General features: G+C 38.4%; 5 protein-coding genes across 7 annotated transcripts in view; 3 read left to right on the top strand and 2 right to left on the bottom strand.

The window, feature by feature from the left end:
• LOC103712894 overlaps positions 1-6,348 on the bottom strand; it is an 8,921-nt gene extending 2,573 nt beyond the window's left edge. The window contains exons 1-3 of the mRNA XM_008799591.4: positions 5,729-6,348; positions 5,484-5,621; positions 1,700-1,888 (exon numbers count right to left, since the gene is read on the bottom strand). Of these exons, the coding sequence (XP_008797813.2) occupies positions 1,700-1,888; positions 5,484-5,621; positions 5,729-6,217 (816 nt within the window). The 5' untranslated portion in view covers positions 6,218-6,348. The remainder of the gene's footprint in view (positions 1-1,699; positions 1,889-5,483; positions 5,622-5,728) is intronic.
• A 543-nt stretch (positions 6,349-6,891) lies between these two features.
• Positions 6,892-8,361, top strand: LOC120111468 (probable pectinesterase/pectinesterase inhibitor 51). Its single transcript, XM_039128521.1, has 2 exons — positions 6,892-6,929; positions 7,887-8,361. The coding sequence occupies exons 1-2, from the start codon at positions 6,892-6,894 to the stop codon at positions 8,359-8,361; spliced, it is 513 nt and encodes a 170-aa protein (XP_038984449.1).
• Positions 8,362-16,346: 7,985 nt separating this feature from the next.
• On the top strand, positions 16,347-30,889 carry LOC103712895. Its single transcript, XM_008799594.4, has 9 exons — positions 16,347-16,872; positions 17,484-17,718; positions 17,857-18,026; positions 20,252-20,394; positions 20,574-20,751; positions 20,950-21,517; positions 24,379-24,491; positions 29,282-29,525; positions 30,470-30,889. The coding sequence occupies exons 1-9, from the start codon at positions 16,682-16,684 to the stop codon at positions 30,695-30,697; spliced, it is 2,070 nt and encodes a 689-aa protein (XP_008797816.2). The 5' UTR covers positions 16,347-16,681; the 3' UTR covers positions 30,698-30,889.
• Positions 30,890-32,561: 1,672 nt separating this feature from the next.
• Positions 32,562-33,763, bottom strand: LOC103712926 (VQ motif-containing protein 8, chloroplastic-like). Its single transcript, XM_017844241.3, has one exon. The coding sequence runs from the start codon at positions 33,497-33,499 to the stop codon at positions 32,825-32,827; it is 675 nt and encodes a 224-aa protein (XP_017699730.3). The 5' UTR covers positions 33,500-33,763; the 3' UTR covers positions 32,562-32,824.
• A 19,974-nt stretch (positions 33,764-53,737) lies between these two features.
• On the top strand, positions 53,738-71,729 carry LOC103712897 (extended synaptotagmin-1). Of its 3 annotated transcripts, XM_008799595.4 has the most exons (14): positions 53,738-54,146; positions 55,915-55,989; positions 56,067-56,174; positions 57,112-57,144; positions 57,246-57,335; positions 58,028-58,153; positions 60,881-61,024; positions 61,701-62,120; positions 62,262-62,396; positions 63,672-63,893; positions 64,032-64,307; positions 64,521-64,658; positions 69,783-70,088; positions 71,288-71,729. In XM_008799595.4, the coding sequence occupies exons 1-14, from the start codon at positions 53,958-53,960 to the stop codon at positions 71,501-71,503; spliced, it is 2,478 nt and encodes an 825-aa protein (XP_008797817.1). In that variant the 5' UTR covers positions 53,738-53,957; the 3' UTR covers positions 71,504-71,729. The 3 variants fall into 3 exon arrangements, with proteins under 3 accessions (XP_008797817.1, XP_026662668.1, XP_008797818.1); XM_026806867.2 differs by lacking the exon at positions 55,915-55,989; XM_008799596.4 differs by lacking the exon at positions 58,028-58,153.
• The last annotated feature ends 360 nt before the right edge of the window (positions 71,730-72,089 follow it).

Here is a 72,089-nt window from a genome sequence, read left to right as displayed (position 1 = left end):
TACATAAAATATGCTATAGACTACATTATCCATAGGACTGATCCTTCATGCATCCCCCAACACCCCCCTCCCCCCCAAAAAAAAAGTAAAAAGTAAAAAAAAACACAACACCCAAAAAAATTGCTTTGCTGATCAAAGTTTACATAATTTCTTTAGTAAAATTTAAATTTATAAAAATTTGACGTGGATGGCAATTTGAAGGCATACTGAATGCTATAGACTACATTATCCATAGGACTATCCTTCATGCATCCCCCAACAACCCCCCCCCCCCCCCCCCCCGCCCGCCGCCCCCCCTAAAAAAAAAAAAAAAAGAAAAAAGAAAAAAAAACACAAAACACAAAAAAATTGCCTTGCTGATCAAAGTTTACATAATTTCTTTAGTAAAATTTAAATTTATAAAAATTTGACGCGGATGGCAATTTGAAGGCATACTGAATACTAAATTGGACTTCATAACCCAAGACACAAATAAAAAAAAAATCTATGCCTTGTGATATGATTATATATGTATGTGTGCATTGTGTATATGTGTGTTTATATACATACACTTACAAATAAATTGCTTTATGTGGATGACAGTTGAAGCATACTGAGCACTAAGTTGAACTTGCTCTCATAGCCTCTCAATAGATCAATTAAATACCGCATACATGCAGTGATGGAAAATAAGGATGATTTCCACGGTGTTTCTCAAGCAAACCTCAGATGGTCGAAAGATGTGTGCAGAATATAAAGGACTTGTACAGGCCCCTCTCGTTTCTCAAGAGACATGTAAAAGAACTAACTCATTGGTTAATAAAGAAGAGTTTAATAAAAGGGGAAGAATCAAAGAATTGTTAGATGAAACAAAGAAAAGGTCAAAATAAAGAATGAAGAAAAAACTGACAAGAAAGAAAAGGAATATGGGAAATTAAAAAAGTAGCTTTCACGAAAATTTATATTAAATATATATTCTCAATAAAAAAGACTAGAAGGATGCTAATTGGTTAGTGTCCACTTTAGGATGCTACAAGGAGCACTCTGTTTCCTCAGTGTAATTGATCAATGTCTTAGCATCTCGTCTTCTATTTTTTAATGCATAACATTTTTTTGTCCAACTTATCTCTTCAACCAACAGTAAACACCATATAAATACGACTAAGATAAGGAGTTAGGAATTTGGCCTTAATGCCTGCTTCTTCTTTTTATTTACCTACATATATGAGCTAATAATAATGTTTGAAAAGATCTGCCTTCTGTATATAAGTCAAAATCATAACCTTCGTGACTGTATGCATCAGATAAACTTTTTTTCAAGTTTATTGTCAACTGTCAAGATGGCCCTGAGTGCTCAAACATTGTTCATTGTTGCAATATATAGGGAAGTAAAACAAATACAAGAAATTGGAAAAGTTTCCAGGCAAGCTGCATAAAAATATCAAGAGTGAAAATTAATTAGTTTTTATCATAAAAAATAGTAGAAAATTTGTGAATAAGCCATTCAGCATATTGGACAAATTAAAATTGATTTCTCGCCTTCTCAGCTGGTTATCTTCATCCCACCTATTGTTTTCTATCATCAAAAAAAGAACTTCATGTATATAGTTTAAGCTGCTCCCTGTCTTTGCATCAGTTCTAAATTTACTAAACCTCATTAGCTATTCGGGTCATGCTATTAGCACATTTCGTAAAGCTGCAAGTTGTGTTGAATGTTCACCTGAGCCTTTGCTGGAGACTGTTGAACAGATTTTTTTGAGCCTTTAGCAGCCGCTTGTTGACTTGCCAGATCAGCAAGGATGGCATCCAGACACCAAAAAACAAAATCACCAAGTGCATCAGTGGATTTCTGAGCAATCCAATCAACTGATGTCTTATAAACAGATTCAGATATGTGGCAAAGAGGAATCTGTTGCAGACAAATGAAGGTGATTAGATTTCTTGTTTTAAACTGAAGAAGCAGATTGAAAGCAAAAAATTCTAATGCATCTAACACTCTCTTTCGTAGATCTGATATAGTTTTACGATCTTAATAACTATAACCTCAAAAAGTGAATGACAACATTATAAAAGAGTTATCAGGTGCGGGTTAACATATTTCAGACAGTTACATGCAGTTAGAATCAAACGAACAAAATGCTAATGATGATATAAACTTGGTGAAAGAGAAGGCATGTAAGTAACTTGTAAACTGAGAAATAAGCAATATCACTCCACATCAAGTGTAAAATATTGGGTAAAGACAGTTAGAACAAGATGTTCGCAAGTCTGCTGCCAAAAACTAACATTGAAAACCAGCATCACAAAAAAAGGCACCCACAGTAATCAAACCACCAACAGCTTAAAAGATCAAATTGTTACGAGTTAAAACATAAAGGTGTTATCCTTTTTGTCCATTTAGATATGAAAGCTGAGAAAGGGAAAATATGCGGCTTGATTTTGTGCTACAGAAATGGATGCAAAAAGCCCCACATGACAGAACAAAAAATACAAATTCACAGAAATTAATTAAGTGGAGAGGAGAACATGTAGCTAGAGTGTAAGAAGTCAGTCATCAGACCATAGATAACAATTCTTTGTGAGGTTATGATTACATTCACAAAATTATCATATGAACAGAAACAGGTAGGATTCTATTTAGCCCCAATTTTGATTTATTAGACCACGAAAAAAAATAAACCATAGAAATGTGCTGTGGGACAAATCTTGGGAGCATAACTGCACACTAAAATACCCATGCACAGCCACCCATCTGCCATTCATTGGCACACCAGGATTTATGCACAAGATAGCACATGCACAGAGACTTTGCTCTTGACCATGCTAGTAAGCAGTTGATAAGCATCCATGCACAGCATTTCCTTGCACAGTCGTGAATCCAAATCCAGTCCATATGCAGTGTGAATTAGCTTTCTCCAGCTCTTCCAAAAGCTTCACTTGCTTCCACTTCTTGATTCTTAAAACAAAATTTACTTGAACATGCACTTCGTCTAATATAAGCTTCAATTTTCTCTTAAGCTAACTTGTCAGCAAATGTCCTGCAATTACCTCCATGAGGATTTTATTTCATATTATGTCATATCACCTGTTAAAACCAATGATATCTAAATTCATCCATCTGTTAGATTTGTAACTTGACCCGAGCATTCCTTAGCCTTGATGATGCTTTCAAAAACCTTAGATGCATATACATGTAAATATATATAAATATATACAGAAAATCTTAGAGAAGAAAAGAAAAATAAATAAACTAGGACAAGTATATTTCTTTCTGCTAGAGTCCCTTGAGCAACCTAGGTATCATCTTAGGCCATCATCTATTGGATTCTGTTGTCAATAAAGGCTTTTATCAGTTATTATTATTTGGCAAGACAAAAAGCCCTAGCAGCTAAACTGAATCTTGACTCATTCCTTTTTCACATTAGAGACATTAGCTGGTCAATAATACTTGTTAGAGTCAACAAGACTCAAAGCTAAACAAAGCGGTTCAACCATGCCCCACCAAAGAGACAATTATGCTGCAAGAATATAAGCCAAAACAAACTATAGACTAACTTCCATAACTTGGTCAACCACCTGCCAAATTGGTAAGATCAAAAACAACAGGTATTATGGTCATAAACAATCTATGTTTTATATCCATGACCAATTATGTCTGATTACAATCATGGATGACAAGTTATTTTCATACTTTATACTTTCTACTCATAGTAAACGTGTGAGAAACAAAACACAAAAAAATAGAAAAATGAGCATTTTGAGAAACAAACACGAACACTCATGAAATACTTGAGGAACACATGCAAAAACGCATTGAAAGAGGCTAGCAGTAGTTTCCTTTGTCATTTTTATTTAGCCATACTGTTTAAAGGTTTACTATGTCTATTGAGTGTTTGCCAGTATGTTTCCTACCCTTTCCCCCTCCCAAGAAAGCAAATAAAAACCATTTCTAGGACTTGTGTCTTGAGAACAAACACATTGCATGTGAAATGGATCTCCTAGCAAGTAAGCTCAGATTATCTTGGCCATTCATCTGCATTATAGTCAAACAAGGCCAACCATCGTCAACAGCATTCAACCTCCAACACATGGTTGTTAATGGTTGATCAAGACTGGATTAAATTATCATGGTCACCCAAATGCTACATAATCGAGGTTGGGCAACTATGCTCAAACTAGACCTTTCTAATCGAGAGAAGTGTTACACAATAAAAGATAATGAGCTTGTTCTAAAAATGGTTCCTTTCAGATCATCCATGGCTATCAAGAAATTAAGCAGCATTATATTGTCTAGCTGCTAAAATGGTGACGCAAACTCAAACTTAAGCTCCTATTTCAGCATGTGACACATCAAAGCATTAGAAGTAACCTAAACAGCTCCACCAATCCATAACCAACAATTGCAAGTCCAGCAATAGCTGAATCAGGCGATTCGACTTGCACCGAACCGACACCATATCGAGATAGTTCGGTAAGTCAATTCTGTTTATAACCTTCCCTCATCCTGCATCCCTCTCTTTGTTTTCCCCTCTCCTCCCTCTTCTCCCACTACGTGAGCCCCACTCCCTCTTTATCCCCCCCTCCCTCTCCTTCTCCATCTTCTCCCTCTATATGAGCCCCCTCCCTCTCCCTCTCTCTCCCCCCTGCCTCTCCCTCCCTCCCTCTTCCTTCTTTGCTTTCTCCCTCGCTCCCCTCTCTCCCCCCCCCCTCCTTCTCTATCTCTTCCTCCATCCCCCTCCCTCTCCATCCCCTTAGTTCAGTATGCTCCAACTTGGTAGGGTACATACCGTACTGAACTACTCACCGGCATGTACGAGCCGCAATACAGGTTTGGCGAACCTTGATTGAAACTTTCCTAAAAATCAATCTATATAAAACAATCCTTTTAGTGAGAACAAACAATACGTAGCCAAACAGCCCCTTAACACATAAAAGTTCTTATCTTCTTGTCCTTGAGGAAAAAAATTGTATATTAGGCAAGCATATGCACCAAATTGATGCATTAAGAGAAAATTTTCCCAATAAATCCATGTTACTTTTCTTTTAAAGAAGGCACTAGAATATTTCTTGCTCGGTTTCTCCATATGGCTTTGAGTTTCATCATTTTGAGCAGATCTACCAACTCCTGTCTACAATGACCTGGATCACACTAGATTTACATAATGTGATATATTGTCAAACCTTAATTCATGTTCTTAGCTATAGACGTCTGCAGATGTGTTGGAATTCAGGAACAACAAATCCAAATTGGCATATGCAAGTTGAAAATAATAACTACAGTATATTCAAGAAATATAAACATCAAATATAAGAGAAACCTTTTCAAATCAACTATTCATGATGCATGCCGTCTTCAAGGTAATGGTCTGTAGACCCAACTAATGCATGCATAGTATTTCATTAAAAAACAAAAGACTATAACCCAGAACCTTTTCAAAATTATAATAATTATAATAACTATTTTTTGTCAAAAATTCATGCCACAAGAAGCAGAGCGAACTCACATCAACGATCTTGGAAACAGGGGACTCCTTGAACATCTTGGTCCATGGGAATTGCGATCCGCTGACCGGGGCAAAGGATCGCGCAAAGTAATCGGCGAACCGCATGAGTTGAATATCCTGTTGCGATTCATAGGAAGCCTGCGAAAAAAAAGAGGGGGGAGGGGATAAATTTATTCCAAAGATTCGATCTTTGCAGCAATAAACGGAGACTTCGGTCCCAAAACCGAATCAGATCAAATTCTCACCGATACTTCGACCAGAAATGCGCCAAGATCCGCAGCATCGATCTTGGCGGCGGCCTCCTGGACCGTGACCTTCGGCTTCTTAGGCTTCTTCTGCTTCACCTTCTTGGCCACCTCCCCGTTTTCCTGTCCCCCGCGGGGGGCCTCCGCACCGCTATCATCGTCATCATCGTCGGACGCGGCGGCTGCGGTCTTCGATCTGGGAGCCCCAGCGCCGGCCTCGGAAGCCGCGGCGGCGGCGGCAGCGGCAGCCTCGAGGGCGCGGCGGCGCTCCTGCGCCTTCTGTTCGACGGAGGCGAAAACGTGGGGGCGATCTCCGGCGAGGTGGAGGCCGTTGGAGCGGTTGCGGTCGGGATCGGCGGCGTTCTGCGGGCGCCGCTGGCGCTTGGCGTAGGTGACCTTCTGCCAGCCGTGGTCGGGATCCTCCGCCGAAGCGGCGGCGGCGGACGAGGAGGACTCATCCACGATGGGGGTACCGAAAGTGTCCTCCATGGCTCTTGATTGGGGTTTGACGGCAAGAGCTAGAGAAAAGAGGGGGAGAGGAGACCACGGACGGAGGTTGGGGGGGTGTTTATCCTTTATATAGGAGCAGGCGCGGAGAGAGGGGGAAGGCTCCCCCTTCGGACGGGTGTTCTAATTCGGATCGTCATCTAAAATGGGGAGCCACTTACTTTGAAGTCACTGATAATTAGTTTTTTTTTATTTTTCTTTCTTTTTCACTTGAAGTATATCTTTTGGTCACCATATCTTTAGTTATCTTTTTCTAGAATATTTTCAAAAATTATTTTTTTATTAAACTTGATATTCTGAATGAAAATGTAATATATCTAATGAGAAATATTAGTTTATGAATGAATATAATATTAAGAATATATAATTTGATTTTAAAAAAAATAGTTGAAGCATACATTTGATTCTCAAAATTCTCCATGTAAGCCAAATATTTGTTTAGTTTGTTTCTTATTTACCCTTGAGATACGAAAATCTAGATCAATATCCAGAAACATGATTATAGGATTATACGTGAAAATTCTAATTGAGATATGTTGTAGACTTGCATAAAAAATAAAAAGTTTAAAAAATAATTATTAATTTTTAACATTTTGGTTGAGAAAATAGTTAATTAAGGAAGTCAATTTCCATACCTTAAAAGCACAAATGAAATTATGGAGAAGTATTTTGATAAGATCATCAAAAGCAACAAGTATTTTCTTGCTTAATTTAATAATAAACTATGCTGCTTAATTGCCATGCAAGTTCACTTCAATAATTGAAAGTAATGCTATACACAAATGAAAAATATTTATGAAATATTATTTATAATAAGAGCCAAGTTAGGCCCAACATATTGGCTATGCATCGCTTTTAAGCTATACAATGAATCATGTGCACATGCAATGTATCTTATACATACTAATGACATATAATATGCAAAATAGACACTTTACTGGGTAACAAAAAGAATAGCAAACATCAAAGTCTAGGCCAAATATATTTAATGCTAAAATAGTTTATTGATGGAGAAGAAAATATATAATGTAATCCCATTACCTCACAAAGATTGGAGGCAATCCTTTGGTAAGTCCAATGTATCCTATGTTTCCATAGCATCATGTGCTCGAGATATTATTGGATGTATTTCTATTTCTATTTAACTTCGTCTGCTATCCCCTTTTCTCATATAAAGGCAAACTAGTTGTTCTATATTCCTTTTTCTTTAAATCATTTTGAGTAATATATGGACCATATTTTTATTATACCATATAATTGATCAAATTATGCCCTCGGAGCTCTCACAACGTTCTTGTAATTGATAACAAGAGTCTTGCTATGGTAAGTGTAGGGCTGGAAGTGGGCCGGGCCGGGCCACACCCCTACCCAAGCCCAGCCCGAATTTATTTTCCGGGCTTCGAGCCGGGCCTAGGCCCGAATAGTATTATTGAAAATCGGCCCGAGCTCGATTGGGCCAGCCCGATTGTGGAAGAAAACTTATAGCCCGAGCACTGTTTCCTGATAGCCCAATTGGGAGAAAACTTGAAGCATCTGTAAGTCCTTCATGGGAAGGGCTATAAGAACAGAGGCCGAGTCCGAGCACTTCCAGGATCGCTTCTGTAGGGAGGCCAACGAACCTGGGGATCAGGTGGCTTCTGTAGGATTTCAGGATCTCCGTCTCCTCCACCGCCCTCCCTACCGCCCGCTCCCTCGTCCAGTCCATCCTCGCCGCCGCCTCCTCCAACCTTGACCGCTCCAATGCCGCCCGCAACTGCCTCGAGCACCTCTCCCTCTCCGACCGCCGCCTCGCCGCCGCCGCCACTGCCCTCCCTCGCGGCCGCGCTGCCGACGGCCACCAGGATACTCTCTATGCGCGGTCCCTCCGGCAGCTATACTGCCGCTGCCGTATCTCCGGCACCGTCGATTTCGTCTTCGGCAACGCCACCGCCGTGTTTGACGAATGTCTCCTCGAGATGGTGACGTGGGCGGAGGGGCCGGGGAAGTCCGGTAGCGACGCCGTGATGGCGCAGGGGCGGACGGACCCGGCACAGGCGACGGGTTTCGTGTTTCGCCGTTGCGCTGTTAATGGGAGCGAGGAGTTCTTGACAGCATTTAGGAGGAAGCCGAAGGCGAATCGATGGTGATCCCCAGGTTCACCGGCCTAGACGAACCTGACGACGACGAGCCCCACGCCACCACCGGACCCTAGACGACGACGACGACGAGCCTCTGCAAATCGCGATTCGGCAACCGCAAAAAATCCCCAAATCCCGTAACCCGGTTACCCAAATGGCCAAATACCCAATTTGGGCCGTGGTCGATTTCGGGCCGTGGTTGATTTCGGTTCGGGCTGACATTGGGCTCGGGCTTGGTCCGGGCCCGGGCCGGGCCAATAGGAAACCCGAGCCCGGCCCGAAATAAAATTGGGCTTAAGTTTGCAGCCCGAGCCCGGCTCGAAATTCATTGGGTCTAGCCCATAGCCCGGCCCGCATGCGGCCCGACCCGATGGGCTTCGGGCCGGCCCGAGCCCACTTCCAGCCCTGGGTAGGTGCTTACAAATAAAACTTACCAAAAAAACAATTAAAAAAAATTGGCAATCCAAAAGACAAACAAGTGTAAATATTCCTCAAAACTACCATATTTATATATAGCAAAATTAATTTAGTCCTATATCTATCCATGACTCATGCATTTGCACTAGATTTTATTATTTTTATGCAATTATTTATTTTTTGTTTTCTCTAAGCGTCATCTCATCCATCATTTCTTCATTGCATAAAACTATATTTTTCACAAAATAATATTCTATAGAACAATTGCAAAAAAATTTTTTAACAACGACAGCTTACACATGTCGAGCATGGATACAATCAGCATAATCAGTAAAAAGAAGATAACACAAATCATGAGGCACCGTCACGTAATCGGCCCAGATGAAGCCTCCAACATAGTGGGCTGCGAATGAGGTCGCTCAGTCAGCCATACTATTCGTCTCCATGTAGATATGTGTGGTCTCCGAGAGTCCACGCTCAACTAAAAGCTTGCGAATGTCGCGTAGCAGCAGTTTAAAGCTAGTGTCGAGGCTTCAACCCCAGATCCACTCAACCACCGTGACCGAATCATCCTCGAGGAGGATGCAGTCCGCCCCCAATTGCAATGTTCTTAACTCTAAATTATTAATCAAGTGTAGTAATTGATAAATACACTTTATCATGAAAATATGCTATGACTATGTAAATGAATGCATCCAAAAGAAAATCTCTGTGAAAGTGTAGAAAATGAAACGTTATTTTTTAACCATCATAGGATATTGTTATTTAAGAAAAATCAGAGGAAGAAGACGATCTTTAGGTGACATTTCAGTAATTTGAAAGACAGACGAGGGTGTTTGCATGTGAAGCTTCCACCGTGGCCATGTTGCACCCCTGCACCGTGGGTGGTTCTATATACACCCCCCCTATTGCTCAGGACACCCCCCAAAAATTAAAAAAAAATTAAATACTCTCTACACCCCCCCATTTGCTAAGGACACCCCTAAAAAATTAAAAATTCCTAAATTACCCCCCACCCTCCCCACCCCCTCACCTAAATTGCTCTCTACACCCCCCAACCCCCCCCCCCACCCCGCTCTTCCCCTCCAAAACACCTCGCCAACGCCCAAAACCCCCCCGTTCCCCCTTCTCCCTCTCGTCACCGGCATTCTCCCGATCTCCGACCACCTCGCCGACTTCTCCCGGAACCACCTCGCCGGCTTCTCCCGAAATTTTTTTTTTTCACGGTTCGTGCTCCGTTCGGCACTGGATCGCCGAACAAAAGGCTTCTGTTCGGCTGAACAGTGCCGGACAGAAGCCTTCTGTTCGGCTGAACAGTGCCGGACAGAAGCCTTCTGTTCGGCACTGTGCAGCCGAACAGATCTGTTCGGTTGAGGGTTGCCGAACAGAAGGCTTCTGTTCGGCACTGTTCAGCCGAACAGAAGCCTTTTGTTCGGCGATCCAGTGCCGAACGGAGCACGAACCGTGAAAAAAAAAAATTTCGGGAGAAGCCGGCGAGGTGGTTCCGGGAGAAGCCGGCGAGGTGGTCGGAGATCGGGAGAATGCCGGCGACGAGAGGGAGAAGGGGGAACGGGGGAGGAGGGGTTTAAGGGGGGTTTGAGGGGTGTTTTTTTTTTTTCTTTTCAAAACGAAACGGAGGAGGAGGAAGGGGGGTGTATGAGAAAATTTCAAGGGTAATATGGTAATTACACTAAAGGTTAGTTTGGGTATTTTTTTTTTGGTTTTTGGGGGGTGTCCTGAGCAATAGGGGGGGTGTATATAGAACTACCCCTGCACCGTCCATTCCGTTTGGAAGATAACATCCGAACCCGCGGTGGACTGCGATTTCTTCGACGCGCTTTTTGGGCGGTAAATCCTCTCTCCCTCTTGTTACGGTATCCACGCGGTACCGTTTCCTATTTCTTTTTGATAATAAAATAAAAAAAACCAACCGTCAATTCCGTGATCCTAAAGCGTTTGACTCGAGTCAAAATATCTTTGACGGTCCAAATCCATCTATATCTAACTGGGGTGTGATTCGCGGTTCATTTGGAAATAGATGACAGCTGGATTGATATGGATTCCGTGGATTTAGGCATTATTAAATAATAGAAAGTACTGTTATTAAAAAATAAATACCGGAAACGATCACGAAGGAAGTCACTGTACCCAGCGGACTCGGAGCGTGGCAATTTATGATTCGTTCTGGAAACATTTTGATCCATTTAATCCGTGTAGACCCATTTTGATTTATTTAATAATTAAATTAAATTATAACTTAATCTATTTAATCTATTCAAAATTTATTTAATTTATTTAAAATCTGTCTAACTTGTTTCTAACTCGCTTACTTTGTTTAATCTGTTTAAATTTATTTAAACTATTAAAAATTCTTCTATCTCATTTAATCTAATTTGATATGTTTAATAAATTGTTATGTAGATTAGATCATATTGGATTACTTATTTAATAAATAAATCGGATTCAGATCTAAAATTTTGATCTATTTAATAAATAAATTAGATTTAGATTGACAAATTTTTAATTCGATCTATATTGCCATCCATCCGATCTAACTCGATTGTCGTGCTTAATCGGAGTGGTTTATCTTATCCATCTCCCTCATCTTGGAATGATAGGTTAGATTTTTTTATGCAGGCATTTGCGCATCTTTGCATCTTCTAGACCAATTGGCAGGTTTGCAGCTCAACCATCCATCCAGGCTCTATGGGCGATCGAGCGAGCGCGAGGCAGAGAAGGTCATATCAGTACTCGATTCGGTGGCAGTCCGTCCCTACCTTACGGTTACCGGCTTTTGTAGCGATCCGCTTTGACAAGTCTCGATCGTCGTAAGGTGCAGTTGGGATGGATATATCGTACCACGGGCCAACAGGTTGGCTTTTGCATGATGAAGAGAATTGTGAGTTTTTTTTTTTTTTTTGGGTAGAAAAATAGAAGGGGAGGGGGGAGGGGCAGAACCCTACCCGCATAGCAGCTTTTACTGACTCCCCTTTCATTAAAAAATGTCCGATGCGGATTGCAAGTTTTCACGTACTCTCTTCAACCCGTGGAAAACTAAACTGGGCCATCCACGTGTGAGTACGTTACTCCAGCGCCATTTCTGTACTAATGGAAGGAAGCTTAGAAAAGCATATCCACACAGAGTCATCCATACGCAGGACATGCGGTTCTCTGATTTAATTGATGCCCGCACGTTTTGAACCCGAACAACTCGGGTGGAGTCTAAGCCCCCTTACCATCTTGGTCGCAGGATTGTGAGTTTTCAGTGGCTACAGGCACAATTTCTGAGGCACATATCGAAGCATAAATAGTAGCATCCATGACAGGCCAATGCTTGTAATCTTGATGTTTCCGTGAGCTGATTTGCTTGCTAAAACCTGGGAGGATATCACATTGGATCGAGCTCAAGGTTGGGATAACGTGTAATGCCATGGAGGGCCCATTTCACGCATAGAATAAAGAGCCAGAGGCCGGCCAAGAGGCTCCTACTATCATATGATATGGAGGGTCAGTTTTATTCTTGCATGCAAAAAATAATAATCATATTTTGAGCATATAATAGTTAGGTTACAATAAAATAATTTTAATGTTGCATCAAGACGTATGATCTTTAAATAAAAATCTAGTTATGGTCCTATGATCCGAGATCTTGGAAAGGGTGAACTGCAAAATAGTAACATCTGATCTTTTTTTTATATACAAAATGGTCATTCAAGATCTCGAAACTGCACTATTGTGCTTGTTAATTCAAGAACAAAGAGATAGGTATGACACAAGAATTATTGTAAAGCATGAAGGGTGGTTTGGGTATTATGTTGACACTTAGCCAAATAACTTTTGTTGTACATTTAAGCAACCTTTCTAAAAAACTATATACATGCATAATATTATATAAATAAATAAAAATTTTGTGTGTATATATCCTTCTAAATATTAAAATTTACATGAATATCCTTCCAAAATTAATATTTACATATATATCCTTATAAAATACTTGTTTTGTGTATATACCTTTCATTTCTCTTTTTTCTTGCATATATGCTCATCCCATCTAATGTCGTTAAAAAATTAGTGGCTTAAAATTAAAAATAATTAAAATAACCTTAATAGGTAGATGTGTAAAAAGAAATATTTGATAAGGGTATATATGCAAATAATATTTTGTGAAAGTATTCATACAATTTTACATATTTATGAGGATTTATATGCAAAAATATCTAATTTTAGTTTCCAATAAGATTTGTTAACCTGTTACCCACTTTAGTAATAAAAGGATACTTTTATAATTATTTTAATTTAAATAAATATAATTTTGGCTAATTACGTTAGTTGAATAGTTATGTTAAAAGTATTCATACAAAAATAGTGTTTTGTGAGGGCAGGCAAGTTAAATATCAATTTGGAGGGTATTTGTGCAAATTTTAATATTTAGAAGAATATTTATGCAAAAATCTAAGAATTTTTTTTGAATGTATACCCTCCTAAATATATTAAATTGCACGGATACCCTCCAAAATTGCTATTTTCATGTATACCCTTATAAATTTTTCTTTTTGCATGTTTACCCATTAATGGTATTTTAATTATTTTAATTTTTAACTGCTAACTTCTTAACGGCATTAGATGGCATGAGTATACATATAAAATAAGTATTTGATTAGAGTATATATGCAAATATCAATTTTGGAAGAGTATTCACGTAAATTTTAATATTTAGAAGAATATGTATGCAAAAAAATTATAAAAAAATTTACGCATTTAACCACTTTTCAGGATTGATGCACTTCTATCTCCCCGAAGCCTGCCAAGCCTAGAAAAAGGAGCATCAATCCTAAAACTATATAAAAGCAGCTTACAATTTCCATAATAGCTTTAATTAGATTTCTCTTTTAATTATTTGAATTACGATAAATCTATATGGAAAAATAATATTTTAACATTGATTGACTCTGGTAAATGGTTCCAAAGGAAAATTCTCCTTAACTGAGGTTTCTACGTTCTATGCATAGCAAGCGCTAGTGAGTCTGAATGAACAATGATTTGTTGGTTATACCAAAAACTAAAAGCTTGTTTAGTTTAAGTTGTAATTTAATAAATAAATCTAAAAAATTATAAAGACCATATATTGGCACCCCATCCTTGCTTAATTTTTTTTAATTTTTTATAAAAATTAAAATTATCCTATATTTAAAATTCATTAGCAGCCATGAGCATTTACATATGCATTACGGCTAGTACAACATAGCACAAATATACACTATGTGCGGCGGCATGTGTCTTATTAAAGACCTATACCAAGTTTTAGCCCTTAATTGCATGATTCAAGCTTAACCATTGACCATCTAAATATTCTGATGATAGCATTTTTATTGTTCAAATATTAGAGCATTTAATTAAAGTTATGAAAAGGGAGATCAAAGAACCTTGATTAATTAAGAAGGTACCAATTAGTGTAGTTGGGTAAAGTTATTGAACATTGGGATCAATAACCATGTTTCTAAGCCTGACTTCATTCTATTTCCTTCAACTTTTTTCTTATGCCTAGTTCTCAAATAAAAAAATCTCAACCAATATTTTAACATTCTATTAACCGTGTTTCGGAATAGATTGAATTTAAGAGTGCAATATTTAGTAATTTTATATTAATTGGTGTGCAGTACTAATGCAAATGTGGATCTTGACCAAGATGAAAACTTTGAGCTCAACTTAAACAATCAGCACCTAATTTTGTTTGCAAGAAGTCATGATTCAAATTTTGTCGATGAAGTTCTCTGGATTGGACTTTCTCCAACCACGGTTCTAAATAACTAATTTATAAACTTGTATTTAGCATGAAGCATGGTCAGAGTGAAGACCAGCATCAGATGTCTGCTCAGACTAAATAAACAATCCTACACAGCCAGACAAGATTCAACCAACCAGCTTGAAGAGCCAAGTTTTGGTCAATTTTATTGGATTCTCACTTCAACCTGATCTCTAACCCAGTATTTCACAATCCAAATTCTCTTAAAATAACCTGCTAAGAATATTGTTCATGACACAACGCCCATCTTATATATAAGAAGTTACATCCTACCATGTGACATATGACGGTGCACGTCCATAATCATAACCGCTCATTTCTCTAGCAGTTAGGGTTAAAATCGGATCGAACACCAATATATTTATATGCATATTTATTTTGCTTGGCGAATATAGATATAGATAAGAATGTTAGTCGAATGCAAAAATTCGTATCTATATTTATTTTAAAAAGATGCGAATACAAAATAAATACCAAAAATATGGATATAAATCGGATAATTAAACTTTATGATCACAGAATTAAAGATATTGCTAAGTGGATGATAAATCAAGTTAAAAGTCTATTAATATAGTTATTTATTTTTTTAAAAAGTTCATAAATATTTTATAAAATTAAATAAGATTATAAATAGTATCGGATATTCGGATACAAATCGAATAGTTGTTTATCTATATTCATACTATTGTTTTTTGATGGATATAAATATAAATATTAGTTGGATATGGAAATAGGTTGGAACCGATGTTATTAGATCTAGTTTCATTCCTACTAGCGTTGTACTCATATAAATGCTTAATGAATGTGACCATAAAAATGGGCGCTCTGATTGGCCGTGTGTACATCCAAGCGATGCATGCAGTACCGGAGATAGTCTCTCCTCGTGTACTATTAACAGCTACCAAATCCAGCCACGCACGGTGCTCGGCACGTGCCCACGACCGTATTTCCAAGTAGACCAGGTACCCAAAGAAGGGCTGGTTCTATATACACCCCCCCCTATCGCTCAGGACACCCCCCAAAAATTAAAAAAAAATTAAATACACTCTACACCCCCCCATTTGCTAAGGACACCCCTAAAAAATTAAAAATTCCTAAATTACCCCCCACCCTCCCCACCCCCTCACCTAAATTGCTCTCTACACCCCCCAACCCCCCCCACCCCGCTCTTCCCCTGCAAAACACCTCGCCAACGCCCAAAACCCCCCCGTTCTCCCTTCTCCCTCTCGTCGCCGGCATTCTCCCGATCTCCGACCACCTCGCCGGCTTCTCCCGGAACCACCTCGCCGGCTTCTCCCGAAATTTTTTTTTTTCACGGTTCGTGCTCCGTTCGGCACTGGATCGCCGAACAAAAGGCTTCTGTTCGGCTGAACAGTGCCGGACAGAAGCCTTCTGTTCGGCACTGTGCAGCCGAACAGATCTGTTCGGTTGGCGAGGTGGTCGGAGATCGGGAGAATGCCGGCGACGAGAGGGAGAAGGGGGAACGGGGGAGGAGGGGTTTAAGGGGGGTTTGAGGGGTGTTTTTTTTTTCTTTTCAAAACGAAACGGAGGAGGAGAAAGGGGGGGTGTATGAGAAAATTTCAAGGGCAATATGGTAATTACACTAAAGATTAGTTTGGGTATTTTTTTTTTGGTTTTTGGGGGGTGTCCTGAGCAATAGGGGGGGTGTATATAGAACTACCCCCAAAGAAGCCCCTCCAGCAACCGCCCCAATCTTCTTTTTTTCCAGCATACCTGTCGCTGTGCCAAAACCGCAGTCATAAAACAAAACCACTCAGCATTTGGTTTTCCTTACGGCGGCCCCGCGCCCCGAATAAAATCTCGCCGCTTTGCGTCCGCCCACCCTTTCCTCTTTTGCCCTATCCGTTTCTTTCCCTACAATCTTCCTTCAAATCCCAGTAGAAGCAAGAACAAGGACATTCTTCTAATGGTTATTACTCCGAGAAATCTAATACCCTTTTGCCCAAATGGGTATCTCAGCGGAGAAGGATTTAGGTTGGGCTTTCGTTGGGGAGGGGGGAAGAGAACGAGATCGTAGAGACTGAGGCATTGGAATTTGGAAATTTAAAGCGGTCCAAGCATTGGGGTTTTGAGGGGGAGGTGAAGGAGATGCCGATGATGAGCAAAACCCGGAACGTGTTGGAAGGGCTCGTGAAGGACGGGGCGTTCAAGTGGGCGCTCAGCCGCCGGAACTCCTTCGATGAGGAGTTCGAGGAGATGGCCCGCTCCCCCTCCGGCAAGCGCAAGTGGATTTCCGAGCTCTCCCCCATGGCCAACGTCATCGTCGGCCGTTGCTCCCGGTATATATCTTATTATCATGATACTTCTGTCACTTTCCTCGTTTCCATCTGATTTTACTTCAAATCGAATGCATTCTTTTTTTTCTTTTTTCGTATGTTTAGATCGAGCTTCGATTTTTTGTCCCCCTGAAACGCAACAGAGAGCAGCACTATTTATATGTTGTAGCGTTCAGCTTAGCAGTTTCATCTCAACTTGTTGGCAATGAGAAAAGGAACATGGGATTGCCCTACAGAAATTGGGCTAGAAAACGGGGTTTCTTTGTCTTGTCTCCTCTCAATTTTCAAGAAAGTGACTTCTAAAGGTTTCTAGCTATCCAATTACTAGTTTCGGTACAAAATGCAGGGAGCAAATCATTATTTCTCATCAAAATAAACTGTCAGTAAAGTTCAAAGGTTATGGTGTCTGTTTTTTGATCAGTCACTATGCGGTGAAAGTTGGGGGATTGTTTTGTAACATTTAATATTGCACTATTTTGTAAGCAGTGTTGCAGGCCGGGACACAACCTTTTTAACCTTGCGATTATTAGATGTTTCTGTAAATGGTCGTTTTTTTAATGTTTGATTGCTGTCAGGTTGTGCTAATTTTTGCTTTCATTGCCACTTTGCTGCAGAATTCTTGAAGTTTCTATGGATGAGCTTCAGCATAACTTTGACAAGGAAGCATCTGAGTCCATAAAACACCCATCAAATTATGCAAGAAATTTCTTGGAGTACTGCTGCTTTAGAGCACTATCTCTCTCTACTCAAGTCACAGGCCACCTCTCTGATAAGAACCTTCGCCGCCTGACATTTGATATGATGTTAGCCTGGGAAGCTCCTGCTGCCGCTAGTCAGCCTTTACTCAAGGTAGATAATTTAAAGAGACCCTCTCACACATAGATTTTACCGGAATTTTTATTCCAATATTTTTTATTTGGCTGACATATCTCACAATCCTGAGTGTCTGGTTCTTCCAAACTCAATTGTGTCTCATCCTTATTGCAGGTGGACAAGGAGAGTACTGTTGGGGTAAATGCTTTTTCTCGAATAGCACCTGCAATCCCCACCGTTGCAGATGTAATTACCTGCTTCAATCTTTTTGATGTGCTTACAACTTCGACTGGAGGTCGACTTTCATTTGCTATATATGACAAATACCTTGGAGCACTAGACAGGTTACCATTCAACATATTTCATTCACCATGCTGTCAGTAGGAAAATGTACAATATTGCTAACTATCTGTTTTATTAATACTTTATGCCTGTGATTGACAATGTAATGAAACAATCTATTTCACAAATGTCTTATAGCAGAGCCTGTTAACTTGTGAAGGCATATCTTACTAATTAAGGACTTCTTACAAACTTAAACTATAACATCTCAGATGAACCACAGTGGACAGACTAAGAACATCGCTCTTCTAGCATTTTCAACTAAGAACATCTAAGTATGCTTGCACCTGCACAGACCATACCCAGCATTGTTCTTCAATTATATTTGTATGTTTCTCCTAACACATTCATTTCTAACAAATGCAATGTTCTTATTTAGTCTATGCTGGTATCTGCTTATGCTATTCCCCTAGTGTATTCATACCATTACTGGTGTTCTCTTCCATTTATCTTGATTTGTACAAATAATATGCTTTCCCTATGGCATTCAATTTTAACCACCTTAGTATCCTCACTTTTTTGATGCTTCTACTTTGTGCGTTCATATTACTTAAACATTTTGACCTGTAGAAAATCACATCCCATTTTGCCATCTCATCGTACGTGCTTGTCCGCATGTGCAAATTTCTGCATAGTAAACATCTGAGAACCTAAACAATCAAACTGGTGCTTGTTCACACTATCAAATTTGAATGGAACCATTTTCTTATTCACTTTCCAGGAAAATTACAATTGTATACTTTCTTGTTTTATTCTTTCTGTTAGATAATCCCATTCTTTGGAGCTTCTCTCCATGATAAGAATTGAGGTTTTGTCCCTGTTCTGGTGCTATTGGAATGTTTGATATAGCATTAAAATTGCACCTTCTCCTAAACATATGTGGTCGGTAAAACTATATTATAGTTTAGCTCTTTCTCATGGGTCTATTGCTTGTCGAAAATCCTGTGTCTCAGATAAAATAAAACACTACTTTAATGCTTTTAACTGCTCATATCTATAACAATTTTTGTGAACCTGTTCAATTATGCCCCTTCAAATTACCTCTCATGTCACTTTGCTCCATGCTTTTTTCATTTCACTGAAAACTATGCACAACCAAGAAAATAGCCTCTCTGGTTGATCTTATTAGCAGAACTCATATTAGTTCTCAGATAAAATGAGTGGCCCAGATTGATCATAACTCTCTCCTGTATTTTTTCTAAATAAAGAAAACAACCACCCTCACTGTCATGAGCAATATACTTGTACCAAAGCATGATAACTGAAATGTAGAAGTTGAAGCCAAATCCATAGCGCTGTAATGCAGCTGTTGGAATGTGAAAAACAGAATGTAACTCCTTCCTTTTGTACATGTTTCTTCAAATGAGCGTAAAACTTAAATTAGGAAACTCCTGACCTAACCTTTCTGATTTCCACGTTCAAGAATCTCCATTCAACTTCTTCTACTTCTTTCTTCCCTTAGTTCCTGCTTCTTCACATGATAATGAAGATAAAGGACACTAATTTTTATTCCCTGGCATCGCCTTGTTGAGTATTCGGATGATTATTTAATATATTTTAAATCCATGATATAAACTGCACCAGCCCCTCCTGCGCGAGAGCGCACAGCATAATATACTGTTATCTATTATGTTGTCTACTTCTCTACTTTTGTTAATGTTTCATTGGGTTTGATGGCATTGTATCTTAGCTTCTTGCAACTTTTCGTGACTTCCTGATGAATTGAAGTAATTTCTTTTGCAGTTTAATAAATATTTGGATGTCTTTATGCTAACTTATCTTGTTTTTGGACAAAATTTCATCTCTTTATGTTACTTGAGGCATGAAGTCCAGTGGTCTTTTCTGCTAATTATGGCTAACTTACTAATTAACATGAATAATTTGTCCATACTGGTTGAGGGAATATTCATGCCAAGTTAGGTTTGTGGCAAGCATAATGTCTAATGTTGGAAGTTTCATGATTATATTTGATAGATTACTTGTAGTAAGTGGTGATGAGTAAAACATTCCAAAGACTTACAAAAGTTTTGATACTTCGGTGTTCTCAAAGTAGACAATGCCTTTTAGTCTATCACTCTACTTTCAAGTCTTATTTTTTGCATATGCAGGATTTTTACCTTTCTTCATTCCCAATGATATTTCAGTTATGCATATGCTGTGTTGGCTCATAACTGAACATATTATCGGTAAATTGTGTCTAATTCTAGAATTTCTTCCCCTTATACAGAGCAATAAAAAAAATGAAGACTCAATCAGAATCATCTCTTCTTTCGGGTCTTCGATCAGATAGAGGAGAAAGGATCCTTGATTTGGATGGAACATTGACTACCCAACCAGTACTTGAACATGTAGGAATTTCTATATGGCCTGGTGGGTTTCTGTGCTTACTAACATTCTACTTTTTGGTTTGGTGAACAATATAGGTCGTGTAATTGATTAATGATCTAGGATAGACAGCTTATTTTTAGGTACTTAGATTCACAAATCTTTGTTCACAGTTCATGTCCTCTTGCTGCTATATGATTACTTATTAAACCTTATTAATGCAGGAAGATTAACACTGACAGATCATGCTCTTTACTTTGAACCTCTACGAGTTGTAACTTATGACAAAGCAAAAGTATATGAACTTGCAGATGATTTGAAGCAGGTTATCAAGCCTGAGTTGAGTGGGCCATGGGGTTCACGTCTTTTTGACAAAGCAGTCATGTACAAATCAATATCCTTGTAAGTCATATTATTTATCAGCCTGTTTACTAATGTTGCACTCTTAGCTTCCCTTACTGCCACTTTTTTTTTTCCCCATGTTGTTTTTCTTTGGGTATTGGGTGGATAATTTATGGATTGTTGATGTTAGTAAGCGTTGAATATTCTTGAAGAAGATAATTGCATTGTAACTAATTATGCCTTTAATGTTGTTTGTAGATCAGAACCAGTGATCATGGAGTTTCCAGAGCTTACAGGTCATTCACGTCGCGACTATTGGCTAGCCGTTATGCAAGAAATTCTTTATGCCCACAGTTTTATTAGAAAGTTCCAAATAAAGGGTGTTGAGAAGGAAGAAACACTGTTGAAGGCTGTACTAGGCATTCTGCGTTTACAAGCTATTCAAGAGGTAGTTCCTTCAATGCCCATAAAATGTGAGGCGCTTCTAATGTTCAACCTCTGTGATCAGCTTCCTGGAGGTGACCTGATACTAGAAACACTTGCTGATATGATGTCTTCTAGGGGGTTGGATCGGGTTAACCAATTCAGTTCTGGAAGTGGAATGTATTCTATATCTGCTCTAGCAATCTTGTCAAATCTGGGGGTGGTGTCTCTAGATGCTAATAATGAAAGGCTTCTTGTTGGCGAACTAGTTGTAGGGCAGATGAGTTCCTTAGAGAAGGCTGTTAGCGAGTCCCGGGATAACTACAAAATGGTAGAGCAAGCAAAAGCCACGGTTGATGGAGTTAAAGTAGATGGAATTGATACCAATTTGGCAGTGATGAAGGTATTCAACATGTTGTTATCTATTTTCTTTTATGCATGTTGCTAGTGACCTTGTGTTACTGCAACTGATTATTGTTATATTACTGTATCATCTTCATAGTCTGATATGAAAAATAATTGTGTTCTTTAGTTCATATGGGCCTGATTGTGCATGGCTTGAAATGGCTTTATATAATTATATAGGTACGTGCGACATGTTTGGTAACAAGATAACACACAACAAATTATTATCATGATTTTGATTTAAGGCCAAAGTACCAAACAAAGATAATAAATAACATTTAATAGATAAGAAGTAGAATAGAAAATAAAAATTAAAACATAAGATAGAGATTGGAGGTGGATAAGGTTGTTAGAGAGAGATAGAAATAGAAATAAGCTTGTTAGTTGGAGAGATGTTAATTCGGATACGAGAAGAGGAATCTGGGGCATCAGGAAGATCAAATCTGATGTGTGATTTAGATGTGCAAGAGAAGATTGAGATCAGTTATTTGTATATTTTTTTTAAAACTACCCATGCTGATGATAGTTATATAATAGTGTTTTTATGAATCAAATAATATTCCACCGGTGGGCAAATTTGGTAGACCCAAGAATCCCCCATGCTCTTTTTTAATATGGTATAAATGTTTATATGAAGATGTGCTCATATGGTGCGTGTTGATTAGATCGCACTTTGCAGGTAAGCATATGCATCATGTGTATTATGTGCCACTGTTGTCAATATAACAAGTTACTCAGTTGTTATGATGTAGTGGGAGAGCCATGATTTTGTGGGCTTCAAACTCAAAAAGTGATCAAAGATAGTCCAAGAGACAAACAGAAATGGGTCACCAAGCTTTTATTTAAATTGGTGCAAGAGTTGTAGTTTCATATAAAGTCATTTAGGGTATTAGAGTCCTACTTTTTTGGGTCAATGGAGGTTATTTGTGGTCTGCTTTAGTCCTATTTAGGATAGGATTAGGTTGTAAAGGTCCTATTCTGGTATGCATTGATAAAGGAAAGCCCCTAAGTGATTAGGCTTGGGAATATTTGTGTCTTTGAAGATAGGTTCCTAGAGGATCCAAATTTTTGTAACCTTTTTTCCCTTTTCTTTGTACATGGGTGAGCAAGGCTTTGTGTTAGTAAAGAAAATAACAGTTGAGACTTTTTTTTTTTGAAAATATTTCGGGGGTTATATTGCTGTTGTAATTTATTACATCATTTGTTTTATTGTTTTCTAGCCAGAGTTTGAAGTATAAGCACCACACCCTATTTATTTTATAACTATACACATTAATTAAGCTACATGCATACAATTTATACCAAGGTTTGCCGTACCGGTACCGATAGGCGTACCAGTCGCCATACCGATACCGATAGACGTACCGGTCGCCTATCGGACTGGTACGGTTCCGGTTCGGACTGGTTTAAACCGGTACCGAACCGGCTAGCTCTTCCATGCTGAAGCCGGGGAAGAAGAAGAGAAGGCAAAAGCGAGCGGGTGAGGGAGGTAGGAGAGGAGAGGCTGCCGGCGGAGAGCCGCGGGGGGGCGGGGGAGCCTGCAGGGGCGCGGTGGAGGCCGAGGCTACTACCGTGTCCCTTGTTTCGAAACGCAGCCGCGGAAAAAAATTTAGAAATTTTTAAGTGAAGTTGGCAAATTGGTTGCCGACTTCACTTAAAAATTCTTAAATTTTTTTTCCGCGGCCGCGTATAAACGGGGGACGCAGCTGCAACCTCGGCCTCCGCCACGTCCCCGCAGGCTCCCCTGCCCCTTGCGGCTCCACCGCCCCCCCGCTCGGCCTCCGCCAGCCCCTGCAGCCCTCCGCGGGTGGCGGAGGCCTCTCCTCTCTCCCTCTCTTCCTCGCTCTCTCTCTCTCCTTCTCTTCTTTTTCCCCGGCTCCGGCTAGGTTCGGCCCTGTACCGGTTTTCACGGCTCCGCTGTACTGGTTACAGGTCGGACTGGTCCGATACTCTGGCCGGTTTGGCGAACCTTTTTATACTATGTTAGCCTGACAAGCCGGAAAGAGCAGGCAATCAACTTATGCAATCCTTAGGCTGAGATTTTGCACTTGGAATTGTTATGTGCAACAAGATTCTGGCCTGAAGTGGTGGGCTGAGCCCCGTAACCACATATTAACAGCCTACATTATCCAAAACTTGTGTCATCTTGCTTATGTTCATCCTTGAATATATCCATACCTTTTTCTTTGCTTTTTCTGGTTGTTTGTCCAAGTTCTTGCTCTTGCATTATCAGATACAATATTGTCAATTAATATATTTCCAATAGACAGCATTTAACTGTCTGTCCTCGATCCTCATGGATCTGTGGAATGACCAGTTGCTCAACTTTTGCCAGCATGTCCTTCTAAGATGCTTGATTACTTCTGTATTTCTCCTGCCTTCTTCTAAATGAGGTCATTTACCCCCATTTCACAGGACATTTCTCATCCTACGTAATTTTAAACAGAATCATGGGGATCTGGGGTTCAATAGTCTACTTTTGCAGGAATTCATGAGCACAAAGCACAACCTTGGCTTGAAAATGATTGTAGTATTCTTTACAAAATTTTGAAACTGTAAGAAAGGACATATTGAGGAAAAATCGGTGCTTGATTCTATTTAACAACTTGATTCTGAGCATCCAGTATCCATTTCTAGAAGAATGCCATAAATTGGTTATTGTGTAAGTTTTGTTTCCTGTTTATTCTTGCTGTGTTTCCTTTCTGTGAATTGTGGAATATGAGTTAATGATGTATTTGAATAACTAGTATCACTTTAGTCAAATATAGTCAATTGAACTGTCAATCTGTCATTAAATCCATTGATGCTCTTGTTTTGCATAGATATTATATGCTTTATCACATTGCCTTCAACTTGCAGGAGCTATTATATCCTATGATTGAACTGGGAAAAATCCTCATTTCTTTGGCATCATGGGATGAATCTCTCAAGTCTTTGGCATTCTGTTCTTTGTCTTGTTACATAATTTTCAGGTTTGACTCTGTTGCTTTTTCACAGATAAATCTATCAATAGTGCATGATTTTCTTTGTAACTAGTCCAACTCATTTTGAATACTTGTTCACTTTTGTTTTTTATAATGTATTTAAGCATGTTGCTACTTTTTCTAGAAAAAAAATATTATTTATCAGCATAGAGATGATTAATCTGTTTTCTGAAGGTTCCTTAGCACCAAAGCAATGAGTGTTACATTCGGTTTAATGTCCCAACCTCTGAATGATATGGGGTTACATCCAAAAAAAAGAAAGAAAAAAGAAAAAGTAAAAAAAGAAAGGGAGCAGTGATTGCTGAATGGTGCTTTCTGTCTTGTGCATATTGAATATTCATAAAGTAATGGTCTTGGAGAATTCTGAAGTTTATTTCACATCAAAGTACAAATGACATGGTTTTTTTGTGCATAAGTTTAGAGTATCAGATTTTCTCGGTATAAGATCTCAAGTAGAATCAGTACCAGCCATATGAAATACATGAATCTGACATCAACTTTATATTTTCTTTTCTTTTGTTTGTTGTTTTTCCTGTTGTGGTTCATTCTTTCATACCCTCTTCATGTGTAATAAAATATGCAACTATGCCTAAAGATAGCCGGATAGGGTGCGTAAAGCCGTGTTGAGTGTAATGTGAGGTAGGCCTCGGCCATCCATGGTGGCTAAGCTTTTAAACCTTCATTAAAATTGTATAATCATGGAGATATATGTTTATTTGCATGATGCCAGATATTGTACTCTCATGGTTGCTAGATTTCTATGGGGTCATTCATGGGGATGCCTTATGTAGCATAACACAGGAAGTGTCAACTTCTGATGTCACAAATTATCCATACCTCATTTACTTCTGTTAAGGAGCCCAAATTGCCTGATTTGTTTGAAACTGGGCATGGTCATGTTAATTTTGCAGAAAACTGATTTGATGCAGTCGAACTATTGGAGATATGCTCGGCACAATGCTGGCAGATGCTTGCTGCAAGGGATCTCTTTGAGCAAAAGCAAGATTTTATCAGAGCTCCTTTTTTTTTTTTCAATAAGTTTGACAAACTCCACTTCATTCAATATCTATTGAAATGTCAATCTTTTGGGAGCACATAATTTAGAATTTTAGATCATTTATCATACAGTAAAAGTTTATGAAATGTCTGCATCTTTTTAGACTTGGGGCATTCCAAATATGCCAGCATACCTGCTACTCTTGGTTTCGTCAGTCAGAAATGTCCAAGCTTGATTATGTAGTTCAACATTTCTAATTTTCTACTTGTCATTCGTGGATGGAGAAGCCTTTTGTAGCATAACATAGGATGTTGCAACTTCTGATGTCGCAAGTTATCCATACATCATTTACTTCTGTTAGGTAGCCCAAATTGCCTGATTTGTTTGGAGCTAGGCATGCTTAGGTTAATTATGGAAAAAACTGCCTTGATGCTCAGATGCCAAATTAGTGTAGTTGAACAATTGGGGGTATGCTCAGCAAAATGCCAACAGTTGCCTGCTGCAAGGGGTCTCCTTGAGCAAAAACCAGAACACAAGCTCTTAAAGATTTTACAAAAATCTCTTGTTTTTTCTAGCTTGAGAAACTCAAGTTCCTTCAAAATCTATTCAAATGTTAATTTTTTGGGAGCACATCATTTAGATCATTTGTCAATCTTAGATAGTGTCTAGTATCTGGGACATCAAAACTTTATGAAACATCTGCATCTTTTTCAATCCTGGAACATTCTGAATACATCGGCATACATGCTATAGTGCTACATTTTGTTTCATCAATCAGATAATATCTGAGGTAGCAAATGTGTGAAGCAGTCTTGCTAAGATGGACAGAAGTTATTTTTCAAAGGTCATTTGAATTAGTTGAAGCTTCTTGCCAAGGTAGAAGAAAGCAGGCTTAGTAAAATGCACCTTGATGAAATAACTCCAAACTAAAGACAACTACAGAAGACCAGTAAGATGGCTTTACAAGAACTTGATTGTTTGAAACAAAGATTGCCAAACCGGTACCGGTCGGCGTCATTACCGGTTCGTTACCAGTACCGAATTGGCAAAAAAAAGAGCATGTGGCATTTAAACTAAAGCCACAACCATAGGCTGTGGCATTTAAACTAAAGCCGTTAGCTATGGTTGTCGCATTTGGCCAAAAAGGCCACAACGCGCGCTGTGGCCTTTTCAAAAAGTCACAGCGCCCACGCGCTATGGCTTTGGGCCGCCAAAAGCCCAAAATAAATGGAATTGGTGCGGTTCGCACTGGTGTAACACTGTAATTCCGGCCCCATTGGGCTGGAACCGTTTTGTATAGCCGAACTGTATTGGTCGGAGCTGGTATCGGTTTGATTCATGCCGGTTCAGCAGACTTTGGTTTGAAATAAACATACTATGAACAATTATATAAGAGGAATGTAATTAGAATTTATGGTAGATTAGTAGGTAAGTAGAGAGTGCAAAAGTTTGCTGGTAAACTGTGAGGGGTAGTTGAGGGTGTGTAAATAGGTCCTATTACTCATATATTGAACTGTCAAATTGAAAAGGATTTTATGTTGGATTAACTGACCTCATGATAGCTCAAAGTTGGTCAAAGTTGTATCAGGATTTGACAGAACCTTTGATGATCACCGGCTGATACTTTAGTACTTAATAGCAAATTAGCAAGAATTACTAACATTATCTGGTTGAACTGTTCTAGGAACCATGCTCTCTCTCCCTGTCCTACTCCATTTTAAGACACTATTTTAAGCAATGCTCAATGGAAATATTGTTGTTCCCTTCATTTTATCTTATTCAAGTTCAACTTTGTTCTTCCAGGCTCCACTAAAAAGGGATGTTGATGGTACAAACCTGATTGCTGCAATGCTTTTGAATTTAGATTTGGTTTTATCATTTTCAAGTGCAGTAATCAAAAAGTCTGCACTCAAAAGATGAACTCTTGATACTCATATCTATGGTTGCTAATCTGACTAGGCAGTTCTAGACACTTCCCCCCTCGAGCACCTTAGAAGAAATGCCGAGGTGGCAGTGCAGGCCCTTGGAGTTAAAATTACCTAGATTCATTATATTCGTAAGTAATGTAACCAATATTTCACCTGTTGGTGGACTTACATGATCATGACTATCCATCCATCTGTCCATCTGTCCACCACAAGTGCGTATATATGTAGCATATATATGGATTAAGCTGTGTCATTATTATATGTGCAAAGGCATTAGCATGAGCAATTGGCGGTTGTTAGGCGCTTGCTATGTATCAAGGTGGTATCACCATTAGGAACCATGTGCAAAGGACTTATGCGGCCACCTTTGACAAGATTGCTTGTAGTGCAACTTTTCTAAGCAATAAGAAGCTATACTGAACCTTGTATACAATGTGAAAGATGGGAGGTCTAGACAAGGGAGTGAGCTCCAATAGTTTGTAATGTCTAAGCAGATTTTCTAACCTGTTGCCCATCTGGTCTGAAGATGGAGGACGAAAAGGCTTTGAAACCTTTTAGATAGGAATAGGTAATATTAGTTTTATGCCATTTATGCAACACCACATGTTTTATGGTCCTGTGGATGTCTATCAAAGGTTATAAACCAAATTGTGAGTTGATCACTAGTGGTGGAATTGTAGATGAAAGTTGATTGTGGCTGAAATTTGCTGGCATGCAGAAGGAATATTGTATGTGTTTTCCAAACTTGGCTTTCAAGATCCTAAACAATGAGTTTGTGCTCCATTAGCACAATAATTAGTAAACTATTGTAGGAGGCTATGCAAACCAAATATTTAAGTGCTGGTGCTTAACCAAAGATTTATGTGCTGGTGCCAGTTGGTGTGCCAGCGAATGTACCACACCTTGTCAAAATGAAAAAAAAGACCTTACCATCTTTTCTAATTAAAAATAATTTTGAAGAAAGAATGGATTGATGTCATGGTGACCTATAATTTTGAAGAAAGAATAGATAGATGTCATGGTGACCTATGCTGGGCACTGATACTAGCCTAGCAGAGCTAGCAACTATGAGAGGAATCCAGCATCGACAACCGATCGCAATACAATGCATATTGTGGGAAAAATTTAATGATGGAGACCTACAATATCAATGCTCTGCTCAGGTGCCATGAAAGCTGGAGCACAAGTTTCAGGAATAATTATGGAAAGCAAGGTCCACTGTAAGAAGCGCTGCTATATATCTTAAAAATACCAAGTCACATGCATGCACGCACCTGCAGACATGCGTGAATGCATATGCACACACCCATGCCCAGCTCTCTTTACACACAAAAGTAGACACTGCTGACATATGAGAGGGACAAATACTTTTGAGAATTCAGTGGAAGCATAGAAGCCATAATGGTATTAAAATACATTATAATATTGGAGGAGTTTTAGATGCTGCTTTTATCAGGTGGCATGGTGGTAGGCATTATGTTGTGATTATAAATGATGATATTTTGCAAGACTAAAATTTGTATTCTCAGTGTTTTGGAACTTCAAACTAGGAGCTTGCTAATCTGGAATTCTTTCAAAAGAAACACTTCTGTTGCAGCTCTTGCAATATCCATGTCATTAGTACTTGAGTCCTCACATTGAGTCATATGCTGTGCTTTGCAGGAAGATGCTTCCTTGCTAGTTCTTCATTCATTTATTATTGTGTAGTTTGTCCTCTAATTTCATGAATGGAACTTTGCTTTTGACTGGTTCATAAAAGAATATTTTGCTTATTTAGAATATTTTCTTTTTCATATGCATTATTATTAATTCATGTCATGGCTCTTTCATACTGTCAATATGAACGAATGCAGGGGATGGCTAGGTTATGTGCTGGTTGTGGTGCTTCTCTTTATTGCAATCTTCATGCTGCTTACTAGATTTTGTAGTCAAGGCCGGCCAATCAATCATATTAAGGTGATGGCCCCTCCGGCAATGAATACTATGGAGCAGCTCTTGGCTGTTCAAAATGCTATTTCCCAAGTTGAGGAGCTGGTCCAGGATGGGAATATCATTCTCTTAAAGTTACGAGCCTTGTTACTCGCTGTGCCTTCTCAGGTTATTCTTCTTTACCTTCTGTACCAACATATCTCTGATATTTTTTCATTGTGCGTGTGTGCGTGCATGCCTGGATAAATAATTTAAATTTGGAGCTAAGATCATGGAAATATTTCATCTCATTAGTACAGGGGTTTTAGTAGGAAGTTATTCAGACTGTATGTGATTAGTCATTAGTGTGAGGGAGACGCTATCTTCTTTAATCCTTCCTGACTTTTCCATTTAGCCGCATTGCTGGGTACTTGCACTCTTTCCTTTTTATGTTTCACTACTTGTATTGAGCTCGAAGGTGAGAGAGGTGTCCCCTTTCTTGTCTATCATTATATAAGTGTAAATGCATGGGCATGCACACATATATAGGAATATACAGAACATATCTTTGGATCTGGTGCATGTTACAAATATACTGAATTATCAGGATGACACAGTTCAAGTTCGTCTTTTCTTATACCAAAAAAGTTCTTTCAATTACCTCTCATTCTTTTGTGATGGATGATATTACAGTTCAAGTAACACCACATTTAATACCTGGATCTTGAAACTCACGTTATCTAAATTAGTGAATCACCAAGTGAACCCCCAAGTTTATTGAATTTCACGTCGTCACATTATTGGTTAGCTTGATCTGAGACGATGTCTCTGTCCACAGCCACTTCACAGTGCTTTAACAGGTTCATCCATGTGATAGAAGGTTATTTTCATCTAGTAGCTAGTTGTTGGTTGGATCTTACAGTGCATATGTTTGCCAATTATGTAACGAATTCAACACAGCGTCACCTAGAGGAGTATATGCACATGCAAACATAAGTTCTTAAGCTTTTGTTGGATTATAAGAACTGAGTGAGACAATAGTCTCTTTAATAGATGTTGCCCTTTTTTCCCATATATGCATGCATTTAAATGTCAAATTCTTATATGTAACTGTTTATTCATATGTGAGGCAGGCAACAGACAGAGCTATACTGGTGCTTGTTCTAATGGCCTTGGCTGTAGCCTTTCTACCTGGTAAACTTATCATCTTAATGATATTTCTGGAGACATTCACAAGAAACTCGCCTCCAAGAAGGTCTAGTACAGAGAGGTGGACAAGGAGAATAAGAGAGTGGTGGTTCAGCATACCAGCTGCTCCTGTAGTACTTGAACGGGACCAAGAAGATAAAAAGAGGAAGTGACCTTGTATATAATCATGTATGCTTAATTGTTTCATGTATCCATAAATAAGATTTTTTTCTGATTACCTACATCAACACCCCAACGTACAAGGCATGGAAATAAGAAGACAAATAACAAAAAGACATTTTCGATTCACATTACTGTATTCAGCTTATATGACATTGCAGTTACCAGAGGCATCTTTTTAACCATCCTCGTCCTTCTTGAGCTCATGCCATGAAAACAATTACTAATGGCGGCCGTAGACTGCTCAAAAAGTTTCATGGTCTCATCCCATGATGGCTGCTGCTCTTTATGAAACGCACCATCCTATATTTCTAATTTTCTGGTGCTACTGGAGCTTTCAGGAGTGCTTTCCATTTTCCTCCATACCCTCTCCCATGCCCTAACGCAGGTATTTTGGTTTCTACGTATGTTCTCCAGTCATTTGCAATCACTTTTGAGGAACGTCAGAGATTTCAGGGTAGGGGATGAGCTTTCGCGCATATATGAAACAAACTTTTATGGCATGCGGGAAGCTGGCTTAACCTGTTTATTGATTGAATTCTTTTTTTTTTTTTTGATATTAGAATCTGCGTTAATCTAAAAAGGCCTTGAGTTGGTGATGCAGCGACTGTAGTATGATTCCTAAAAGTGGGCTGCATAATCTGACTTACAACAATTTGATAGGATTTTAATTTTCCTAGCTTTATCCATTATTTGTCATTTATTTTTTGTTAGATTTTAATATAAAAATAGTTTTTTTACTATTTAATGCAGATGCTTGGGTTTCAACTCCACCGAGCATTTGACTCCACTTGGGAGAATCAGTGCTTTAGAAAGATTTCACTAATTCAAAACTCCGGAAAGCAATTCAATGATATGGACGTGCAGTCTGTACTCCAATCACCGACACAACTACTGCATGATTCTCTTTTGAAAGCTGTGGTTTCTGCGTCCTTCAACTTATTCCGAGAATTTCGGAATCCGCCATTAATGAAAGTTCTTCCTCACATATGACCTTGTGCTCTAATTAGGTGGTCGACATCGAAATTCCACTCCACCGTGGTGTTCCGCACCGGCTTTCGACATATATATATATATATGCCTTTTCCGAAAGAAAAGAAACTTTTCCTTCTGTTTTACTTGACCACTAAATTGTAACTCTACTGGGAATAATAATCCCTGATTGGATATCGAATTGGCCTCCGCCCTTCTCAAAAAGCGAAATAAATTACTTGTAAAGTAAACAAGTACCATATTTTATCATTACTTTCGATTTTCATGAAAGAATTTCCAATATCTGAAGATATTAACGTTCCACATGCATATTAATGGTTGGTTCCAAAATACATTTCATTTAGAGACAAGGAAGTAAATTCTGCAAACTTTCTGAAGGATCTTTTTAATTAAATTGCTTTCGGAAAGTTTATATATGGAGTATTTGACTAGGGCCATTTTAAATGCAATAATTTTCGGAACGTCCTTGTTGAAGTGTTCTCTAATCTATACGGATCATGGAGTGGATTTTATTTGATGCTATTTGCAATGATTCATGGCCTAACTCTATTTTTTATTGTGTGTGTTATCCATCTATGTTTTAGCAACTATTCTATTCTTGGTTATATCCCGAAGTTTTTGTTATATAGAGCTCCCATCATATTCATGCATAATTTCTAATTTATCGAGAGTGCAATTAAGTTTCAGTTGCCTGGTGGTATGAACGTCCTGTATTCTGATCTACTTGCATTCATGTTTTATTTTCCATGGGAATGATCAGTTTTTCGTGTTCGTTATTTGCCCTGCATTAATGCCTTAGTATGAACTGCATTACGTCAGCGAACTGCCTTGCCATGCAAACTTCTTGATTGTAAACAAGTCTGATCTCTTAAGCTTGTTCGGATTTTGATGACAAAAAAAGAAGCAACGAAGAAGCATTCCAAAATCCATTTTATTACAAGAACAAGAAAATGAAAACTAGATGCAGGCCTCCAACCTCCAATTGCAAGGAGTCCAACAACGAATGAATTGAATCATATTATTCACATTTGCCCCGCTTCCTGAGCTCATAGGATCACCCAACCAAAACAAACGAAACTAGAAGAATTATTACCAATCAATGAAAATCAGGCCTCCTGCCGGTCTCATCAGTACTCCGGGAATGCCTTCATGGCCTCCATCATGGAAGGCGAGATGGCGCCGCCCATGTTCGGAATGGACGGCGAGAACACCGCCGACTCCGGGTATCTGTAGAAGGACCTCGGCGGGCAGAAGAAGTCCGAGGAGTTGGGCGTGAAGAGCGGGATCTCCGACAGAAACGGGTTAGACGGTGGTGAAGGGTCGAAGCCAAGCGGCGACATGGCAGCGGCACATGGCAGCGAGGAGCAGCCGACGTGGTGGACGACGTCCCCGGCGATGCTGTAGTTCTCGGACGATGACGACGAGTCGTCGGTAGCCGCATGGACGGTGTCGGCGTTCTTGCGTGTAATGTTGGATGGCGGGGGAGGGGGATTGTTTGCGGCGGCGGCGGCGGCAGCGTCGTCGTTGTCGTCGGTGGAGTGGGAGAGGCCGGTCAGCTTCTGGACCAGGGCCATGAAGTCGCGGGCCTGCGTGTGGATGATCTTGGGGGAGTGTGTGTAGATGATGACGGGGTGGTGGCGCTGGTGGTGGTGGTGGGTGCTGGAGGAGGAGGTGGTGGTGGTGGTGGAGGAGGAGGATGATGATGATGAGGAGGAGGATTGCTTGTGGATAAGGTGGGAGTCCTTGTGGATCTTGAGAGAAGCCGGGCGGGGGCCGCTGATCTCTCGCGACGAAGGGCTCATGATGAAAATAGAATTCAAAAGGATTCAAGGAAGAGAGAAGGATGGAAGGAGAAGGGATGATGATAATGGATGAAGGAAGGGGAGGAGGAGGTGGTGGTGTTTATTTTTGAGCTGGAAGGAATGCTTTATTTGGGGTTGGTGGGGGAGGATATATAGAAGGGAGGGAGGAGGGCAGGAGCCAGCCAAATTGACCGTTGACAAAAAGAAAGGGTAAGCGTGATGTGGTGGCGGGATTGCAGGGTTTGTAGGGGGAGGCCGTTGGTAAAAGGGAGTTGGAGGGAAGGTTACATGTTGACGCGGGAGAGGATGGCGGGAGAGAGGATCGTGGGCGGTTGGGTTCGCGCCCTCTTTCCAAGGAGGCAGTTCACACGTATGTTTTTGCATGTGGATAAGGTTGGGATATGGATCCGAACCAAAAATAGCATTCTTAACAGAGACGGGTTTTGGTTTCATGGTGCGCGTGAGAGGGAACGGGGGTAAGGATATTCACACGTGTGATCATTACATGACGATGGAACATGTGTGTGCCAGCTGGCTGCCAGCTCTCAGCCTTTCATCTCTTCTCCATTAAGCCACATTGGACACGTGTTACGCGGTAGAGGCAGCGCTAGCTATGCGCCTCGTAGTGGTTCATTCAGGGAATGACGACGTGGTGTTTGTTACTTTGTTGAGGGCCAAATATAGTTTTTGGCGAGGTATGATTCTCGTGGGAACAAAACCAAATCACTTAGGATCTAACTTTACCATTTGGATCTAATAGAAAATGAAACGAAAAAAAAATCAAACCCTTAAAATTTGCATGAATTTAATATATTCTTCCAGACTATTAGGAAAATAGTTTATGTACCAAAAAAATTGAGAAACCGGTTTAATATTATCTTAATCATAACCCTAGTCTAGGCCAGATTTAGGTTTTTCTAATTAGAGAAAAGATATTCTAGCATTGTTATCAGATACCATAACGCTAGACTTGTGACAGCCGGAGGCTAACGTATCTTCGACATTAATTACTATCATTGGAGCAGAATTAAGAACTGCGTGAGAGGGTATGATATATGTGATGTTTGTTCTGGACGCGGACTGCATTCATCTTGAAAGAGACTCGACTATAATGATCAAAAGAATTTGAGGCCGGTAAAATGATATTGGCGGATCGGAGTTGCTCCGTGATATATGTGGGCTATCGAGAGAGTGCAGCTTCTTTCGGACTCCTATATCTATCGGAGAAGAACAGTGCTGCCGACCGAGTCGCCTCCATCATTTTGATTTTTTTTTATTTTTAGAATCAAGTGGTCTTTTTTTCACGCTTCGCTATTTTTTTTAATTCACTTATACATATTTAGTATTATTTAGTGGGTGGGGCCATTGTATAAAAAAAATATCTAGCTTTCTCTGCAAGCATCTAAAAAATTCATGGTCAACGTCTTCACCACCGTGACATCAAACGAAGCGGCGAGTTCAGGTACAGCCGTAACGCGCGCATGAATACTATGGCCGTCCTGCGGTTCGGCACACGTTTTACTACTACACGAAGTCCGATTGCTTTGGATGTGGACCAAGGTGAGTTGATGAGAAAAAGGCATCGATCCCATGGAAAAACCTTGTATTATATGATAGATCTGGGGCTCCATGATTGATGAGCCTAAAGCGGTGTGTTTTGTTTTATGCAATTGGGTTGGCCACTTTCTGAATTCTCGTGTTCTGCTCTGCCGGTCCTTCGAACACGAGGTTAGGTAGCCATTCCCCACGAGAGAGATCGAGGCATTCAAATTTTCAAAGATCAACTTTGGTCAGTGGAAACTTTTTAGAGAAAGATGGAACAATCTTACCCGTCTCTCTCATGTTCCTTTGAAGAAGCTAGACTCTACATCTCTCTCTCTCTCTCTCTCTCTCTCTCTCTCTTTTCCCCCCTCTAATTAATAGCATCTACTTAGGCTACTAGGTTTATTTATCTATTATCATATGCAGGCAAAGAAAAACGTAGGATTAGTATGGAGACTTTTCCCCTTTTAATCTTTTGATTTGCTCCTTTCCGGACAAGTACCGTATATTTAGTTTCTTCCTTGAAGGGGCCGGCTAGTTTATTGTGGATAAGCATGAACAAGTTAAAGCATAATTCCTCGCGCTTGTTTGCGTATTTTCTGTTCTTTTCTTTTTAGTCTATACCCCCTTCTTTCTGATAATCTATTTGAAATATTAATCTACGTTTGACAAAATGTATATGTTGAAAGCTTAAAATTGTGCGTTCTTGCTAAAGGAGGCTAGCTTAATGTGCATAGAAACTAAACAAGGACAGATTAAAACATAATTTCTCTCGCGTGCATAATACATTGGCAAGTAGAGTCTTGCAAGAAATGCACTCCAATCCTTGTTCAAAATACGACGCTATGCACGACCGCATCGTCCTTCACAAAATAATGCAGCAGCAATCAAAGTATAGATAATTTTATTATCTGATGATATTGTTTTAGCAAAAGATGGTAGCTTACCAGAATTACATATCCATTTAGATTGAGTTCAACACGACAACATTAGATTCAATGGAGAACTATTGTCGAATGGCAACTGCTTCGGCAAGTGGGAAACTACGTAGTTATTGTCATACTGAGTGATTTTTTGAATGCCATGCTCTAAAGAAAGGATGTCAGTCATGTTCCAAGAAATCAAGCAATCCAAACCAATGTCATACACGTTGGTGTCATGGGTACCTGAAAAGTACGACCTGTGTAAATCTATTACTGATGGCATGTGTGATCACTTCGTTGAAACCTTTCATTATCTACAATATAGATTGAGATCCACATCATTTGATGGGGTCATGACCCCTGACCCTGAACGAAATGGTGCCGGCCATACATATATATATATATGTTCTGAAGTTGCGACCGTGAACAAAGCCAGCAGCTGGTCTTCCTTTGATCACGGCTTCATCGGACAAAGTAAATTCATCACAACTACTGGTTTCGGCTAAATATATATATCGACATACTTTGGTGCACTTTGACCTTTGACATTTAGAGAGGAATTGTGCTTCTGTAAGTCTAGTCAATTGTTGCATGTCCATGCTGTGAACATCTTTTGACAACAATAAAAAACAATAAAACTAAAGTACAAGTTTGAGAGTTTTCACACAAACCATATTATTCCTTGAGTAGTCAACATTAGCAAAAAAAAGGCTTCATCCTAACGCTGCTATGAGTAGAATTTTCAATTTCTCATTGAACGAACTAAGTGATGGCGATTTTTTTTCTCTCCCCTTTTCTTTTTCTTTTTTTTGAGAAAAAGGTTAAGTTTATGGTGGTACTTGGGTATGAATTAATTTATGGTGGTACTTGAGTATGCATTCTCCTTATATTTTGGTCATCCATATATATTGTCCTTGAGAGCTAACTATTGCAATTAATATAGGAATTTGGCATCAAAAGTTCTCAATATATAATTTTCCATTGCAATATGTTTTTTTTAAACAAAACAAAACAAATTCTAGTTAAGTACATGAAAGGTTAGTCATTTACCATGATATTATTAGGTTACTAAAAAAATAAAGATGGCAAGTGATTGGAAATGCATACGGATAGAGTCAAAATTCCAATAATCATAACAATTTAGTAACATTCATGTGTAGCTTGGTAAGAGTCTGGTGCCACCCTGGTTGCTCTAATTGGAACTATAAATATTTTGGCAAGAAGATTTGATCGTGGTCTTTTGTCTCTTTTGCCAACTCAGAATTATATGAAAATATTCACTCAAAGCCAAATGAACATTGGAAGAGCATCAATAACAGTGACCTGCATAATTTTATTTGTACAATGATGATTGATCAACATGCTTCAAGAATCCTTTATTTGTACATACATATTATGGTTTTCAGCCCTTTAATTTGTCAAGTACTAAAAACGATTTTTTTTTAATGAGAAAATGGGAGAAAGATTTACTCGTTTATAATTATCTAGATCCCAATACTTAGAAAGAACTACTAGGACAAGTCTCAGATCATAAAAACTACAAATATCTGCTTTGTATATATATAAATATATTACAACAACATTTATCTTAAGATTTTGAATGGACAAGTTGGTTCAAATCTAGCCTGGCAGGCCTTTATGACCAACAACCACTAGGCCCTTCTTCTGGTCCAGAACCAAAGAAGTTGAAAGCCCGATAGACTTAATTAGCATTGAAATGTAGCCCACCTAACCCCCAGGAGGCAAAGATGAAAGGCTACGTTCCAAAAGCTGCTAAAAAAATACCTGGCATAAAAAAATAAAAGAAAACAAGCTACGATACCATATGGAGGACAACCAGTTTAGATTCTTATAGTTTCTTGGACCATTCAATCAAAATATACGGATCTCTAAGAGAGAAAAAATATATGCACTAGAGCAAAACTTGAATAGAATAATTATGGGAATCTGGAACGTGAACAACGCTACTATGGGCCTCGTTCATCAGCTAGCTATTGTAAATTAAGATCAACGCGTAAGCTTCGATGTCGAAAGGCCTGCTTTATATATTGCCATATTATAGCATAGCCTGGAAGGACCAAACAAATGAAATATTGTTCTTTATTTTTTTTGTAGACACTAATATATCTAGGGACTAAATTAATGCTGTGGCAACCAACTCCATACTTTTTTTATTAATTATTCTCTCAATTTTTTAGTATAAGGACTACCGAGCGTTTGCTCAAATAGTATCTATCTTTTGCTACCTGGGCAGGGAGGTGGGTGTTCAAGTTTGGCTAAAGTAAGCCTTCAATATATAGGGTGGACGTAGTGTAGAAAAATTGGTACCAGCCTATTATTCAGTTATGGGCATGCAGCGAAATATTATTTCATCACGATTTTTTTTTAAAAAAAGAAATATTATGCATGAAAATAAAGTTGCAGACTTAGATACAGACATTACTGGAATGCTCATGTTTATACTTGTTTTGCAAATAAATTAAGATACAGAATGGATTAGATATTAGCTGATCCATTTTCACTCCTAGCAATTTGTGAGTCTTTTTGAGCTAACTTCCGAAAGGAGTGTGACTTCTTTACAAACTCTGTTAGGCACGCAGAGTCTAGGGCTCATTGGAACACTAGATTGAGCCTATAAAAAGGCACTCCGCTTTCCCTTTTTGCATTGCCTCTCATTCTCGATCAGTCACCGGTGATTTCGTCAAGTTTCCCTTTGGGGCTCGTTTGGTTCGCAGGAAAACGAAGGAGGAAAGTGTGGTCAACGGGAAAGTAATGAAATGCCTCTTGTTTGGTTGGAGTTTTCAAAGGAGAGAGATGGGAAAGTTGTATTCCCATGGGAATATGATTCCCACATTTCATGGGAAAGTCTTTCCCATGAGAAACATGGGAAAGTTACTTTCCCATGAGGTGGGAATCACTCCTTTTTTATTTTTTCCCAAAAAAACCCTTCAGCATTAAAGAAGCATTAAAGAGGCATTAAAGACCTAATTTTTATTAAGGGCATAATAGGAATTATACATAACTTTCCTAGGAAAGTGGATGGTCAACCAAACATAAGTACTTTGGAAATTAGTCACTTTCCCATGGTTAACCAAACATGTCAAAAGTACTTTCCTAGGTATCCTCTTCCTAGGAATCTGATTCCCAGGAATCATATTCCTAGGAGGGAAAATACTTCCCGCGAACCAAACGAGCCCTTGATTCCAGCTGAAAAATTTTCCTGTATTACCGTCGATTTCTTATTGGGGTTGAGGTATTGACCCCTGACTTTTCTTCTCCTTCTCTTTTACGACCCCAAAGACCACCTTTGATGGCCTGATTAGAGTTGTTGGCTGCCGAATTTTGGCCGAGAAGGGAAAGCCCTCTTCTCTTCTATTTTTATCTTCTTCTTCACGTCCGGTTGGCTATCGCCGCTAAGGGCGTTGCTGCTGCCTAAGGTGGCGGCTGTTGTTGCTACCGTTGTTATCGGAGGCCACTGCCATGGGGAGGGGGGGGTGGTTGGCCACAACTTCTTCTTCTTTTTTTTCTTTTTTTTTTCTTTTTTTTTTTTTTGCTAAAGCGGGCATTTCATATATCACAGATACAAATACACCCTAAAGAGTCAGAATACAAAATGTCCCGAAGTGCTCCGGGCATCTCTCTCTTCTCAGCCCATAGGGTGCCTCCAGAGTGGCTCGCAATAAACGCGGCCACCCAGTCGGCCGCCCCCATTGGCCTCATGATATACATGCATAGCCTGTAGCGTGACCCCCTCTCTCACCATCATCCAAATGTCGTGAAGCAGAGGATGAGCACCTCCGTGACTAACCGGGCCCCTACGGATCCAACTAATCACCGTAGCTGAATTACCCTCCAGAAGAACCGAGCTCGCCCGAAGTACCCGCCGCGCGTAGGACAGGCCCATCCAGGCCGCTCGCAACTTTGCCCCTGGAACAGAAATATCAAAAATCTGACGGCCTCCTGCTGCCACCACATCAGACCTCGGGTCCCTAATAACGAATCCGGCCCCTCCCCTCCTACCACCATCCAAGACAGAGCTATCAAAATTGACCTTGAGGAAACTCGGGGGTGGGGGCTCCCAGGTAAAGAATACCCTGTGTGGAGCTGCCGAAGCAATGTGGGATCCCCAGATGTCCCGAGCTATCAAAGGTCTATGAGCTGGCTCTACCTGGATAATCTTTGTCGTCTGAGCACAGACCCGCTCCATCACGAATCGTAGGGACAGCCGGCGCTCACCAAACACCTGGGCATTCCTGGCTAGCCATATTTAGTACGCTGTACAAGACGCCCTAATAGCCAATCCCCGCATCTGAGGAGCACCAGCCCAAAGCCGAACCTTCTCCAGGAAAAAAACCCCACTCCTCCAGGTATCCCCCGGGATCCCAGTCAAATTCCAAACAACTCTCGCCCATACGCAGTGGAATAGAACATGATCTACCGACTCGTCCGCCCCACAGTCCGGACATGAGGGGGAAAGGCTCATACCACGTCTACACAGCATTGAGCATGTCGGCAACCGCGCCAAGGCCACCTTCTAGAGGAAAAGAGCAACCCTCTAGTGTAGCCCAAACCTCCACACCCAGCCACAGTCTAGTCTCGGCTATGAGCCGGGCTGAATAAGCCGGGCAACATCGCCGATCCCAATGCTCTCTCTTCTTTCTCTCCCTCTTGTTTCTCTCTTTCTCTCTCTTGCTCTCTCTCTCCAATGTTTCTCTTTTTAGCGCTCTTTCTCTCTGTAGATATTTTAAGACTAGAGAGGATCCAAATATTTGGATAAACCCGAGTTGACCAGTAGGAGGGGTCTCAGCTGATATTGTGCGATTAGAGGTCTCGAGTCGGCATTGTGCGACCTGAGGGTTCGGGTAGGCAATGTTAAAATTTAATATTATTCTATAATTTCGTACCATTGATCGTGGTTATTGTGGTTACTTTGATAATTAGGCCTGATCTTGTAGTGGGACAATTGACTGGGCAAGAAGGTGTCGAGCAGACCACGTTGCCCTTGAGTTCCTAGATCAAGGAGAGAATCAGTATACCCAGTGTTTGAGTCTGAGATAAGATGTTCTGTACATAATCACCTTTATGGATAATATATATTTTGTAACATGTGTTGATGATTTGGGATTTGCATTGTTTTCTATATGACTACTTAATGATTTTTGGCATATATATTTCGTTAATATATAGATATATTAAATATTGGTGATTATGGCTACTTGGATTATGGTTTTGGGTGTTGGGATATGATATTGATTATTGTGGAATTTGTGCATGAAATATAATATGAAAATATATTTTTCTAAATATAAATGAAATTGAATAATTTGATTGATAAACAGAAGAATTTAGACTAGACATATTATAGATTGCTAAATCGTGACATATCAGTTTGCCACCACAGGCCGAAGTGCAGATATTCTGGTTTTCCACTACAGGCCGAAGCGTAGAATTATGGTTTGCCAGTTACGGGCTAAAGTGTGACCATAAATAGTCCAAATCAGAAAGATAACGGTCGATCGAAAATCTGGATAAAAATTAAAGATTAAAAATAAAAATATACTGTATGATAACATCTTACATATTTTCTGGAAGGGGTTATATGTTTGATGACATACATTTATGGATGCATATTTATATATATATTTTTTTGAGCTATGTTGAATAATCAGTATAAGGCTTTATGATTTTTGTCTGCATTTTGATGATATTTGTAGTTAATCCTTATTTTAAATTTACTATATTTATATTGGTGTGATTGTGTGAAATTTTTATTTGGCTATAAAGCTCGCACCACATTTTTCTTCTTTTTTTGGAGTCCTAGGATGCATAGTTTCGGATGGGTGAGACTGCAAATGGGTCGGGTTGACCCATGACTCGATCCGACCTATTTTAAAGGACCCATAATGCTAAGTTGGATTCTAAAATTGGACCTATTTTATTTTTCAAATCGGATCTGGGTTTAATAAATCTAGACACGATTCGGATCTGATCTGATCCATTAGTTTTTGGCTAAATTTTGGAACGTTTATTCATGACCTGATCTGAATCTGGATTACTCATTTGGACTTGCTGGCTCATAGGCCTAGGCCGCAGCCTATAGGCCCAAGTCGCTCCGACTCTTCCCGCAACCTTTTCCCCGCCTCTGTATCCAAGGACTCACGAGTACGAGTACCGAGGAGATGGCTCTATCAATTGCCATCTACTTTTGAGATACCTTCTAAAGCATTTTTCAAGGAAAAGAGCTAGTGCGGGGGGATGTTTTTGTGCGGGGGAAGAGGCAAAGCTCAAAACCCTCTCCTTCTCCTCTCCTTCGCCCTTGTTTTTGTGCAGCATCTTATCCTTTTCCCCTCTCCTTCTCCCCTACCCCGCTTGTCTCCAAAACCCTAACTCTCTCTCGAATCCATCTAGCCATGGGAAAGTCGAAGGCAAAGCTTGGCCTCAAGCCCAAGACGAAGCAGAACCACCCCACCGTCACCGCCACCCACGACCACGACTTCATCCTCTTCGGCGCCGAAAGTGGTAGCACCTCCGGCGGTTGGGGTTGCGGTGGGGGCTCCGATGACAACTCCTCCGGCTTGCCCACCCCTGACCACCTCCACCGCCTCCTCGAGCCCTACACCAAGGACCAGCTCATCGGCTTTCTTCTTGACGTCGCCGTTGCCGACCCTGACCTCCTCGCCTGCATCCATGTCGTCGCTGATCATGACGTCTCCCACCTCAAGATCTTCATCCACGGCCTCGGTTGGGACGCCACACGCGAGACCCTCCTTCAGGTCTTCGATCCCTAAGAACCCATCAAAGACTGCAACGTTGTTGTTGACAAAGTCACGGGCTGCGCCTTCAATCCCTCCGTCCGCCCCCCTTGTTGTTGACCCGGACTCGACCCAGATCCGACCCGAATTCGACCCGAACACGACCGAACCTGATTTTTTTTGGATCGGGTCTGGGTTATATATGGACCCGACCCGACTTGAGTTACCTGTTGGATCAAAAATTATAGCCGTGGATCCGATCCGACCCAATCTTCAAATAGGTCGGGTTCGGATCCAAAATTAGGACTAGAAAAAGAAACAGGTTGGGTCGGGGTCACTCAAGCCCGATCCGACCTGACCCATTCCCCCTACGGATGGGTTGGGCGTGGAGTTCGAACATTAGAATTATGAGTTAGTTAGCCAGTTTATTTTCCGATACCGATGAACATTTGAAAATCTTATAATAGAACCAATTTGATTATGATGGTTTATCTAGTTAGATTATTCGACTATTCATTGTTGAATTATTGGATATTTGTTTATTTTAGGCCTTGTATGTTCTCTATGGCATCACTCTAGAGCTCATGCGGCGGTATCATGTAATCAATCCAAGTGACGGGTTCGGGGCGTGACAATAAGACTGCCTGTTATGTGACTTAAAAGAAAAAATATAAAGCGTCATCCGTGAGAATGTTCGCCGATATTTTTCTATTCTTTCTTGTCAAGCCGTCGTATCCATCTGTGAGACTTTTCTTTTCCTCGAGTTCCTTTCTCTTGTTCCAAAATTTTGAGTTTCTTCCTCTGCGTGGTCATGAATTATATTTGCTAATACATACAGTATATGATCAAGTAATTTATACTTAGCAAATTAGCCGTCCAATCCATACATATCTTCGGACTGGACAAATTTCTGAACATCATGTTAAGAAATTCAAAGACAAGATGAACTGGGTGCTGGTCCCCTGGATGTCAACATCTCATCCCTAATTCACTTCGTTCTATCACCTGATGGTTGATGGTCGGTCAGTAGACTTTAAAACTGGTGGCCTACGCTCGTAAACGGCAGGGCCCGCAGATAACATTTGGATCGGGACGGATAAGCTCTTCCATGCAACGCCTAATGGAAATAATCTTTTTTGATGTAAATACCCAATAGAAATAATCATGAACATAATTCTGCCACTTTTTTTTTTTTTTCTGAAAAAAAGAGGAAGAGGGGAGGAAGGGACAAGCCCACCCCCGCGTAGCAGCCCCACACTGGGCCCTCCTCCCGCCAGGAGCATGTTCGATGCGGGCAGAATGACCGTTTGGTATAGGCCCAGCTCACCAGGCCCCAGCCATATATTACTTATACCCTCCCCACCCGTGGCCTCGGCTCATTACCCTACTGGGCTCTGGCACGAGTACCTCGTGTGAGTACGTCACACCTGGCACCACCCAGGCTACCAGCCGACCAGTAGCACTTCTAGACCCCGTGTCCAGGCGCGGGGCATACGGTCTCCAAATTTAATCGACGCCCATGCATTTCGAACCTGGAACCACTTGGTTAGAAGTAAACGCCCCGTTCCAACTGGACTACCACCTTGGTGGCAATTCTGCCACTTTTCAGATAAGCCATCTAGAATTGTTAGCAACTTAGCATGTTGCCAATACTAGTTGCTTGATTAATTTTGCTTTTTGCAAAAACTACCTGGGATTGGAATATCTCGTATTTGAAATATAGCATCCATATGGCCATATACTAGTATCCGGATTACAATAGTTATTTGCTACAACTACTTCAGCTTGGAATGCTTCATAAGTGGAATAATATTAAAAATTGTAAGAGATGAGCAAGCGGAAGTTTAGAAGAGAGGAAAATTCGATATATTTTCTGTTAGCAATATATTATCTAAATAAACAAATAAATCTAAAAATTACAAATAGTAAAAAATTTTAAAAGAAATAATATATGTATATATTATTTGGCATCAAAATAATTCTATTTTAGCAAAAAAGAAATCTATTCTAGCACAAAATAAACCTATTCATTTAATATATTTAAATCATAAAATTGCAAATACTACAAATCTACTAATATTAAATTTAAAATAAAAGTTAGAGGAAATAGCTTGATTGAAGGCAGGTCGAAGCGCGTAGACATTATCCCAAAAAAGTATTTGCCCCCACGTACGGGTCTCCTGACAATTCTCTTTAGAGATACGACGACCCTAAACTTCTTCTTCGGTACGTCTCGGAACAAGCTAAATCGAATCCGATCGAACTTGCAGATCCAGCGAAGAACGAAATAAAAAGAATAAAATAAAATAAATAGAATTGCAAAAATGAAAATCAGAAGTGGCTAAGAGGAAAAACTTTTCTCCAAATTTTTTTTGGTATTTTTCTCTAATTTTTCGTGTCCTGAAAGGGATGAAATGAAGGGGTTTATATAGGGGTATTAGTCAGGAGCTTTTTGGTCATTTTTGCAGACGCGTCCGCAATAATTATGCGGAGGAAAACCGCAGCGGGCGCCAGCTGGCTATTGCGCATGCGGCCCGAGAATGGCCCCATGCGCATTTAATTTTTTCCACAATCCCCCACAAAAAATTATTTATTTTTTTAAAAATAATTTTAAAATCAAAATAAAATGCTGGATATTTTATATTATGTAATAGGTGTAGGTACTTTTCGGTTTGAACCTTTACTTAGTGACAGTTGATTACATCTGTGGAGCCAAGGTGGTCTTAACCTTGAACCTCGGTCCATGGCTCAGATTAAATCAATAGCACATATAATATAGCCCGATCTAGGTTCTAAGCGGGTTGCGCTAATATGGCCATGCACAGGTATCTTTCATGTACTTTTTTAGAAAATCACTTATTTTTCATAATCGCGGCATCACGACTGCACATATAGGTGAGTCCTAATAAGAAAGCTAGCAAGAAGGCTCCTGCCTCTTAGATCTCGGACTCATTAAGAATTATACAAATAAACTCATATTACCGCTTGCATTTATAAGCACTAGCGCCATAGGGATGAGAAAAATATAAAATAGTGTTCCTCTTAGTCACACTCTGATTTGTTTTTACCCATTGAACTTTTTAAGATTGGGTTCCCACCGTGGTGATCTATCTTTATGGGCTAAGCCCCATCCCTTTTGACGACTCTAGAACTACTATTCTATACAAATATTTTGTAAGCTGATCAGCTAAATTATTTTCCGATTTTACAAAATTTAAAGCAATAACGTTATTTTTTAATTATATCTTAATGATTTATGACACACTTTTAAGTGCATGTTCATTTTTTACATTAGCATTTTCTTGGCTGCGCTTATCTGTTGCAGATTTATAATCACAATGTAATGAAACAGGTGGTAACTGTGACTCATCTATAGGAAGATCTATAAGTAGATCTCTGAGCCACTCAGCCTCAGTGCTAGTGGTATTTAAAGCTATCAGTTCAGACTTCATGATACCTCTAGATATTAAGGTTTGTTTGGTGGACTTCCAAGACACAGCAACACCTCCTAGAAGAAAAACATATCATGTGGTAGATTTAACATCTAAGGTATCACTGATCCAGTTGGCATCACTATAACCTTCCAGAATAGTAGAAAATCCACTAAAGTACAAACTATAAGACTTGGTACCCTTAAAATACCTAAGGATTCTTTCTAATACTGTCCAGTGATCTCTATTTGGATTAACAGTATAACTGCTAAGTCTATTCACAACATATGCTATATCTGACCTGGTATAGTTTGCTAGAAATCCTAGTGAGCCTATAATTTGAGCATATAGGCTTTGAAGGATAGGAGTTCCTAAGTTCTTCTTAAGGTGTGTAGAGGAATCAAAGGGAGTAAAAACAAGCTGACAATCGGTATAATTAAATTTATTGAGAATCTTGTCAACATAATGACTTTGGGATAACTTAATACTATTTGCACTTTTAATTATTTTGGTATTTAAAATTAAGTTAGCTTGTCCCAAGTCTTTCATATCAAACTTATGACTTAAGAATTGCTTTACTTCATCAACTATCTGAAGATCTGTCCCAAAGATCAGTATGTCATTTATATAGAGGCACAAGATCACAAATTTATTTCCAACTCTCTTATGGTATACACATTCGTTTGTACTATTGATTTCAAATCCAAATGTCCGTATGGTTTCATCAAATTTCAAGTGTTATTGCTTGGGTACTTGTTTAAGACCATAGAGAGATTTGATTAATCTACAAACTTCTTTTCTTGGCCTGGGATTATAAATCCCTCTGGCTGGTCGATATAAATTTTTTCATTTAAGTCTTCATTTAGAAAAGCTGTTTTCACATCCATCTGATGAATCACTAAATTATGGATGGAGATTAATGCTATTACGACCCTAATAGTAGTAATCCCAGCTACATGTGCATAGACAACAAAGAAATTTACCCCAGGTCTCTGTGTAAAATTCTTGGCAACCAATTTAGCCTTAAATTTATCTACAGAACCATCAGGCTTAAGTTTCTTCTTAAAAATCCATTTGCACCTTATAGTTTTATAGCCAGGAGGAGCCAGTTTCCAAATATGATTTTGGATAATTGACTGCATCTCATTGTTCATAGTTTCTCTCCAAAAGGGTAAATCCAAGAATTTCATTGCATCCTCAAAAGTAGTTGGAGAGTCCTCTATAAGAAAGATATGGAAGTCATTTCTAAAATTTTTTTCTACCCTGGATCTCTCACTCCTAGGTTTTGCTTCTACTTCTATTTCTCTTGTCCTTATTCTACTAGAGCTACTAGCTATACCACTATCTACTTTAGTCCTAAGTGGAAAGGTATCTTCAGAATATGTTACATCTCTGGCTTCTATAATAGTGTTGTTACTAATATCATTTTCTTCTGACTTAATCACCAGAAATCTATTGGCATTACTATTGGTTGCATATTCTATGAATATGGCATCCACTATTTTGGGCCCTATTTTCTTTATCTTAAAATCAGATATTTTCACTTTTGCCAAGCATCCCCACACTTCTAAATAGTTAAGATTAGATTTTATATGTTTCCAAACTTCATATGGGGTTAGATCATTATTTTTGAAGGGAATCCTATTGAGGATATAACATATTGAAACTAGAGCTTTCTCCCACAAATTCTCTGGTACTCCTGAGCTTATAAGCATGGAGTTAACCATATCCATTAAAGTCCTATTCTTCCTTTCTACTACTCCATTTGATTGGGAAGAATAGGAAGCAGTCACTTCATGAATGATTCTATGATCTTCACAAAATTGAGTTCAAAACTTGAGTTAGGATGAGATTTTCTGGGGTATGGCTCAGAGTCTTAACAAAATCAGACCAGAAATTGGGTAGTTTGTCTATCAGACAAGCTACCTGGAATGATTCATCCAAACTGGTTCCATTAGCCCTAAGTTGGTGGATCGGAATTTCAAAATCATGAATTTGGTCATTCATAGGCTTTGAGTCCACCATTCTAAAGTTATTGAAGTCGGATGCCTCGAAACTTTTTACGCCAGCATCATCAAGACCATATTTGCCATCTAGGGTGTCCCAGAGTTCTTTGGCACTCTTGGTTGTATAATAAATGCCATACTATCTTTCAAAAAGGGCACCTAGGATTCTATGGATGCAATGATAGTCTATCTCGTCAGGCGTCCTAGGGGGTGTGCTTGTGGAGGTAGAAGGTTCAGTTTGGAAGGAGGATGAACTCTGGTTTGGGTTTGGATTTTGGCGAGTAGCAGGTCGTGAAGTAGTTGGGTTTGATCCATTATCAATTTTAGTCGTGCTCTCACCTATGACTGAGATCAAGCCTAATGTGGTGAGCTAGAACTGCATTTGGTTCTGCCACCTCCTAAAGTATGGCCATTAAATTTTTTAGGTTTGGGCCATAGGTTCAAGATTATAAAAAAGAGACAGAAACCTGAATGAAGGCAAAAAGTCTATGTTAAAAGATTGCACTAAAATTTGTATTAAATTTTGAATGTCTAGTTGATATATTCAAAAAATAATAGGCAGATCAGCTTCAGATTGATGGTGGAGCACTAGGCTCACTTAAGTCCCAGCCTTTTTTAGGCATGTATGCCATTTTGATAAGCTTTTCTTTGACACTATTAGTTAGTAGATATAGTCACTAAAAATCACACAAATTTAATTTTTACAAAAGCCTAAGTGCAAATTTAAATTGGTTATTGTGTATCAATCAATTTCCGAATTTTTGATTAAAATTATTCGAATTAGTAATAATTGATTACTAATTTAGTGCTAGCAAATCAATTATTATAATTGAGATCTAAAATATCAATTCAATGAATTATATAATTTATTATCTTATTAGATTAATTGATTACTAAGCAAATCAATTATCGTAATTGAGATCTAAAATGTCAATCCAATGAATTATATAATTTATTATCTTATTAGAATAATTGATTACTAATTTTTGTGCTAGCAAATCAATTATTGTAATTGAGATCTAAAATATCAATTCAATGAATTATATATTTTATTACCTTATTAGAATAATTGATTACTAATTTCGTGCTAGCAAATCAATTATTGTAATTGAGATCTAAAATGTTAATTCAATGAATTATATAATTTATTACCTTATTAGAATAATTGATTACTAATTTTGTGCTAGAAAATCAATTATTGCAATTGAGATCTAAAATATCAATTCAATGAATTATATAATTTATTATCTTATTAAAATAATTGATTACTAATTTCGTGCTAGCAAATTAATTATTGTAATTGAAATCTAAAATATCAATTCAATGAATTATATATTAGAATTAATTTATTGTCTTATTAGAACAATTGATTACTAATTTTGTGCTAGCAAATCAATTATTGTAATTGAAATCTAAAATGTCAATTCAATGAATTATAAGATTTATTACCTTATTAGAATAATTGATTACTAATTTTGTGGTAGCAAATCAATTATTGTAATTAAGATCTAAAATGTCAATTCAATAAATTATAAAATTTATTATCTTATTAGAATAATTGATTTCTAATTTTGTTCTAGCAAATCAATTATTGTAATTGAGATCTAATTTGTCAATTCAATGAATTATATATTATAATGATTTATTACCTTATTAGAATAATTGATTGAGATCTAATAAGTCAATTTAATGAATTAATAATTATGTATTAACTAATTTTCAAATTTTTTGTTTGAATGGGATTTGGAAATTACTCTTTGAGGAGTCCAAATAGAGGTATGATAAACCTTGTGGAGGTTAAACAAATTATTACCTTTTTAGAATGATTTACTGAATTATATATTACTAACAAAAAAAGAATAAACACTTCATTGGATTGTTAGCAATATATTATCTAAATAAACAAATAAATCTAAAAATTACAATTAATGGAAAATCTTAAAGGGAATAATATATGTATATATTATTTGGCATCAAAATAATTCTATTTTAGCACAAAAGAAACTTATTCTAGCACAAAATAAACCTATTCATTTGATATATTTAAATCATAAAATTATAAATACTATAGATCTACTAATATTAAATTTAAAATAAAAGTTAGAGGAAATAGTCTGATTGAAGACAGGTCGAAGCGCATAGACGCTGTCCTAAAGAATTGTTTGCCCTCACGTACGGATCTCTTGACAATTCTCCTCAGAGATACGACGACCCTAAACTTCTTCTTCGGTACATCTCGGAAGAAGCCAAGTCGAATCCGATCGAACTTGCAGATCCAATAAAGAACGAAATAAAAAAATTAAATAAATAGAATTGTAAAAATAAAAATGAGAAGTGGTTAAGAGGAAGAACTTTTCTTCAGAATTTTTTTAGTATTTTTTTCTAATTTTTCGTATCCCGAAAGAGATGAAATCAAGGTATTTATGTAGGAGTATTGGTCAGTGCCTTCCGCGAACACGTCCACGGTAATTATGCGGAGGAAAACCACCGCAGGCGCCAGCAGGTGCCCGCTGGCTATTACACATGCGGCTCGAGAATGGCCGCGTATGCATTTGATTTTTCCAAGTTTTTCATGCTATCCAAGCTATACAAGAAGTGACCCTTTTATAGAGAGCGAGACCAAAGGAAGAAGTACAAAGAAGGTGAAGTGCAAAATAGTACAAAGAGTACTGCAAAGAAGAAGTACAAATGTACTTCAAAAGAGAAGTATAAGAGTACAAAAAAAAAAGAAAAAAAAAGAAAAAAAAAAGAGATATATGTAATCTCTCCTCTTAAACTCAAGGTGGTGATATAGAAAACAACTTGAGTTTGCTGGTAAGATAATTGAGATGACACAGTGGGTGAGACCAAAAGAGTGGCCCTTTTATAAAGAGTGTGACCATAGGAAGAAGTACAAAGAAGATGAAGTACAGAGTAGTACAAAAAATACTATAAAGAAGAAGTATAAGTGTACTATTTAAAAAAAAAGTATAAGAGTATAAAGAAAGGAGATATATGGAATATCCATATATCTCAACACAACTAATAGCATAACATTTGATGCGAGGCTTTAGTCGTGATTTACACCATAGTTGGCGAGCCTGCTGGTCACTAGATTTCTTGATACGTCTATAAGGAAAAACATTCACGATGTTGGCTGCTAGGGATCGAAAAGCTGAAGGGATATTCCATGATAGACGAACAATGCTCAATCCATCTCAAAGTCGGATGAATCTCAAATCAAATCCTGATGGTAAACCAGTCTTCTTTTAAGCAGCCACTAGCTCAGGTATGGCTGAGATACATGGAGAACATGAAAGATACTAGTATAGTTGACCATGATACCATGTCCTTATGATTAAGTGTCAACCCTCTCAAAAGAAGAAAAAAAAAGAAGACAAGTTTCTAATTGCACCATGGTTAATATTGCACGGTAGTTAATCTTTAGGCTACATTTGGAAAGTAAATAGCTAACTATCCCTTAAATAAATTTTACCATTGATGTTCACCTATTAACCAGCTAATCAATAAATACATTACTCATTGTTTGGTTGATGCTTCCATGATAAATGGGATAAAATTATAGAAAAAGTGAAAAAGTAGAGAGAGCTTTAAGTGATTGAAGCTATTTCATCCTTCCTCTAAAATAACTTTAACCTGGTTGGTATCTTTTTCACCCATTGACCTAGCAAGTTGTATGGTGTTTTTGGCACCTTAGTTGGACAAGTGCATGCTATCATCTCTAAGTAGCATCCAAACATAGTCTTGGCATGCCAAGAAACACTTTTAAACTAGTTGCAAGATCATGAAATAGGTCTTGCCTAGTAGTCATGCCTCTTGGATTCATAATCAAAGATTTTTGAGTTTATTTTGTGGTCCATTTCTAAAGATTTGAACCTACAAAAATATAATAGTAGGATATCTCTCCCTCTCTAGCTCTCCAAAAAGTGCCATGACTTAATTTTGATTCGCATCCCGCTTTATAACCCAACATTCCTTCTGGTTAGGGATGTCAATAGGATAGATACCTGAATATTTTAGCAGTCTCCGAATCAAATGGGACGGTTTTAATTGAAATTAAATGGGGATGATTTCGATGATGGTTTTAGAAATAAAAAACCGTTATCCAAACCCGATCCGAAACCAAACCCAACATCGAACCCGAAACCGAATATACCCAATATCTCTTAGTACTCCTTATATTTAATATAAATTCTAGCCCTCTATCCCATTCAATCTGGACCTTCCATAGACTATAGGTGGATAAATGACTAAATGAAACAAATCCTAGAGGGCTCTTCTCTACGATTATTATATTTGTTGGACTTATTTTCTTTGATGTTGGTGGATTTAGTTTTAGCTTGGATTATTGTGTTTGTTGGATGGTGGTTTTACTATTTTCAAAATTATCGAGTTTGTTGAATAGTTGTGTTGTTATTTTTGGATATATTTATTAGTTGAGTTAGTATGAATTATATAAAAATTATAGATAATATGTTTAATTTAGATATTACATATGAAAATTGTAAATGAATAAAAAAAAGTTAAATGACTTTCAATTTTTCAATTTACATTTTGGTTTTATATTTTCTTGTGACGGTTATAATTTTTTATTTTAAATTAATTTTAGTTTCGATTTTAATTTTTGAGAGCAATGATGGATTTTAATTTTTCTGCAAAGGCTTGAAAATATAGTAATTATCCTGCAACGAACGAAACAAGTACAAACAAAGCGGAATTTTGCCCAAAGGAAGGGCCGTATCCTAAACAGGAAGTCATTCTACCCGAAAAAAAAAAAACAAGAAGTCAAACACCAGGTACTAATATTCTGGGACAAGGACCATCTACAACCGTCTGATCAAAATCTAACGGTCAAGGACATAACACTGAGCAGCCTTCGAAGAGGTGTCCGGATGGGCTATGGCGAGGGATGGAGGGGCCTTTCAGGCCAAGCATATCTACCGTGAAGCCAATGGGGCTGCGGATTGGGTGGCTGCATTTGTAGCTCGCCATTCCGGAGACACATTGTGGACTGAAGATGGGGAGTTGCCTTTGGCACTCCGAGGTATCCTATTTTTTGACTTTATTGGGTGTATCCGTACCCGACAGGTATGATTCACCCGTATTAGCAAAAAAAAAAAAAAAAAAAAAAAAAAAAAAAAAAAAAAAAAAAAAAAAAGGTGTCCGGATAATTTCCGGCCGGCAAGGGAAACATAGTGCATCCCAGAATATTCCAGGTCCCGATACGATCAGCTACAATATCAATTCACAAAACACCAAAACGAGCAACCAAAAATGCCACGTAATCAAAAGCACAGGCACAAGTACAACTGTCCGTTTCCAAGGGCATTTTGCTAAATTGACGGTAAGAGTCACGCCGTCAGCGTCCCCGTCGGATATTAGTCAACCGTCAACCGTCACGTAAAGTCGGTCCCCGGGTTTCCGAGTTCTAGAAGGGGAAGGAGAGCGGCCTCCCTATTCCTCCGCAACGATAGGGTAATAATCGAATGGAGAGCTTGGGTTTCCGTGGTGCCGAGTGTGGCGATGGGGACGTTGAAGACTTAAAAAGTCTTTATATATATATATATATATATATTTTTGCTGGAGAAGACTTGAAAATTCTTCGGTCCCCAAATCCCTTCTTCTATTTCCTCGGCTTTCCTTCTCCTCCCAAAGCCCCCGTCTCCATTTCCATCGATACTCTCCCCAGATTTCTCTCACCAATCCCAATTCCAAGCCATAGGAAAGCGGAATTCGTAATGATTTCCTCGTCTGGGTTTCCTTCCATTGACTAGCTCTAGAGAGAGAGGGAGAGAGGGGGGGAGATGGTGAGAAGGAGGCTGAAGAGGTTCTGTACCAAGGATGCAGTGGAGTTCTTGAATCATATGATGAAGGACAAGCCTTTGCTGCCGTTCTTGATCCCGCTGGGGCTGTTTGCCTGGGCTATTGAGCGTTGGCTTGTGCCTTTCTCCAACTGGGTGCCCCTGGCTGCAGCTGTGTGGGCGACTATCCAGGTCAGTCTTTCTTGCTGTTTGGGTTCGTTTGGGTCAAGAAAGATCGGATCTTGGACTGTCTTGTCGTGGAATTGTGGTGCTTATATGTTGAATTATGCTGCACTTGTAGGTTTATTTTGATGGCTTGTCCTTTTGGGGCTGGAATTCTTGTGCGTGTTTGGTTTCTTTTTTTTCAGTTGTTTTCGTTTCTTCATTAGTGTGCTCGTAGTTTGAAAGAAACGTATAGAAAGCACAATTTGGTTATTTCAGTGGGTGAAAGATTTCTGTTTGACTTGCTGGTGTTCGTTGGTTAGATTGTATTCTGCTTTCTGTTTCAGTCAGTGCTTCTGTTCTTAATTACTGAAGAAAGTGATTGTTTTTTGGGAGGGTCTCGTTAGGATTTCCGGCCTTAGATTTGTTGGAATTGTTGTGATATTTGTGATGCTACTAATCTTCACTGTTCAACCAGTGATTCTGAATCAGTCTGCTTTGACCGTGCACATCTGCAAAACCTTGGCATCCATGGGAAACTTGGGTTCTTGTATACTTTTTGGTTAGATATTCGGATTTATGATAGGTTAATAATGATGATAGCTGGTTTCTGATTGATCTTTGATAGGATGCAACTAAAACTTGAACGTGGGATCAAAATCTAATAAACTCGGTCAGTACAAACAGAAGATGATTTCTGGACTAGAAAGTTTTCATTGTGTTGCGAGTTGGTGAAAACTGTTTAGTATTTGTTGATCAATCTAGACTCTATTACATCAAAGTCTACATACTTTCCAAAACATATATGACATTAGACTCCTTATTGGAGCATAATCATCAATCGTAATACACCGAGGACTATCTAAAAATTAAGTAATCTGAAAACATGATAAATTTAATCTAAAAGATTGAAAACTAATTATTATCCTTCCATCAACTAGAAAGTACTATTTTATTTGTAGTATAGGAACATATGATTATCACCATATTGCATTCATGCCAGCAATTGTTCACAAGTTTCGATCATCATTTATTAGCCGATGATGCAACAAGCAATAATATGTTGAATGAGTCACTAGATAAACCATTTGATGACAACCAGCTGTGGTAACTAGCAACTTTTATAAGAGTGGTTCTAGTTGATTATAAAATAGCCAATTCTCACTTCTTAACCTTCAACCTAAACTAACAGGCCTTATTTTAGATTAGGATTGATCATATATAATGAAGGTATAGTAAGAAAGCTTAAAATTTTTAATGAGCAGATCTCAACTCAAAGTTAACCCTCAATGAGTTTATGTAAAATTTTAGCCAAGGAAACTTTGGCCAGCAGGATCCAACACAAAACCAAGATGGCCAGTTGGTAGCTCAGATCTATGTCTTAGGTTAGAATATATCCAATATGGAACTGAGAAGGTCGGTTGGTATCTAATATCCATATATCCGGTTAGAATACTATCTTTGTAGTTGAAGAGCATTTTGAGGGATCCCACTAGTTGGCCACAGTTATTGAAAAGCATAGTGTTCACCTATATTATGTTGCTCTTGAAACCATCTCATACCACTTAAACTATTGCTTGGGATCAATACTTTGAAGCCTATGAAATTTCTTTTTCATGAAAACAGCAGAGTTTTATTGTGGATATTACATTTAGAGATAGTTCTTCAATAGATTAATGTTTCATTATCATATTTTATAGAGTAATTTTTGTGTCGATGACTTGATGGAGCGAAACCAACGTGATATATTTTAAAAGTTACCTGGCACGGGCCTGGCATTTTTTTTTTGGCCTTACAGTATGGGAGGTTTCAACGCCAGCTACTTGTAGAAGATTTAAATAGAAGATGGCAGCAGCTTGTATTGAGCACATCTGTATGTTCTTTTTCTTTATTTTCTTTAGAGTTCTCTTTTTGGTTATGTGATTTATATCTTTGTATATCATCCCACAGCCCATAACTCCATTAGAGCCTTGTGAATGGCTAAACAAGCTTTTGATGGAGATCTGGCCCAATTTTATGGAACCAAAACTTTCAAAAAAGTTTTCTTCAATCGTAGAGGTGAGACTCAGTATCTTCATTAATTATTGGTTTTTGATTTGCAAATGCATACTAAATTCAAAACTTGTTATTACTGGAAAAATGGATAAGTAAACTTCAATGAAGAGCTGATGATGTCCCCAACCCGCACCTGATTCAAATGAAGTAATCTGTACTCCACTGTTTACATGTAAAACTGAACTTATAGCCAGTTTGCAATCCCATAATTTAAATCAGAGGTGGGTATATTAAAGAGGACAAATGAAGACAAATTGATAGTGGGAGTTCACCTGCCAATCTGCATGTTATCCTTATTTCTTTCATTGTATATCAGTTCTTTGGTTTAACATACTCTGAAATGATTGAATTTTTGTACTAGGAAAGTTTAGCCTGGAAACTGTGTTTCTCTCTTTCGAAGAATCTCACATAATTTCTTAAAAAATTGATCCTTTTCTGATCCAAAATCATATGTAACAAATGAAATTTGGTCTTGCCCTGTCCTATACCAACCATAACTGAAACCATACTGAAGTAAAGAAAATGAACAAAAAGCAGCTGCCAGCAAGATGAAAATCAGCCATCTATTTGGTTCGGGCAAAAACATTATAAATCCTAGGATGGTCAATCTATTTACAAAATGAAAATCATGGGTTTTGGTCAATTACCAAGAACAGAGCGATAAGGATAATAACCTTGATTTTATTGTGGTTTTTGGGCAGTTATCCAGAACAGAGTGATTAGGATAATAACCATATTTTTGAGCATTCAGAAAAAAGTCTTACAACATAATGTGTAATTAGTTTGAAAGAATTTTAATCAAGCCAGCATGTGAGGTACAGGCTATTTTACCATTTACCCCTTGAAAGAATTCTCCAGAACTCTGGAATGATGCTTTCTTATTTTCTTAGCGTATTGCTCTGAAATGGGGAAAACATAACAAACTTATCCCTTTTTGCAGAGTCGCTTAAAAAACCGGAAACCAAAGTTGATAGTAAGTGTTCTTTTGTTGAGGTTAGCTGTCTTTAAGACTCTATTGGTGATTTTTATCAAGTTGTAAGATCTTGACAGGGCAAATACTATTCTTTATTTTAGGAAAAGATAGAACTGCAGGAATTTTCACTCGGTTCGTGTCCACCCATCTTGGGACGGCAGGGAACACACTGGATTACTTCAGGTGACCAGGTTTGGTATTCACTCTCAAACTGCCATAGTTTTTTCTCAATAGCTTGGCTTATATTCTATATTTGAGATATGTCATAGTTATCAAATTAATCCAATTTCAAAAGATAGAATATGAAGTTAGGATACACTGAAACATTGAGAAAAAAATGGCATGAGAAAAGGTCCATTTGTTTCAGTATTTTGAAACTTCTAGAGTTCTTCTCCACCACTTATAAGTAGAGTAGGTTGGATTAAAAAAACCGCAGTTCTGTCACATCTGCTTTTCTTCTATCTTGTGCAGTTTTTACATGAGCAGTCCTTTCTCTTCGACAATAATGCCATTTCATACTTTGGTAATAAAAAAATATGCATTAATGGAACTGGTAGATCATCCATAAGAAAATTTAACACATCAAAATCCTAATAACTTCAAGGAATTTTGGTTGAACTTGATGCAATGGATTCAGAAAAATGTATTGATGGAGAATTACATTCTAAAATAATTTAATTATGAATATGAGATGCAGTTGTGGAAACAAGTCTAGCTTAGTAGTTCTCATCTTTGGTGGTGCAAGTCATATTTGCATCATTTTTATACTTTGCATCTACATGTGCCATCATTTTGTTATTGGAATTTATGAGGTTCTCAAAAATCATATTTTTGCTTTCCTTATTTGATGGCTAACTGATGATCCAATTTTATATGCTCACAGCAAGTCATGCGTTTGGGTTTCGATTGGGATACTAACGAAATGAGTGTAATGATGCTAGCAAAATTGGCAAAGCCATTGATGGGGACTGGCCGCATTGTCATTAACCATATTCACATTAAGGGAGATGTATGTAAATTATTTTCCTACTTGATTTTTGTTTATAACTTTCACATCGTGCTGTCTAAAAATTGTACTCATTGTTAAAAGGATGTACATAACTTCAAATTGATTTTTTTTTATCAATTTTCACTAATCAAATCTACTGATTTCAATTTTATCCTCATCTTTCAGTTATAAAATCTCTTTAGCCCAATCCCTAAGAGTACTTGAGATGATATCTTGGTGCATGGGATCATTCAATTTGATTATTACGCTTAATATGTTTATGTGTATAAATTTAGTGTTACTCATCTGAAATAATTTCCTTTTTTAAAAAAAATAGTTAAATACTTAACATTGCAGGCTTTTTCTGTGTATCTTCATAGCAGTATACGTATGTTCAGTATGATATCAATTGATCTGCTCTTTTACTTATGAGTCTGTTTGTTGATTTGACATGTTGGAGTCTACATATAGATCTGTGCACATTGCCAGACAAAATAATGAAGTTTCCTCTTTACACTTGTTCAAGTTTGATGGTATTTGAGCTTCTATTGTAGCTTCAAAACCAAAGGAAGAGCTTTTAGGCTTCTTGCAGGATATCTAACCAAATTTGGCTAATTCCATCATTGCATTGAATCACAACGACTATTACCTGGACATGTGACAGAGGTCTCAAGTGTCCAGAAAAGTCAGACACTGGAACCTTCTAAAAAGGCATACCCATTTTTGTAGGTGTGTTCAGTACAGATTTATTCATGTAATGAAGAATTTGTCAGATCAGTTGCCTTTAACTTGATATAATTGATAAAATTTTGCTAAATGTTATGTTAGACTAGAAAACTTCCAATGATAAATGACAAAACGTAACTAATGGTGATGACATCATGCTTTATCAATTTGAAGTGTCAAGGAGTTTTGTAAATTGTCCAAGTGTCCAAGCATCTGGACATGACCTAAAACCCAAAACTTAAAGTGTCTGGGTAACACTTATCAGCACAAACTGATCATTGTCTTTGTTGCTCAAACTTTTTGGATTTTACCCACATCACTGTGATACTGGAAACATCATTTTTGTCACTAAACCCCAGGGCTCCATTCTGTGTCTCTGGAAGGGACCAAACAAGGCCATGTAGACAACAAATCACCACTAGGTTAAGTACATTTAACTCTGGTTTCTCTTAGCCTGTGAATGGTGCTCGATATCAATAATAGAATTTCCTTGTGCCATAAATTCTAGACTTTTAGCCTGTTTACACTCTCTTTCAATTGAGCTGATCGCCTCGCTTCGCTAGTTAGAATTGTGCTCCACACCATCACTTGCGACTTTTCATTTCCGACACTCTCCCGGTGAGAGATAATAAGCACAACCTTATTTTTCTCTTCTAGAAGGCAGGCTCGGCATGATCACGACTGGCTGACTTACCGAACGGACTACATACACCGACTAGCCACTGAACGGACGGACACTTTGATCTTGATCGTGCAATCTAAGTCGCACTGTTTACTTTTTTGCCTATTTTTTGCTGATATTCCAGACTTCATTTCCATGGTTCCAACTCACATGCAGATCTCATTGTCATTTTTATTTAAATTCATGAAACACATTATGGGTTCTAGCAAATAGTATTGATTGGGCTCCAAGGATCTCTCACATATCCAGATTTTGTGAATTGGGGGTATGTTTCTTGTATTTTGTACCTGGCCAGCTACTTTGCTAACTCAAAGATTGTGCCTTGTTTTCCATAGGAAACCACATAGTGTCCTCTCTTTCTCTCTTACATTAGTAAAGCAGTCCATTTATTGCTGGTCGAACTTCATTGACTAAGTTGTAGGTTCTTGTGGTCCTCACACTGATTGTATTGGGCCTACTATGTCCTGCTTTCCCTATTTCTACCATCTCCTCTAGCCCACAGAAGTCATTCTTCTTGATCATTTCTGATATTATATTTCAACAGTTTCTGTTGCTTATTTGATTCCAAAATTTCTTCAGGATTCTTCTGGACTTCATCATATATATCAAGGATGGTGAAGTGATATATATTGCACACATAGATTATAATGACATGTCAACTGTGATGTGTGTTGATATCTTACAGAAGTAGATGCAGGAACAGGTTTGTGGTGTGGGTGCAGGAAGTGGGTCTTTTATTTATTTATTTAATAAGGAATTGAGTACAATGGCCATACATGGATGAATTTCAGGAAGGGTTTGGCCATCTACAAAATGATGGCCTTGAGCACTGCTTGGTGCTCAGCTTCTGGTTATGAAAATCTTCAAAGAAAAGACTCGGACTGACAAAGGTTAATGTAGAAGCGATGGAAATGCACTTCTTTTTTTTTAAAAAAAAATGCTATGATGTAGTATATTTGGTCTAATTCGAAGTTGATGGTGAAGCAGAGAAGCTGATGTTGAATAGATGCTGCACAGCTTGCTGCTTATGTTTGCAGTCCTTACCTTGATATTTCTAATCACAACATGGCAAACATGAGTATCCATGCCTTCCTTTTGTCTCCCATATTTGAAATTTATCTTGGAAATCTGTCTTTGCTACCATATCTTATACTATCTTTTCTACAGTTTGTTCAAGCAGATATTATTTGTCACTTGCTTTTCCAGTACTGCTCTGTCTAATATGGAAGTAATTTTTGTAGAACTGCTCCAGCTTTGATGCTTTAAACACTAAGATTCTGATAATTTTGTATATTATCATTGTTGCACTCAGTTTGTCTTCTAAACGTCTAATGTTGCAGCTCCTCTTAAGACCAATACTTGATGGGCAAGCAGTGCTTTATTCATTTGAGTCTACTCCTGAGGTTAGATTAGGTGTTGCATTTGGAAGCGGTGGAAGCCAAACACTTCCGGCTACAGAATTACCCGGTGTTTCAAACTGGCTGGTGTGTTGTTCATTCAATGATTATGTACTTTTGTTACAAGTGCTCCTGGAATTTGTTAAGATAGCTTTTTTCTTCAATAGTTTGTTGAATAACAGTCTGCAAATATATTATAGTTCAATTAATCATACTTCAATTAAAATCAAGATTTGCCATACCGATACCGGTAGGCATACCGGTCGCCTACCGGACCAGTACTGTTCCGGTTCGTATTGGAACCGGCCAGTACAAACTTTTTTTTTCGCATCCGCGCGCAGACGCGTGCGTCCCTATTAAATACCACAGAGTGGCATTAATGATTGCGCGGCAGAACTGCGCGGGGGTAGGAAGCTGCGCGCGGGCGCTCAGCCCCGCGCCTGCGTGGGCGCTCTTCCCTGAGGGAGTGCGTGGCCCTTTTGGCCATGCGCTTTGACACCACAGCACTGCGCTGTTGTTTAAAAATCCATAGCACGCGGCACTGTGGATAAAAAAAAATACCGTACCAGTGGGAACCGGCCGGTTCGCACCGGTACCGGCCGGTACATGACTGCTATGCATGCGTGCCGGTTGGTTCCGGCCCGAGATGCCTCTGAAACCAGTTTCCACGCTGATCCGGTACCGGTCTAATACGGCGAACCTTGATTAAAATATTTCTTTAAATATGTTCATTACTCTTTAGAATATTGCATTCTCATTTCAGGTAAAGCTTTGTACGGAAACCATAGTTAAAAGGATGGTCGAGCCTCGCCGTCAGTGTTTTTCTTTGCCACCAGTTGATCTAAGGAAGAAAGCTGTTGGAGGTGTTCTTTCAGTCACCGTGATTTCAGCTAGTAATATGGGTAGGCAAAGCATGAAAAACAACAACTCAGAAACTAGACAGAGCTCAACAGTAAGCTGTCAGTTGTCAGGGAACTCTGGAAATAAAGTTTTGCAGACATTGATTGAAGTAGAACTCGGTGATTTGACGAGAAGAACAGATGTTGGTCAAGGTTTGAATCCTAGGTGGGGCAGTACTTTTAATATGGTATTACATGAGGATGCTGGAATTCTCAAATTTAATCTTTATGAATGGGATCCAAGCAGTGTGAAGTTAAACTACTTGACCAGCTGTGAGATAAAGGTACTTTGTACATAACAGATACTTTTGCACTTCTTGAGGAAGCTTCAGCATGTTACATTTGTTACATATTGAATAATTCTTTTTATCTTAAATCAGGATCTCATTTGGATATAAGTAATTAAAACCCTTGATTATGAACAGATGAAATATGTTGCAGATGACTCTACAACATTTTGGGCTATAGGACATGGATGTGGTGTTGTGGCAAAACAAGCTGAGCATTGTGGAAAAGAAGTTGAGATGGTTGTTCCTTTTGAGGAAGTTGATTTAGGGGAGGTACATGTTTCTTCTTGGTATCTCTTGGCATTGATTTGTAATTTCCTACATTTTTTGGATCACATTGCCATACATGTTTTATATGCTGCCCACTTTCTTTTTAGTCTATATGTATATCAAATTCTCAAATGCATGCTAATACTCAATATGTTAAAAATTGAGATACAGGCCTGTACCGATAATACTCAATGTACTACCACACCAACACAAGGTACTGGTTGGTATGGCTTTAAGCAGAAAAAAAAAGAAGGATGTGAAAACAACTATAAGCTTGCTATTGAGCAGTATGTCATTGATATGGGGCTGATTGAGGTTCATTCCACGGATCTGCCCTGTGGGTGTGCCAGTATGCCTGAAATTTGAATCCTAATACTACTGATGCCCCACTACCAAGGTTATAATAATAAAAATAATTGTTATTTAAAAAAGCAATCTAAAATAAATAAACAAAACAGAAACTCTACCTACTCTTTTCTCCTTTATTTAATATTTTGTGTATAGGTTAGTTATCTGTAGTCTACATTAATATTTTTTAGGGAAAAGCACATCGATATGCGTTTAGCATAAAGACAAATAAATAGGCAAATGAATGAATGAATAATGAATAATGAATAAATAGGCAAATAAATAGATATGCAGCATGCTAGTGACTCTTATTTCTATGTAACATTGCAAGTGAAAATGATTAACTCTTAATGGCTGAATCACTTTTGTTTCTTATTCTCTTCATCATCTTGTATCTTGTCTATATTTACATTTTTGTTTAATCACTTGCTACTCTCTAGGTGGGGTCAAGGTATGCTGAAGTGCTATTGGACAGCGTTCCAGTAGATTACTGTTAGTGTATGGATTGGTGTGGTACACTCCTGTAGTGATACATCTTATGCTGCTCAAGATGAGACAGCAGCTGTATGTGTCAGTACAGTACCATACTGCCCCCCCCCTCCGCCGCCACCGTGGCGCCGCGCTTCTCCGTATGATTAGTACCTTACTGGTTCGGTATGATACACTTGGTGCTTGGCGGTATGGGTTGGTACAATGAACCTTGGGCAGGATCCACGAACTTAAACAGAAACTTACTTTCAGAACTTTGACCAAAGTTGAACCTAGTCAAATGCTAAAGAAATACACAGAAATATATATTCGTTTTTGTGCATAAGATACCTTTTCTGCTATAAGAAGTTACACATTATTGGCCATCCTTTTCTTCCATACATTCTGTTAATCCTTAAGCAGCGTAAGTTTTAACATGTTGCAATTTCATTTGTTTAACAGCTGACCGTGAGTCTTGTACTAAAAGAATGGCAATTTTCGGATGGTTCAATTAGCTTAAGTCACTACGTAAGCGGTATATCTCAACCATCGTTATCTGGTTCGCCCAACCTCCAGTTAAGGACAGGAAGGAAACTCAAGGTAACAGTGGCGGAAGGAAGAAATTTAACTACAAAAGATAAATCTGGAAAATGTGATCCTTATGTAAAGCTTCAGTATGGCAAGGTTGGTTGTGATGTTATTCTTTTTTCACATTAAATCATTTGCTTTTGTTTACTTTCATTAATCTATTGCTGAGAAGAGGTTGCGAAACTGTGCACATGTTTTTCTGTAATTATTTGTAATTAAAGCCTACTTTTCTAGGTTATCTATAGAACAAAAACAATGCCTCATACTTCAAATCCAGAGTGGGACCACACATTTGAGTTTGATGAAATAGGAGGCAGTGAGTATCTCAAGATCAAGTGTTATAGTGCAGATTTGTTTGGTGATGACATTATTGGAAGTGCACGAGTAAATCTGGAAGGAATTCCAGATGCTTCCTACAGGGAAGTCTGGATTCCCCTTGAAAAAGCGAATTCAGGAGAGGTGAGGCTCCAGATAGAAGCAGTAAAGAATGATGACCATGAAGGATTGAAGGTATGCATATAATTGCATGTTCTTCTTGATATATTTTTAGCAAATGAATTGAAAAGAATGAACATATCAGATAAAATGCTTTTACATTTGTAGAATGATGTGCTGGAAATAGTGAATGGCTGATCTTTCATTTGAAATGCACTTTTATGAAGATTAGATACAGATTTTTAATGCTTTGGTAGCTTCATAAAAGAACCCTCTAAATATATGCAGAATTCAGCAACCAGATATGGATTTGGCTGTATTGAGCTAGTCCTTATTGAAGCTAAGGACCTTGTTGCAGCTGATCTGAGGGGAACAAGCGATCCTTTTGTAAGGGTGCAATATGGGAACATGAAGAGACAAACTAAGGTCAGTTGATAAGAACACTAAATTACTTATATCTGTAATATATTTTCAGTGCTGGAGTTGCATTTACCTAATGGATGTTGATTTTTGTTTTTCTTGGGATGTTAACTTCAAAGAATAGCAACAGATGCAGGATCAACTTTGCTAGGTTAGAAATCAATCATCTGTAAAATGTCGTTGCTTATCAAATCTGCATGCAGCAAGAACTGAAAGAATACAGAAGCACACCTCCATTGATGTGCAATATCTGTTACGGTTCATACTGTTGGAGATGTGAATAGTCCTATGTTGGACTCCTATCCACCTACTAGCTTAAGCTTTTGCATTGGATTTTATTAGGGTATCCGACCCAGCTGTCCCTTTCTCTTTGCATACCGATCTCCCTCCACACTTGTGTTTTTCATCTGTTGCCCTTCTTCGGGTTTCAGTCTGCAGGTTCTCCATGTGAGAGGGGGTGTTGGAGAGTGGGAATAGTCCCACAATCAGATAGGTAAGGGACTCTAGTTGGTCTTGAATACATACAGACCTGTCCACCTCCTGGCTTAAGCTTTTCGGTTGGATTCCACATACATATTTTGGAAATAATTTGTGAACATGCATACTGTGAGCATCTCTTCATAAAATTCTCTGAGAATTCAATGAAGCACATTATTCTGCTTTAGGAATTAAATAGATAGAATTTCTTAGGTGGTAGGAAAGAAATAACTTTCTGTAAAATGTTTCTTATCGTTTTGAATTTTTTCCAATGATTTGAAGAATTATATACCCAATAAGATGTCATGGTTAAGTAATAAATTGTATCTCTTATGCCTGAAAACCAAATATTACGTGTTCTGAAGTTCCCTATTATGCATCGAGTGGACAAATTTAAATAACCAGATTTTGGACAATTTGTTTGAAACTCTGAACTATAATTTGGAAGTATTTAAACCAACTGTAATTTTGTTTGCAAATATTCTGGTAGATCATGATTATTACATGTCAAACTGGAGGCAAAAATGTTGTGCAAATTTGCAATCATTCTCTTTTAGGGGGCAAACATGCCATTATATACACACCGAACATGGGCATGTGTCCTGCATGAACAGTGAGTCTTGTCAATATAACTGAGAGGATTTATAGGTCTATACAACACACATGCAATAATGTGTCTAATACAACTCTCTGCCTGCTTCTGAAGTCACAAGGATCAAAAATTGGGAGCAAAGAAGATACTAAAACTCTGCTATAATATTTTTTATCACTCTTTGCAAAGAAGTCCAAGAGCTGCTTTGTATATGCTATCTAGAGAAGAGAGATTAGAAGTAAATAAGTGACCAAGTGGCCATGTACCTCAATATGTTTACTCCTCAACTATTGAATTATAGGGAACTGTGACATGAAAGTGATGGCCATGTTTGAGAGTATGATGAAAGTGAAAACCAGCATATGTGTGGGCAATGTGGAATCTCATCTCATTAATTGAATTGGAGGGAATATCATGTCATTAATTGAATTGGAGAGAATATCTTCTTTCTTGCTCTTTCACGAGACAGGGAACATCTTAATCTTACTTGGACATTCAAATTTTGTTCCACGAATCCATGTTGGATATGTATTTAAATCAGATATGCATCAGACATTTGAATGTAGTCTTTTTATGTAGTCTTTTTTTTTCTCTTTTTTTTTTTGAGGTGGGATTGTGATTTTGAAAGATTAGTAGAGAGCTTGGACACTTCCAACAACGAATTTGATCCATAACAATGTTATGTATATGCTCTTGTTCTCTGTAGAGATTGGTTAGGGACGTAGGTTTCAGAATATGGGTAGGGATGGAAGTTTTAAAATAACTCAGCAAAATGCCATTTTTCTAATATCCTTAAGCTAATTGAGAAGTTTGGATGAGAAATATGTATATTGACAAGTCTTAACAAGTAATAAATTTTAGTGCCATCTATCTTATGATTTTTAAAAATATTATATAATTTTTTTTTTATGTCCCTGTTTGTTCTTTTCCCCACTCGCTGAGTCAAACACTTGGATTCTTTCCTTGAATCTGATTCTTATGTTTATGTCCATCCCATACTGTAGGGGAGTCTTGACAATAATAGTGGGTAATGGTGCAATGATGATGAGTAGGAATGCTTGCCAAGTAGCTTGAAGGTTTTTGATAATCACAGATCTAAGGAATTTTGACCTGAACAAAAGAAGAAAAAGGCTGGTTGAATGGATTGTAGCTTAATCCAGTTTGACTGCCGGTGTTTGGCACATTGGAATTGCTTGGTTGGCCTACCGTATGGATCGACAGTTGCAGAGCAGCTGGTACTCATGTAGGCCTAGTGCTCACTTAATACATGACTAAACTAAATAAATGCCTCCAGATATCCTAGTCTGTCTGAAAGACAGCAATACAAGGACAAACATTTGGCTCACTTGATGCTGTTAAACACAAGAAAATGTTCATCAATGAAATGTTTGCCATCAGAAGATGATGAAATGGAGCCAGATACTTATAAATTATAATACCAATTCCCAAGTAACCGTGGAGGTGGACTTTAGCTTAGAGCATCAGGATGTCCCTAGATGACCGTACAAGTGAGTTGAATATCCATTGTCAGCAGTTAGTTGTAGGAATCAGTAGGCACAAGGATGAACTGAATGGACCAAAATATGCAACTTGGTCAATCCCTTCAAGGAATGATAGAGGTGATGGTAGATTGCATGAGACAAGGAGGTGCTAAGTTAGTAAACCTCTTGTAAGAAATGTAGGAGGTAGATCACATGTGACAAGGAGGATTGTGCACTAAACCATGATTAGGCAACCACACAGACGCCCCTGCCCACCACCATCACCAAAACAGAAAACAAGAATCTTTCTTGGATGGCCACTAGGTTTACAATTTTCAATCAACAACTTTCTATCAACACTATCTAAATTGTTTGAGAAACACCAGGTAGGGTTTTGTAGGACATTTAGATCATATGCAGCATCACAAGTAGGACATTTAGGTGATAGGAAACATCACGACTAGGAGAAAACCACCCCAAAGTTATCCAGAACAAAAAGGAAAGGCCCTTTAAGCAGTCATAGGTTGGGAAAACATATTGACAAGAACCAGCAGGAAGGATAATCAATGATAAAATTAAGGCCAAATGGGGTTTCTTGAACCCAAAAGTAGGGTAAAAATAATATGCTGTGTAGGAAAATTTAATGATTCGGTGGCCAGAACCTATTAATGTGATTGGGATTGGTGTCCAACTCCCCATAGAATCCCAAGGCAATACGTATGCTGGGAAAGAGAAAACAAGATTGAATATAATTACTAGTGTGCAAAGGGCGATCTAGATCAGCCTCTAACAAGATAGTGCTTCCATCGTCCAATTATGAGGATGAGATGGCCTCATTAATAATGGACAAGTGCGCCTTAACCTAGTTGCTAGCTTGAAGTTTGGCTTGAAGCTCCAAATCAAAGTCGCAGGAATCGGTACCGGGCACTGTATCGGTTTTCCAATGGGATGACTTGGTACGGGCCGTGCCGGGCCTGTACCGAGAGAGAAACCGTGGGAGAGAGGAAAAGAGAGAGAGATCGAGCGGAGGTAGGAGGGCTAGAGGAGGGCGGCGGACATCAGCGGCGCTCAGAGGAGGCCATCGAAGGCCAGCGAAGGCCGATCTCTTGCCGACTTCACTTAAAAATTGCGATTTTTTAAGACCGCGGTCAAACGCTATTGCGTTCGAAACAGGGTCAGCTGCCGCGGTCGAGGCCAGCCGCGGCCTCACTGGCCTCCACCGAACTCTGTCGACACTTCGCCGTTCTCCACCGGACTCTGCCGACACTCCGTCGGCGTCGCGCCTTCTCTCTCTCTTTCTCCCTCTCCCGCTAACTCTCTCTTTCCTTCTCCTTCTCTGGCTCCAGCAACGGGTTCCGTTTTCATTGCCGGAACCGTACTGGTGAGCCACCAGTACGATTCGAGACGGCCGGAACCGTCTGGTTCGGGATGGTTCTGCCGACCCTGCTCCAAATGTAAGATTGAAATGTTCTGATATTGGCTTAAAGCAATTCAAAAGTAGGACTGTTTTTGAAATTTCGGCCAAAACTACTTCAACCAATTTTATTGTGTATATGGATTCTATTGCTAATGCCTTTTTTGCCATTTCTTTATTTCATTAGGTGCTGAAAAACATTTCTGCATGCTAATTTTGAGTTTTGAGGAGATTCGGAAGCAATGCGACATTAGATTTTTTAAAGGGTTTTTTAGAGGATTTTTATTTTTTGAGCGGGGGTGGGGGTTGGGAATTGGCTATGCTAGAGCTCAAGTCCCATGGACATTTAGATTATCATAAACCACACTGAAATCAAACAAGAAAATTGTATATTACTCTCCAGACATGAATTTTTGAACATTTTGTATTTAAAAAATAATGTTTCGATTCTTATAATTCGAAATCACTAAAATGGTACATCTGGAGGTCCCAAACATTATAAATTTATATTATACTTTAAAAATGCTGTCCAATCTGCTTCTCAATTATTTTACTTTGTTTTAGCTGCATTTTCATTTCTAATTTATTTTTGTGGATATTTAATAATTTTCAGGCCAACTAGAGCTGAAAGCTTAGGAACTGCCAAAAGTATAAAACTGAAAGTTACTTGGTTCAATGATCAATGATGTCTATTAGGGGAAAAAAATATCAAGGTGCTCTTTTGATGAGATCATTACATCTAGTGGTGGGAGTGGCAATGTACTATTGCTGAACTAAAACCTGTGAAAGTTAAGAAGGTGCCTAACATGATCTTGAGACTTCAAGACAATTAAAAGATCAAAAAGGGAGTAGGTTGCAAAATTCTGCAATGGCTTTTTTTTTTAACAGGGGATACCTTATATATACAATGACGATATGAACATGCCTCTTATGAATAGTATCTAAGGACATACAAGTGAAACAATAGATAATCTACCCATGGTATAATAATGTCTTTTAACAGTGCGGGTTCTTGATTTATATGGTTCATTATATGTTTTCAGTCCCTAGTGTATATTTATGAATCTTTTTTCCTACTTTACAGCTGCACATGAAACCATGTATTTTGGATGTCACTATTAATTTTAATTGGACTATATGCCCTAATCCAATTACATGCCATGCAGATTGTTTACAGAACACTGAATCCTCGATGGAACCAGACTCTAGAGTTTCCCGATACTGGCAGCCCCTTGATTTTGCATGTTAAGGATCACAATGCTGTACTCCCCACAAGAAGTATAGGTCATTGCATTGTTGAATATGAAAGGCTTCCTCCAAATCAAACAGCTGACAGATGGATACCTCTCCAAGGAGTTAAGAGTGGAGAGATCCATGTACAGATAACACGAAGGATTCCCGAACTACCAAAGAAATCCAGCTTGGATACAAATGTTTCTGCATTAAGCAAAGCACATGCATTGTCTGCACAGGTGAGCTATGGTTGTTTAAGAACTGTGTTTGCTTTACTTTCTGTAATTATATTTCATACTATAGGGAAATGCAGCGTGCAAAATGTCCTTCTGTTACATGTCCTCTGTTTTATGAACTGCTGCACTTCCCTGTCTTAACCCAGCATCTTGCACTTTGACATTTTGATATGTGATAATAGCTCAGAGATGAAGGGCAACCATTTTACAATTACTTCGATCTCTCACTGTAGATTCCATAAAGTTGAATGTGTTGAATTTCATATAAGAAATTATATCAAATGAAAATGAATTAGTGGCTATCTACTTTTTTACCCATGGTATTATACTAAATTTATATGACAAATTAAGGTTTTATTTGAATGCACCATATAACAACTTGAGCTTACATTTGTTTGTATTTAAGATGGATGAGAAAGTACATATGATTCACTGACAAGTGGCAGATTTCATTTTAAATGTTGGTAATGACTTGAAATCAGGTTTTCTAATGGCAAAATGGTGTGGCATATTGCAACCATGTTTTAGTTCTCGTGTTTTATATATTTTTCCAATGCATGTAAATGGTAATTAATGTTTTATCTCAACAAAAACTGTAGAAGGCTTAAATATTTTATGTTTCGGATAAAGTTAAATACAATTAAAACATATTTTTTAAAGCAACTTCCATAATTCAAATGATTTAAAGTATAACTATTCAAACTAAAATAAGATCTAAAACTAAAATGGCAGCCCTGTGCATGAGGCTCCTGCTGTTGCAGGGTCTTGGGAAGTTCAGGCAGTCTTGCCCTCGCATGCATAGAGGTTGTTTCTGTATTTTGAACCCTGATGGTTACAATAGAGCAACCTTGTCATTGTGCCGTAGCTCACCTTCTTAAATGAGTTCTTACCTTATTAAAAATAAGACTTTATTTGCCAAGATATAAGATTTTGAATATTGATAACCTTCAAAGGCTTCCCTAGATTTTAACTGAGCTTTGTGCTAACTCATCTATTTGGCTTCATTGCTTACTGAAAAAAAAGAAAAAAAATGTTTGGATGATGGATTCGTAATTCGAGTCAAATTGTATTTATTTTCAGATATGGATTAAAGGATTTAAAGAAACTTTAAGAATAATACTTTGCTGCATGATTTCAAATTTCTTCCATAGTTTTTTATTTTTATTTGTCATGATGGTTTTTCTGATATGCAAACAATTCAGATCAGAAAGATCCTGAAGAAGTTGCAAAATTTAGTTGGCGATGGTGATCTTGAGGGCCTGTCACTGGCTTTAAGTGAAGTAGAAAGCACTGAAGACGCGCAGGAAGAGTACCTGCTTCAGCTTGAAAGGGAGAAGGAATTGCTGATACATAAGATAAGTGAACTTGGAAGAGAAATTAGTAGAACATCATCGGCTCCGAGCAAGATGACATATTGAGATTGTGCGAGCGTTCCCACTGATTTTGTCAGCAAGCCCTTGCATCCACGCCTGCCCCATGCATGATATCATACTCTGTGATTGTGACATTTTTATGACAAGTGACATGTATTAGTTTACTAAAAATAAATTGAAGTTGTATAGCTGCTTAAAGCATACGTGGCAACTAAATTTTATTTTTTCGGGTTCGCAAGGGAGTGAAACAGCGAAAGGCATTTTCATCGACTGTAGAGATAACTGGCAAGTCAATACGAACCTCCAGTAATTTAAGGGAGTAATATGCTTTACAGAATTTTGGTGGAATTACTTTACTAGTTAAAGTACTGTTGTAAATGAAATAGAGCTAAAAACCATCGAGGTGGTAGCATGGTTGGAACGGAGCTAAGATTCTACTGGAGTGGCCTATGTTTGAAATGTGCGGGTGTTAGAGTACATTCTGGAGAAGCTGACCAAGTCTGAGGAATTCCACATTTGTCTCCACTGAAGCCTCGCATGGTTGAAGTTTTTTTGAAACTTTGTTAGTTTTGTAACAAACGTTAGAGTTTGAAGTATACGTTAGATAGTTAGATAGTTTGAACAAACTCCT

This window comes from Phoenix dactylifera, chromosome 8, assembly GCF_009389715.1.
Source record: "Phoenix dactylifera cultivar Barhee BC4 chromosome 8, palm_55x_up_171113_PBpolish2nd_filt_p, whole genome shotgun sequence".
NCBI classification, from domain to species: Eukaryota; Viridiplantae; Streptophyta; class Magnoliopsida; order Arecales; family Arecaceae; genus Phoenix; species Phoenix dactylifera.
Note: the sequence above shows the minus strand (reverse complement) of the source record. Positions and strands in the feature narration are given on the sequence as shown.

Coding starts and splice junctions, on each gene's coding strand:
- LOC120111468 (XM_039128521.1), top strand. CDS start 6,892: ATGGAGAAGTATTTTGATAAGATCATCAAAAGCAACAA. Junction 6,930..7,886: donor AAGATCATCAAAAGCAACAA/GTATTTTCTTGC, acceptor GTAGGATTTCAG/GATCTCCGTCTCCTCCACCG.
- LOC103712895 (XM_008799594.4), top strand. CDS start 16,682: ATGCCGATGATGAGCAAAACCCGGAACGTGTTGGAAGGGCTCGTGAAG. Junction 18,027..20,251: donor TACCTTGGAGCACTAGACAG/GTTACCATTCAA, acceptor CCCCTTATACAG/AGCAATAAAAAAAATGAAGA. Junction 21,518..24,378: donor CCAATTTGGCAGTGATGAAG/GTATTCAACATG, acceptor TTCAACTTGCAG/GAGCTATTATATCCTATGAT.
- LOC103712926 (XM_017844241.3), bottom strand. CDS start 33,499: ATGAGCCCTTCGTCGCGAGAGATCAGCGGCCCCCGCCCGGCTTCTCTC.
- LOC103712897 (XM_008799595.4), top strand. CDS start 53,958: ATGGTGAGAAGGAGGCTGAAGAGGTTCTGTACCAAGGATGCAGTGGAG. Junction 57,336..58,027: donor GGATTACTTCAGGTGACCAG/GTTTGGTATTCA, acceptor ATATGCTCACAG/CAAGTCATGCGTTTGGGTTT. Junction 62,121..62,261: donor TGACCAGCTGTGAGATAAAG/GTACTTTGTACA, acceptor GATTATGAACAG/ATGAAATATGTTGCAGATGA.